The sequence below is a fragment of the Bombina bombina genome, chromosome 3 (assembly GCF_027579735.1).
Source record: "Bombina bombina isolate aBomBom1 chromosome 3, aBomBom1.pri, whole genome shotgun sequence".
NCBI lineage: Eukaryota > Metazoa > Chordata > Amphibia > Anura > Bombinatoridae > Bombina > Bombina bombina.
Genome location: NC_069501.1, coordinates 961,695,768 through 961,767,856, shown reverse-complemented (window position 1 = coordinate 961,767,856; position 72,089 = coordinate 961,695,768).

The window sequence follows — 72,089 nt, the reverse complement described above, 5'->3', positions numbered from 1 at the left end:
CAATCACCCTGAGTGAGCGAGTTTGGGGTGATTTCTCTCTTCTATCACAGAGGTGTCAAAGAAGCAGTGGTCTAATGACTGCTGCTTCTTACATTGCGGGAAGCAGGGTAACGTGTAAACCTGCCCCGCAAGGGCTCTGGAGCAGTTTATGCTGCTTCGTACATGAGTCCCTTGAGTGCCAATTTTTTAAATAGAATAGTTCTGTAATATATATATATATATATATATATATATATATATAATCCACTGAAATAAGTGCACTCCCACGAACAGTAAATTTCAATTCTGCCAGGGTGCTATAGAAAGTTCAAATATCCAAGTTATAAAACAAGCACTCACTGGACTTGATACAGGTGAAATAAAAAGTGTTTTATTCCATATAAACCAGTGACGTTTCAGGGTGTTCACCCCTTCATCAGAGCCTGATGAAGGGGTGAACACCCTGAAATGTCACTGGCTTATATGGAATAAAACACTTTTTATTTCACCTGTATCAAGTCCAGTGAGTGCTTGTGTTATAACTTTGATATATATATATATATATATATATATATATATATGTGTGTGTGTGTGTGTGTATATATATATATATATATATATATATACATACAGTATATATATATATATATATATATATATATATATATATATACATACAGTATATATATATATATATATATATATATATATATATATATATATATATTTACATTTTCAAGAGATCAGTGCTGATAAATGATGACACAACACATTTTTATTCATTGACTAGTTTATTGTGACATTTGTCGGATCATCTCTGAGTTACCAAAACATATATAATTTATGTTCCCTAGTTCCTGAATAGATAGATGAGACTTTAAGAGATGCAGTAAAAGCAAAACTGTTACAAAATGGTAAAATTAAACTCTATGCAACATCTCATCTTTCTCTTCAAGGTCTAAGTGGTATTATGTATCAGAACCTACTAATGAATATGAGGGACAGGTGTACATATCGAACATTAGCACTTTTATTCTGCTGATGTATGATTAAAACAATGCTATTTTAGGACGTAATGAAGTCTGGATGATATATTGTGCTTTTGCACTGATATGATGTATAGTTCTATGGCTGTACTTCACACAGCATATGATGGATGAATCAATAATATTGGGATCAACATTCTAAGTTAAAATATAAAAAGAAAATCCCAAGGATCCTTATAGTGGTATGATTTTACATCTAATGTAGCATTTGGAACTGCAATAATATAGAACTGATTACCCAGGAATACAAACATAAATAAAATAGGATTCATCTAATTAGACTGTGCCATTTTAGTTAAAATTCTAACATTAATACATTGTGTCATTCTGCTAAAAGAGAATATTGCACCAATGAAATAAAATTTATTTTTGCTTTATAAGAAAACTACAATTTAGAGATTCAAGCATTCTAATCCCAGGGGATTTTATAAAAGTACATACAGTTTTAATAATTATTATTAGCCATGAAGAACTATATGTACAAGCCTTTCATAGCTATATGATCTTTACACAAAGGGGAATGTTATAAACACATGGCTTAAGTATACATGTTTTCTGTCCTAAATCCCTAAATCCATTAAAAGCTGATCAAAAACTAGACGTCGTAAGTGCTATCTTGCTACAGATGGCAGATCACAAATCCATCTAAACCATTAAGTCATTCATTCATCCCACTGAATTTTACAGTGTAGAAAATGCACTTCTCAATGAATTTGACTTTGTGCACATATAAAAGATTATTGGTGATACAAAGTCTTTCCATTTCAATACCTTTATTTTCTACCTACAATATATAAATATTGTTTTTACAATGCTTTTTCTTTTGCAATAAACTGTTTCTGTTCAGCTATCTTTTGTCCACTATTTCCAGTGTTTTATTCAACTACAGGATCTGTTTTTCTGGTCCATACCAACAACCCAAAAGCCTTCTTGATTGATTTCTTGTTTTCCTTCTTAGATCACAAATGAAACACAAACAAATACAGACGCCCAAGAGAGTTTATCATCTAACAGACAGATTTTCACAATCTGTTATGAGTATTTTACTTGTTATGAATTCCTCTGAGTGAAGCACTTACATTGATTTTGTTTCTGCACAACACTCACCTGGGTAGGCATGAAAGTCTGGGGAAAATTGAGCATATTTAGTACAGCTTGTTATGCTTACATGATTGAGAACTGTGACAGCTGGGAGTAATATTTATATACAATTATTACTGTTATATTTCTCAGACTGAGACTGTGCAATTTTACAGAAATTTTCAGATTGTGCTGACAAAGCACTGAAGAAATTAATCTTGTGATTATTATTGTACCCACTCTGCATAAAGGGGAAAAAAAATTATATCCTAACACAGTATGCAAACCAACATTACTTTTAGAATTCTTTGTTATGTGTACATTATGCATTTATTTTATTTAGAGTTAATCAGAAGAAATACTGGTGGAGCGTTTTCATATTTGTTTTTTATTTTAATATGCAAAATAATGCAATCTTTCTCTTACAATGATAATGTCACTATTTTAGCATTATAATTAGCAACATGTTGGCTTTTAGACATTGATCCAAATATCTGGGCAATGTGCCTCTTTTTAATGATTATCAGTAGCATGCTTGTCACTTATGCCTATATTATTAAGGCAACATTTTATACATGGAATAATGCTTATACTTTTAGATCTTTGTAGATGTGTGTGCGTACTCATTAATGCAAATATTGACAGCCAATCATTTTTCAGTAGCTCAATACATATAAGCATGTAGATAAGGTAAGAGGTTCACTTGCTCAAACCAAGTGGACCATGGGTGGTGACATTACCAAGCCCAATAAACCCAGAAGTGGCAGGCAGCTGCATAGGACTTGAGAGCTTGATGGGGGCAAGTATTTAAACCCCTTAATCTCAGTTACCTTACGTAATAGAAATCCTCAATACCCTCTATTTGGTGTCTTGGGGGTATAATGTTAAAACACATACAGTATCTCACAAAAGTGAGTACACCCCTCACATTTTTGTAAATATTTTATTATATCTTTTCATGTGACAACACTGAAGAAATTACACTTTGCTGCAATGTAAAGTAGTGAGTGTACAGCCTGTATAACAGTGTAAAGGTGCTGTCTCCTCAACATAACTCAACACAAAACCATTAATGTCTAAAACGTTGGCTACAAAAGTGAGTACACCCCTAAGTGGAAATGTCCAAATTGGGCCTAATTAGCCATTTTCCCTTCCTGGTGTCATGTGACTCATTAGTGTTACAAGGTCTCAGGTGTGAATGGGGAGTAGATGTGTTAAATTTGGTGTTATCGCTCTCACACTCTCTCATACTGGTCACTGGAAGTTCAACATGGGACCTAATTGCAAAGAACTCTCTGAGGATCTGAAAAAAAGAATTGTTGCTCCACATAAAGATGTCTTAGGCTATAAGAAGATTGCCAAGACCCTGAAACTGAGACTATACATTGGTTTCACAGGACAGGTTCCACTCAGAACAGGCCACGCCTTGGTCGACCAAAGAAGTTGAGTGCACGTGCTCAGCATCATATCCAGAGGTTGTCTTTGGGAAATATATGTATGAGTGCTGCCAGTATTGCTACAGAGGTTGAAGGGGTGGTGGGTCAGCCTGTCAGTGCTCAGACCATACGTCACACACTGCATCAAATTGGTCTGCATGGCTGTCATCCCAGATGGAAGCCTCTTCTAAAGATGATGCACAAGAAAGCCTGCAAACAGTTTGCTGAAGACAAGCAGACTAAGGACATGGATTACTGGAACCATGTCCTGTGGTCCGATGAGACCAAGATAAACTAATTTGGTTCAGATGGTGTCAAGTGTGTGTGGTGGCAACCAGGTGAGGAGCACAAAGACCCCTTGTTTTTAACCCCTTTTTAAAATAAAGCTCCAACATAGGTTTTAATAGCCAGGTGATTGCTATGGTAATAGTGATCACCTGGCAAGTATAAATGTGCATTTATTTGTGTAAAGGCTTATGGGAGCCCCTAGCTTATATACATATACCCAAAGGGACTTTTTTTTATATGTGGCTAAGTGGATAACCCCTTCTTCTTTTTAACACACACACACTCTAGTTTTTTACAACCTTGAATATTAACATTTTAATTTTATTTTTAAACATGTTGTTGTTGAGTTCTCAGCACATGGATAGAAATGGCTCAGCAGTTAAAGGGTTAAAAAGTGCGTTCTTAATTTGCTTAATATTTCTAATAGACATGCATGGACAAAAAATTACGCCTAGATTTAGAGTTTTGTCAGTAAAAACCTGTGGTGCTAACAAGGCTTTTTTTTCCAGCGCACCCTTAAGACAACGCTGGTATTTAGAGTTGTCTGAATGGTTGCGTTAGCCTCAGAAAAGGGAACATTGAGCATAATTTAGCTCCACTTCAACCCTCAATACCAGCGTTGCCTATGGTAGCGGTAAGCTGGAAAAAACGTGCTTGTGCACGATATCCCCATAGGAAACAATGGGGCTGAGCTGGCTGAAAAAAAACACCTGCATAAAAGCAGCATTCAGCTCCCAATGCAGCCCCATTATTTCCTATGGGGAAAAACTTTCTAAGTCTACACCTAACACCCTAACATGAACCCCGAGTCTAAACACCCCTAACCTTACACTTATTAACCTCTAATCTGCCGCCCCCGCTCCGGACACCGCCGCAACCTACATTATCGCTATGAACCCCTAATCTACTGCCCCTAACATCGCCGACACCTATATTATATTTATTACCCCCTAATCTGCCCCCCCACCTACCTACACTTATTAACTCCTAATCTGCCAACCGGACCTCGCCGCCACTATAATAAATGTATTAACCCCTAAACCGCCGCAATCCCGCCTTCTCAAACACTATAATAAATTGTCTTAACCCCTAATCTGCCCTCCCTAACATTGCTGCCACCTACCTACAATTATTAACCCCTAATCTGCCACCCCCAACGTCGCTGCTACTATAATAAAGTTATTAACCCCTAAACCTAAGTCTAACCCTAACCCTAACACCCCCTAACATAAATATAATTTAAATTAATTTAAATTAATCTAAATAAATTTACTATAATTAAATAAATTATTCCTATTTAAAACTAAATACTTACCTATAAAATAAACCCTAATATAGCTACAATATAACTAATAGTTACATTGTAGCTATTTTAGGATTTATATTTATTTTACAGACAACTTTGTATTTATTTTAACTAGGTGAAATAGCTATTAAATAGTTAATAACTATTTAATAGCTACCTAGTTCAAATAATTGCAAAATTACCTGTAAAATAAATCCTAATCTAAGTTACAAATACACCTAACACTACAATATCAATAAATTAATTAAATAAATTACCTACAATTAGCTAAACTAAAATACAATTAAACAAACTAATCTATTATACAAAAAAACCCCACTAAATTACAGAAAATAAAAAATATTTACAAGAAGTTTAAACTAATTACACCTGATCTAAGCCCCTTAATAAAATAAAAAAGCCCCACAAAATAATAAAATGCCCTACCCTATTCTAAATTACAAAGTAATCAGCTCTTTTACCAGCCCTTAAAAGGGCTTTTTGCAGGGAATTGCCCCAAAGTAATCAGCTCTTTTACCTGTAAATAAATATACAACCCCCCAACATTACAACCCACCACCCACACACCCCTACTCTAAAACCCACCCAAACCCCCCTTAAAAAACCTAACACTAACCCCCTGAAGATCTCCCTACCTTGAGTCGTCTTCACCCAGCCGAACCGAATTCTTCATCCAAGCAGAGCAAGAAGAGGTCCTCCATCTGGTAGAAGTCTTCATCCAAGCGGGGCAAGAAGAGGTCCTCCATCCGGTAGAAGTCTTCATACAAGCGGGGTCTTCTATCTTCATCTATCCGGAGCAGAGTGGAGCCATCTTCCATACAGCCGACGCGGAGCAATCCTCTTCAACCGACGGACTAACGACGAATGACGGTTCCTTTAAGGGACGTCATCCAAGATGGCGTCCCTCGAATTCCGATCGGCTGATAGGATTCTATCAGCCAATCGGAATTAAGGTAAGGAAAATCTGATTCACTTATCCAATCAGCCAATCGGATTGACCTCACATTTTATTGGCTGTTCCGATCAGCCAATAGAATGCCAGGTCAATCCGATTGGCTGATTGGATCAGCCAATCAGATTTTTCCTACCTTAATTCCGATTGGCTGATAGAATCCTATCAGCCAATCGGAATTCGAGGGACGCCATCTTGGATGACGTCACTTAAAGGAACCATCATTCATCGTTCAGTCGTCAGTGGAAGAAGATGGCTCCATGTAGGCTCGTCTGAAGATGGCTCCGCTCCGGATGGATGAAGATTGAAGACGCCGCCTGGATGATGACTTCAATCGGATGGAAGATTTCTTCAGCGCCTCTTTGATGATGACTTCTGCCGCTCTGGAATTAAGGTAGGAAAAATCTGATTGGCTGATCCAATCAGCCAATCAGATTGAAGTTCAATCCGATTGGCTGATCCAATCAGCCAATCAGATTGAGCTCCCATTCTATTGGCTGTCCCGATCAGCCAATCGGAATTTGAGGGACGCCATCTTGGATGACGTCCCTTAAGGAACCGTCATTCATCGTTAGTCCGTCGGTTGAAGAGGATGACTCTGTATGGAAGATGGCTCCGCTCCGGATGGATGAAGATAGAAGACCCCGCTTGGATGAAGTCTTCTACAGGATGGAGGACCTCTTCTTGCCCCACTTGGATGAAGACTTCTACCAGATGGAGGACCTCTTCTTGCTCCACTTGGATGAAGAATTCGGCTCGGCTGGGTGAAGACGACTCAAGGTAGGGAGATCTTCAGGGGGTTAGTGTTAGGTTTATTTAAGGGGGTTTGGGTGGGTTAGAGTAGGGGTATGTGGGTTGTGGGTTTTAATGTTGGGGGGGGTTGTATTTTTATTTACAGGTAAAAGAGCTGATTACTTTGGGGCAATGCCCCGCAAAAAGCCATTTTAAGGGCTGGTAAAAGAGCTGATTACTTTGTAATTTAGAATAGGGTAGGGCATTTTATTATTTTGGGGGGCTTTTTATTTTATTAGGGGGCTTAGATTAGGTGTAATTAGTTTAAACTTCTTGGAAATGTTTTTTTATTTTCTGTAATTTAGTGTTTGTTTTTTGTATCATAGATTAGTTTATTTAATTGTATTTTAGTTTAGCTAATTGTAGGTAATTTATTTAATTTATTGATAGTGTAGTGTTAGGTGTATTTGTAACTTAGGTTAGGATTTATTTTTCAGGTAATTTTGTAATTATTTTAACTAGGTAGCTATTAAATAGTTATTAACTATTTAATAGCTATTGTACCTAGTTAAAATAAATACAAAGTTGCCTGTAAAATAAATCTAAATCCAAAAATAGCTACAATGTAACTATTAGTTATATAGTAGCTATATTAGGGTTTATTTTATAGGTAAGTATTTAGTTTTAAATAGGAATAATTTATTTAATTATAGTAAATTTATTTAGATTAATTTAAATTATATTTAAGTTAGAGGGGTGTTAGGGTTAGGGTTAGACTTAGGTTTGGGGGTTAATAACTTTATTATAGTAGTGGCGACGTTGGGGGCGGCAGATTAGGGGTTAATAATTGTAGGTAGATGGTAGCGATGTTAGGGAGGGCAGATTAGGGGTTAAGACAATTTATTATAGTGTTTGCGAGGCGGGATTGCGGCGGTTTAGGGGTTAATACATTTATTATAGTGGCGGCAAGGTCCGGTCGGCAGATTAGGGGTTCATAAGTGTAGGTAGGTGGCGACGACGTTGGGGGGGGCAGATTAGGGGTTATTAAATATAATATTGGTGTCGGCGATGTTAGGGGCAGTAGATTAGGGGTTCATAGCTATAATGTAGGTTGCGGCGGTGTCCGGACCGGCAGATTAGGGGTTCAAAAAGATTTATTATAGTGTTTGCGATGTGGGGGGTCTCGGTTTAGGGGTTCATAGGTAGTTTATGGGTGTTAGTGTACTTTATAGCACTGTAGTTAAGAGCTTTATGTTCCGTCGTTAGCCCATAAAACTCTTAACTACTGACTTTTTTTGATGTTAGGAATCTTGTCGGTAGAGGCTCTACCACTCACTTCTTCCAAGACTCGAAATACCAGCGTTAGGCAAATCGCATACAAAAGATAGGATACACAATTGATGTAAGGGGATCTGTGGTAGCCTCGAGTTGCGGAAAGAAAGTGAGCGGTAGACCCTTTCCTTCCTAACTCTAAATACCAGCGGGCGTTAAAAAGCAGCGTTAGGAGCCCTTAACGCTGCTTTTGATGGCTAACGCCAAACTCTAAATCTAGGCGATAGTTTTTTAATAAATTATTTCCCCATTATTCCCTATAGGATTTGGGAATGTCTTCAATACACACCAGCAGCTGGACAGCAGCACAAACTTGCACAAGGGCACCCAGAGCAACAGGACATGCATGGCAGAAGAGGAGCAGCAGGACATGATGGTGGAGCGGGCAAGACACAACATTCAAATATAATCTCTGGGCAGACCAGGCAGGCACCCAGGGCAGCAGCACAGGAGCCACGGCACACTGACACAATACTAACAATCTTTTGACTCTTATGAGTAACACCAGTAAATAGGAGAGTGTCTTGTGGCATTGATGGCAATTGAACTTGGGGCAGGAGTGGCAGAGGTGTTGCTAGTGCTTTGCCGCTTGGGCCAGAAGTGGCAGAGGTGGCACAGGGTGCACTTGAAGTTGTGTACAGATTGCTGATTGGAGGGACACTAGCAGTGCTTCTTTCATATGTTTATTTGTGTGCTAGCTTCTTGTTTTGTCCTGTGCTGCAATTTTGAAGTAACACCACCTGCTTTGGTTTTTTGCTTACCCTTGGATGACCTTTTCTTTTTTGGTGGCTGCTCAATGCTCATCTGCCCACTCATGCTGCGTGAGTGTGTTTGTACCATGCTATTGCTTCCAGATGATGATCACAATATGGCAGGGTTGATTGTCTTTGATGTGGTAGCTTCCCCTGCTGTTTCTGCCACAGCTTTTCTGTATACTGCCACCAAACTCCCTGTTATTACAGACAACTAAAAGCTTTTTTTTTTACCTATAAAAAACGTTATAGTTGTTGTAATAGAAGCTTCAATAACCTATATAGTATAACAAAGGCTGGCATATTTTGCGGCATACCCTGGCTTTAACAGTGATACAGCTAAGATACCCAAGTACATACACAGATAAGGCTCTGTGCATATTTGCAATGGTATTGCATGACTCTCTTAAGTCTTAAAGATAATAACAACAGTTTATATTTCACTATGTATTACAGAGGCTGGTACATTTTGGGGCACACCCGTGTCCTAACAATGTTGCTGTTAGGATGCCCATGCATACCCATAAAGGGCACTGTGCATATTTTCAAAAGTATTGCAGGTCTTTCGTAAATATACCACATCAATTTCTATAAGTATTACAGAGGATACCACGTTTTGAGGTGCACCCTAAGCCTGCTGACCTTTGAAAACTGAATGGTGCTGCATCTAAGAGACCCCCACACACCCAGGCTGGGCACTGTGCATATTTTGCAAGAGTATTGAAGAAACCTCATTTAAAGATACAACTATTTCTATATATTAAAGAGACTGGCTCATTTTATCGCATGACTTTCAGCTCTGCGGTTGGCACTCGGAGTGTGTCCCATTCACTTTCAAACAGTCACAGGCTTAACTAGAAAATGACACACAGCTGCAGTGCTAAGGCTTAACAGACAGCAAAAATAAAATAAACAACATTATGTTTTTAGCCACCTCTTCTACCATTTTCCACACCAGCCCTTCCCTGAACCTTCAGACACCTTTCAACCCTGTCCTGATCCTAAAGTCCTTTTTTTTCCTTCTCCACCTGCTCCAAATACAGAAAATATTATATTAAAGGACCATTAAACACAGAATTGCATAATCAACAAATACATAATAGAAATAAAATGCAATACTGCTTACTCTGAATTTCAAATGAGCAGTAGATTTTTTTTTTCTGCTGACCCTCTGTCATGTGACATCCATCAGCTAATCACAAATGTATATATATATATATATATATATATATATATATATATATATATATATATATATATATATATATATATATATATATATATTGTGAAGCACATTATTTGTAGTAGCTGGTCCCTCAAAAAGTGTGCATATAAAAAGATTGTGCATATTTTGATAAAGTAATTTTGTTTTTGTTTTTTTAAACTGTATTAACTATCTGAATAATAAAACTTTCATTTTGACTTTAGTGTCCCTTAAAATTTAAATATTAACATACTGTTATATTTATTATTATAATAATATATATATATATATTCCTTAAGGCAAAGCAGAAGTAGCAATAGCTAAACAAAATAGGCAAAATAAACAAATCTCTGGTATCTCAAGCTTCCATTTGTTTGTTATTCTCTTAAAGGGCCCACTTATTTTTTTCTGACAATTGCAATGAATACCAAGAAATTTGGTATTATTTGTGCACATCCAAAATAATGCACAAGTCTAATTTCTAGCAGTATATGGTTTTGTAATGCCATTGTAAATTTACAAGCACCTGGAAAAAAATAACCCTTTTTGTTCATTCAAACTTGCTGAGCCCAAGCCTGATGCTGATTTATTAGTTTAAAAATAACTGTGGGATTCACAGAATCTGGCATCATGAAACTATATCTCATATGTAGACCTGCATACCTAAACTGACAGATGTTTTTTCAATGAATTAGCCCCCTACCAAGATAAAAGCACATCATTGTTCTTGAAGTTTTAATTGTGATCAGTTCCTTGCATACAACTGGCAGGTTACATATACACTCTCTGGGTCAATTTATCAATGTGTCAAATCTGGTAAATATGCTCCCTATACATCACTGTTGAGAATCTCCATTTGACGGCCTTATTTATTGAAAAACCGCTCAAACAACTTGCGAATATCAGGTATGATGTGAAGAGCATCATACCATTGATAAACATGAAGCATCGATGTCGCAGATTTCACTATTTATCAAATAATCTACCCAGAATTCTGTATGATCCTTATCGCATGTTCATCATGTGACTCGTGTTTTCATACAGTTTTTATTCTGTATGCCATTTTACTTACATCATTTCTTTCTTGTCCATGAAGAAGAACAGTTCTTTAAAGTTAATATTTTATTTTTCATTTGGTGTGTCCTTGAAATAGCTATATTTATACAAGTACAAACAATAAATCTTTGACCCCATATAGGCATACATTCCGCCCATAAATAAATAAATCAACACACAAAGAGATGGGTGTAAAGGCCGCAGCCCACATTTATTACATTATTTAATAAATATAAATTTATAAAATTCAACAATTTCCAATAACCAGAAACAAATTAACTTGAGAACGATAAGGTGCTTGTCCACAGGGATGTACCTTCCCCCGGCTTACCACCATGTACATCCCCCCAAAACTCTCCCGCCGCTTAGGGAGGTACCGATTTTCTTAACTTACAGCATATAAAAGAAGCACCCCCGCCACAGCTGCAACATAATCCTAGCAAAAGGGGAGGGAGGGAACTTCACCTTGCATTTGCAGAGGCTAAAGAGGATGATCAACTTCCGGCACCTCTTTAAGTACTGTCCCCACAGGCTCCACCTATCCTCCTATAGCCTGCTCCATTGCCCTGAATAGGGGTCAAATTCCCCTCCGTCCATGCTCTCCTCCAGGGAGCATTGACCCCATATAGGCATACATTCCGTCCATAAATAAATAAATCAACACACAAAGAGATGGGTGTAAATGCCGCAGCCCGCATTTATTACATTATTTAATAAATATAAATTTATAAAATTCAACAATTTCCAATAACCAGAAACAAATTAACTTGAGAACGATAAGGTGCTTGTCCACAGGGATGTACCTTCCCCCGGCTTACCACCATGTACATCCCCCCCAAAACTCTCCCGCCGCTTAGGGAGGTACCGATTTTCTTAACTTACAGCATATAAAAGAAGCACCCCCGCCACAGCTGCAACATAATCCTAGCAAAAGGGGAGGGAGGGAACTTCACCTTGCATTTGCAGAGGCTAAAGAGAATGATCAACTTCCGGCACCTCTTTAAGTACTGTCCCCACAGGCTCCACCTATCCTCCTCTAGCCTGCTCCATTGCCCTGAATAGGGGTCAAATTCCCCTCCGTCCATGCTCTCCTCCAGGGAGCATTGACCCCATATAGGCATACATTCCGTCCATAAATAAATAAATCAACACACAAAGAGATGGGTGTAAAGGCCGCAGCCCGCATTTATTACATTATTTAATAAATATAAATTTATAAAATTCAACAATTTCCAATAACCAGAAACAAATTAACTTGAGAACCATAAGGTGCTTTTCCACAGGGATGTACCTTCCCCAGGCTTACCACCAGGTAAATCCCCCCCAAAACTCTCCCGCCTCTTAGGGAGGTACCGATTTTCTTTACTTACAGCATATAAAACAAGCACCTATGTCAGACCACACTATTACAAGGTCAGTAAAACAATTCCCTTAACCTGCCCAAGTCCTTCTTGATCCTATCCAACAAATCCTTCTGTGACTGAAACCCAAATCATTTACCCCCGCATATATAACTAAAATAGCCGGAGGCCAAAACAATCTTGCATAATCTACCACCTCCTAAGCATCTGGTCCCACCTCAGACCCCTAACCCCAAACCACCACAACAACACTGTCTCCTCGTCAAATCTTAACTGCGTGCCTTGCTCCATCACTGCCGCTGCCTTACGGGCCCAATAAATGTAGTAATGACATACAATCCAACAGTGAACTGGACCTGTCAAAACAAATAAACATTCTAAACTTTTAGGTCCGGCCTTACATACAACTTAAAATATCCAGACTTCAACCCACCAATCTTCCTGATCACACTCTCACCCAACCCCAAGCTGGCGGCTTCCGTAGCAGCCCCTATCCGAAATAAATGCGTGCCAAACTCTTCTGCTGCATATTCTAACCCAGCCAAAACCCGCCTGAAAATTGCAAGGAATTGGAAATGAGATAGGCTCGAACCATCCCTATGCATAAATAACGTCTTGAAACTGGACGGCCGTATGACCAAAAAGGTCGCCATATTGGCCACCGGGCAACCCTGCCCCTTCGCTTCCCTAATTTGCACCCATCGCCCCACACCTTCCTGATCAGTTTTGGACTTCCAAAGCCAAATCCACAACACCCCTTCCTTAATTGAAACATCCCTGGCCTGAAGGCCCTCTACATCTTTTTTATTCGCCCACACCATCTCCGATATGTGGAATGCTCCAATAAACACCAACACAAACACGGCCCGAAACAAAAGCACCTCAAACTCTGAAGAGCACACCTTCTCCAAAAATCCCAGTAACTGCATCAAGGTATCGTAAACCACAGGATGCCTCTCATCCCTACCCATTTGTCCTTTACACACTCCCCGCACAGCTAACTGAATAACAAACAGTTTTGTTAGATCCTCCCAACTCAAAAGCTTGAACAGAAACCCCAATGCCGCCCCATTCTATCTCACCACTGATTTTGACAGCCCCTTCAAACTCCAGTCCCCAATCCACGCCAACAGTCCCCGAATCCACCCGTCTCTTGAGGATTGAAACCCATTCAACTTCAAGACTTCCAGTCACTTTCCCCATGCTCTAACATAAGCCACCCAAGTACCTTGAGCTAATGCTCCCCTGGCCACTCTAATTAATTCCAAAGCTTCAATTGCAACAGCTCTGGTGGACATCTGACTCCTTCCACCCCCGCCTCCGGCACCACTTCCCGGAACCTCTCCCACTGGAATCGAGAAAGAGCATCAGTTATTACATTCTGGCAACCTGGCACATGAACAGCACGGAACAATACATTCATTCGCATGCAATCCAATACAAACTACAAGCAGTGAGCTAGATGTCAACCTGTTGATTGCAAATACCACACCTAGATTATCCGTTTGGAACACGACCCTCCTATCCTGTAACCGACCCCGCCAAACCTTCAACGCCACCAGCAAAGGAAATAGTTCCAGAAAAAACAAATTCTTAGTAAGACCTTCATCCCTCCACTCCTGGGACCACATCCCCGCAGACCAACTTCCCTGGCAATAAGCCCCATAGCCTACTGACCCTGCAGCATCCGTAAAACAGGTGCAACTCCTCATTCGAGACTGCCTTCTCATGCACCAATGCCCTCCCATTAAACTCTTCCAGGACTAACAACCACACTTTAAGGTCCTCCCTCAGATCAGCCCCCAAACGGATCCAATATCTAGAATCCTTCACGCCAGCTTCCCACCGGGATGATCCTACAAGCAAAATTAAGCTTGCCCACCAAGGACTGCATCTCCCAAAGCTGAAGCTTCTTTCTCCCGATCGCCCCTACAATGGTACCCGTCAGGTAAATCAACTTGTCCATCGGCAAACGGCACTCCAACCTATTGGAATAAATTTCAATACCAAAAAAACTCAGCACCGTAACCGGGCCCTTTGTCTTTTCATGTGCCACCGGAATGCCAAAGTCCTCAGCCACCACAAAGAATTGTTCCATTAACCGAACACAATCCGAGTTCTTTGCCTTTCCAAAGTCATCCAAATAATGGACAACAGACGATAGACCAGAAACCTGCCGCACCACCCATTCCACAAAGGTGCCGGACTTCTCAAAGTACGCACATGATATAGAACATCCCATCGGTAGGCAGAGGTCCACGTAAAAGGCACCCCGTAAAAAACAACCAAGTAAATGGTGGCACACGAGATGTACCGGTAACAGCCGAAAGGTAGCCTCCACATCCACCTTCCCCATCAACACCCCTACACCTGCTTCCTTAACCAAACCCACCGCCTTGTAAAAAGACGTATACCTCACTGTCATCACCTCTGGGTCAATGCCATCATTAGCCGATGTTCCCTTCGGGTATGACAAGTGGTGAATCATCCGGAACTGCCCCTCCACTTTTTTGGGAACAACCCCCAATGGAGACACCCTTAAATCACGGAAGGGAGGGCTTGCAAATGGACCCGCCATTCTTCCCAAGGACACTTCCTTGTCCAGCTTCCCTTGGACCACCTCTGGGAATTCTCTGGTCAATTTTAAATTACCCAAAATTTTAAAAAACCCCTTCCACAAACGGGATCCAAAACCCTGAACTAAACCCCGTGAGCAAGATCTCCACATCCCCCACCTCCCCCCTGACCTTAGCGAACCGTTCTAACCATGGCACCATTTTTTTTACTCTCACCGGGGTCCTGGCCTCGGTAACCTCCCCTGCTTTTCCACTTCCTGCGCCTTTCTTAAAACATCTAGCCCACGGATGGGCCCCCTCACATCCTGAGCAGGAATGCTTATACTTGCAACTACTCCCAAATTTACATTGGCCATCGTTGTATTGGAAACAGAGGCTTTTCCTACTGGCCACTGCCGTTCCCCGCTCGTGAAACCACTGGACACCCCTCCTCCCGCAGCTCCACTGGAGCCTCGAAAGGACCCCCGCAATGGAGTCATTAACTCCAGCCAAATGCCCATGTCCCTATCATCCCACCTCATTTCTTGCCTCACCGCCAGGCACTGCCGAAACTGTTCGTCATAGCGCCACCACGCCAATCCCCCATATGTCCGATAGGCCCCCGTAATCTCATCCTAATAGCAAAACGACACAGAGCATTGATCAGGAAATTTCTCCCCAATCACTGCCACCAAAATACAGAAGTTTTTAGACCAATTAGTGAGTGTTTTTGGTAGCTTACGGTACCTCTTCTTCCTCTAATCTTCTTCCTTCTTCTCCTTGTCCTTCATGTCCTCCTTGATCTCCATCACCTGATCCAAAGGCAGGAGAGAAAATATTTCCAAGAATTCTCTTTTCCATATTTTCTCCTTCACATCCTGCGTCAGATGTATCCCTAGTGGTCCAATTGAACACAAGCATGGCCTCCTCATGGCACTCTCCGGAAACTTCAGAACCTCACCCGAACTCACTCCACTATTCCACCTGGCCGCTCTCTCCTGACCCCGTACGCACTCCTGCCGTGGCATCTCCGGATCCTGTCCCGGCCCCTAATGCCGCTGCCATGTTCCCTTGCTGTCCCCCTAGCTGCTTCTCGAAGTACACACACGATATAGAGCATCCCATTGGTAAGCAGAGGTCCACGTAAAAGGCATCCCGTAAAAAACAACCAAGTAAATGGTGGCACACGGGATGTATCGGTAATAGCCGAAAGGCAGCCTCCACATCCACCTTCCCCATCAACGCCCCTACACCTGCTTCCTTAACCAAACCCACCGCCTTGTTGAAAGACGCATACCTCACTGTCATCACCTCCGGGTCAATGCCATCATTAGCCAATGTTCCCTTCAGGTATGACAAGTGGTGAATCATCCGGAACTGCCCCTCCGCTTTTATGAGAACAAGCCCCAATGGAGACACCCTTAAATCATGGAAGGGAGGGCTTGCAAATGGACCCGCCATTCTTCCCAAGGACACTTCCTTGTCCAGCTTCCCTTGGACCACCTCTGGGAATTCTCTGGCCGATTTTAAATTACCCGAAATTTTAAAACCCCCCTTCCACAAATGGGATCCAAAACCCTGAACGAAACTCCATGAGCAAGATCTCCACATCCCCCGCCTTCCCCCTGACCTTAATGAACTGTTCTAACCATGGCACCATTTTTGTTACTCTCACCGGGGTCCTGGCCTTGGTAACCTCCCCTGCTTTTCCACTTCCTCCGCCTTTCTTAAAACATCTAGCCCAGGGATGGGCCCCCTCACATCCTGAGCAGGCATGCTTATACTTGCAACTGCTCCCAAATTTACATTGGCCATCATTGTATTGGAAACAGAGGCTTTTCCTACTGGCCACTGCCGTTCCCCCGCTTGCGAAACCACTGGACAGCTCTCCTCCCGCAGCTCCACTGGAGCCTCGAAAGGACCCCCGCAATGGAGTCATTAACTCCAGCCAAATGCCCATGTCCCTATCATCCCACCTCATTTCTTTCCTCACCGCCAAGCGCTGCCGAAACTGTTCATCATAGCGCCACCACGCCAATCCCCTGTATGTCCGAAAGGCCCCCGTAATCTCGTCGTAATAGCAAAACAACGCAGAGCATTGATCGGGAAATTTCTCCCAAATCACTGCCGCCAAAATACAGAAGGTTTTAGACCAATTAGTGAGTGTTTTTGGTAGCTTATGGTACCTCTTCTTCCTCTCATCTTCTTCCTTCTTCTCCTTGTCCTTCGTGTCCTCCTTGATCTCCATCACCTGATCCAAAGGCTGGAGAGAAAATATTTTCAAGAATTCTCTTTTCCATATTTTCTCCTTCACATCCTGCGCCATATGTATCCCTAGTGGTACAATCGACCACAAGCAGCGCCTCCTCATTGCACTCTCCGGAAACTTCAGAACCTCACCCGAAATCATCCCACTATTCCACATCACCGTGGCCCCCCCGGCACCTGGCCGCTCCCTCCTGACCGTGTACTCACTCCTGCCGTGGCAACTCCGGCTCCTGTCCCGGCCCCCCACGCCGCTGCCACGTTCCCTTGCTGTCCCCCTAGCTGCTTCTCGAATTGCGCCAGCAACTCCCTTAAGCCACTCATCAATTAACTCTGCGCCATTCCTAAGCCATGCTCACCGCCAGCCATACTCACTGCCTTGGGAACGCCCTCACTTGTGGTCCTGGGCACCTTTGCTGCTCCCGCTGCTCCTGTTACCCCTGCACTTTCCACGTCCTTGACCCCCGGCTGCCACCTGGCCTCTTGCTCCCTGGGCCTGTGTTCACTCCTTCTTAGGGTCGGTGACCTGGACCTCCTCCGCCTTCCACTTCGGTCTGCAGCCTTTTCCAGTTTCCCCCATGTAAGGGATCGCCTGTCCGCCCGATGCCTCATCCTCTCCCTGGGCGAACGGGATTCTTCCCACCTCCGGTCTGCTCCTGACCTTCGTGGGCTGTGGCGCACCAGAGAGTCCTTTCCCTGGGGGCGCATCTGCGGAGAGGAGACAGTGAAAACCCTATCCTGCCTCCCCCCCTTCTCTCCTAGCACTCCCTTCCTTATGCCCTACCCCTGACCTACCCGCCCCTTCTCTCCTGCCCACTATGTTCTGGCGCCAATGCCCTAAGCAGCTGCTCTAGCGTGGCCAGGTCCCCTACATGCCGTTGTCCCACAGGTCCCACCGACGTCCCTTCCCCAGGGTCCTCCATCTCCAAATCACTGTATGAGTAGTCAAAACACAGTGCATCCCCTTCCAGGTACAGACCTGTAGGATCCACATAAATTTCTGCCCCACCACCCACCTGGTCCTCTGTCTCATTCCCCACACCTGTAGAAGATAAGCATGACAGATTAAATTCACTCCCACCACTCTCCCCTACCTACTGTCCCCCTCCTTTCCCTTTTCTTTGGGTCCCTGACCCTTTATTTCTGCCCCACCCCCTCCCCCCATTGGGAGCCTTATGTACTGGCCTCCCACCAATCACAGTTACTCCATCTCCCTGCGCAGCCCTCAATATTCCCACATTAACTGCCTTTGGTTGTTCCTTCTGCCCCGCTCTACAGACCCCTGCCTCATCGGGTCCCTTCTGCCTACCCCTGCCTTGGATCTTACTGTCCTTCCTCTTCCCCATACCTGATCCTCCAGCCTCTGTAGCCCTGTATCCCTTCTCTTCCTCCCTGCTCTAATCTGAATATCCCTCAATCTGGCCCCGCTACTCCCATCCTGACTCCTAACCCTCTTGCCTCCTGTCATCTCCGGCTGCTCCCGCCAGTCAGTTGAAGCCCAGGGAGATCCCTCCCCTGCCGTGTCCCCCTCCATGTGTGAAGCCTGCCCCTGCTCCTGACTTGCAGCCCTTGCATGGTGATCAAGGCCCAGCCCTCCTCCACTGGCTCTCTTACCTGCCGCAACTCTGCTCCGGATAGGTGCCTCCCTCGCGTGACTGGCATCTACCTCATGGACCGCCATCTGCTCCCGCTCCTCCAATAAGACTCACCGATCTGCATCTGGACCCACCACAAGCCTGATGGGACCCAATACCGTCACCATTCCTCCCGCTACCGATGACGTCAGGGGATAAGCGATCCGGAGGCCTTGACTGCCTCAGCGGCCTTACGTTCCTGCTCCCTACTTCAGTCGACGCCTCCGCAGACCCAGGAAGATTGGCAGCAGCCAGGTAATCCCTGAGTCATGCTGTCCCCCTTTCGCTGACATCCGTTGGACCTCCAAGCCGTCCATCCTCTCAGGCCACTGCAAACGCATGCTCCTTTACTCAAACTTCACCTTGCGCTTGCAGAGGCTAATGAGGATGATCAACTTCCGGCACCTCTTTAAGTACTGTCCCCACAGGCTCCACCTAGCCTCCTCTAGCCTGCTCCATTGCCCTGAATAGTAGTCAAATTCCCCTCCGTCCATGCTCTCCTCCAGGGAGCATATATAAATTTACTTTTGTATATATATATTTGTTTGCTTGAAGATTCTATATTATTTTTTTCAATAGCTAAATTTGTACTTGTATTGCTCTTATTTATTACTGTATATAATAATCTCTTGTACATTTGTGTAATAAAATGGTAAAATTATGTTCTTTGATTAGTAATACTAGAATATGTGCATATATCTATACACATACTTGTATATCTCTGTGTAATTAAAGACATTTTGTGGAAATGTATATTTATTCTTTTATAATTTATGCTCAACAGTTTTTGCTTTAATTTTTCTGTGTTTATTTATACCACTATAATTATATATTGAATATATATTTTGAATCAGAGCAAGAATAAGTGCTAATTTTACATGTAATGTGAAGCATTAGTAACAAGTGTATTTTATAAAAATGTAAGATCAGAGATTTAGATAATACTTAAAGTAAGACTGGTACAGCATTTGGTTAATAAAAAAGATTTATTTTTATAAATATATTAAAACTGAAAAATATTTTAAGAAAAACATTAATTTTATGAACATTAAAAACATTTATACAACTTCAAAAAATTTTAATGATTTTTTTTTAAAAAAAGCAGTCCCTCCTCTAGATTTTTAATTGCACTGCCCACATTCAACAGTGCTTAACACCGTTCTGTAAACATATTATGGAGACTTAACTTATTATGTTCGGTTTGTGTGCTTTTATTTTCATCTATAAAAAACAAAAAAGACAAATTAGTGTGATTAAAATAATTATTAATATAAAATTGTTTCAATTCCAGGTCCTTCTGCTTCTGCCATTGATACCTGTATATTTAAGGCTGCATTGTCTTGAAGGAATGTTTCCTCAGCTGACACAAAAGAAGCACAAACATAGATCATTGTTATGATGAGGAATATGTGACAAGGGCAATATTATCAACATCATTGTTGTAGACTGTTATGACTACATGATGCAAAACTTTTGCAAAAATTGTTGCAAGACAGGCAAACCAGATGCATGAATTAACTGTTTTAAAAGTCACTTTGTAATGTTAAAGACTGCAAACATAGGGGGCTATTTATTATGTGTCTGTCCGACATGATCCGATCAGCTCTCTGCATTCAGCATTGCACCAGCAGCTCTTGTGTTCTGCTTGATAGATAGGCCCCATTGTGTTGGAATGGATCATTACCAAGCATATTTTCATGGACCTCTGAATGGCTACTAACTGCATCATGATTTGCTATGTTCTCTTCAACACATCTAATAGACCTTATACCAGCTGCTCCTAGTTCTGGTTCATCCATTAGACTAATCGGGAGAGGTGGTGATTCACAATGACTGGTGTGGAATATGTCATTGGCCAAACGTACCTTGGGACTTTTTCACTTACCTTCTTCTTTTTGATAAATCTGTGAACAAATATACATGTATTTCAAAATTAAATCCATGTGCTATGTTTTCTTGTATGTAATTTATCACTACCTTTAATGCAGGGAAAATTGATTATTTTGCTGAAAAGGAAAACTTATTTCAAAGCTACATATACATGCAGATATGTAGATATATATTTATTTTTTCCCTTTTTTGCACATATTCTCCTCTCTCACTACTATTGCATGTTTATTTTCCTCTCTCACTACTTTTGCATCTTTATTTCTCCTCTTTCACTACTATTGCATGTATTTATTTCTCCTCTCTCACTACTATTGCATGTATGTATTTCTCCTCTTTCACTACTATTGCATGTATTTATTTCTCCTCTCTCACTATTGCATGTATTTATTTCTCCTCTCTCACTGCTATTGCATGTATTTATTTCTCCTCTCTCACTACTATTGCATGTATTTATTTCTCCTCTCTCACTACTATTGCATGTATTTATTTCTCCTCTCTCACTACTATTGCATGTATTTATTTCTCCTCTCTCACTACTATTGCATGTATTTATTTCTCCTCTCTCACTACTTTTGGATGTTTATTTCTCCACTTACACTACTTTTGCATGTTTATTTCTCCTCTTTCACTACTTTTGCATGTATTTATTTCTCCTCTCTCACTATTGCATGTATTTATTTCTCCTCTTTCACTACTATTGCATGTATTTATTTCTCCTCTTTCACTACTAGTGCATGTATTTATTTCTCCTCTCTCACTACCATTGCATGTATTTATTTCTCCTCTTTCACTACTATTGCATGTATTTATTTCTCCTTTCACTACTATTGCATGTATTTATTTCTCCTCTTTCACTACTAGTGCATGTATTTATTTCTCCTCTCTCACTACTATTGCATGCATTTATTTCTCCTCTCACTACTTTTGCATGTTTATTTCTCCTCTTTCACTACTATTGCATGTATTTATTTCTCCTCTCTCACTACTATTGCATGTATTTATTTCTCCTCTCTCACTACTATTGCATGTATTTATTTCTCCTCTCTCACTACTTTTGCATGTTTATTTCTCCACTTTCACTACTTTTGCATGTTTATTTCTCCACTTTCACTACTTTTGCATGTATTTATTTCTCCTCTCTCACTATTGCATGTATTTATTTCTCCTCTTTCACTACTATTGCCTGTATTTATTTCTCCTATTTCACTACTATTGCATGTATTTATTTCTCCTTTCACTACTATTGCATGTATTTATTTCTCCTCTCTCACTACTATTGCATGTATTTATTTCTCCTCTCTCACTACTTTTGCATGTTTATTTCTCCTCTTTCACTACTATTGCATGTATTTATTTCTCCTCTTTCACTACTATTGCATGTATTTATTTCTCCTCTCTCACTACTTTTGCATGTTTATTTCTCCTCTTTCACTACTATTGCATGTTTATTTCTCCTCTTTCACTACTATTGCATGTATTTATTTCTCCTCTTTCACTGCTATTGCATGTATTTATTTCTCCTTTCTGACTACTATTGAATGTATTTATTTCTCCTCTCTCACTATTGCATGTATTTAGTTCTCTTCTCTCACTAATTTAGCATGTATTTATTTCTAATCTTTTTCTATATACTCTTTTTATTAGGCATTTTCTGGACTTGTTATTAATATAACAATGTTGTTTGTGGTCAAAACTGGGGAATGGGTAGCAAAGGTGTTATCTATCTTTTTTTTGTTATCTATTTGTGTTGTATTGATTATTATCAATATATGTGTTTCAATAACTCATTAATATTACATTTAATCAAACATCACTTGAAAACATAAATTGACTAATAATATAACTAATTATGTCTTCAAGATATATTAATTTTAAGATCTGTTTTGTTTATGTTCATGTGACAACCATTTTTGCATAAAGTGAAAGTGACAGTCATTATTTATGCACACATTACATTCTGACAATGTTGGATTGCTCAATTAAAATAAGAAAAATATTGTGCACCTTTAACTATATTCTCAATGAAATCTTTTTTAACTTGCTAGACAAATTGTGGCCTAATTTAATCATTAATGTATATTTTTAATAATACATTTCTATATACACACTATTAAAGTTTAATACACAATGTTAAAAAATAGAACTTACAAGTTTTTATAAGTGATTGTATATTTTTATAATAGTTTTCTCTTGTAAGGTGTATCCAGTCCACGGATCATCCATTACTTGTGGGATATTCTCCTTCCCAACAGGAAGTTGCAAGAGGATCACCCACAGCAGAGCTGCTATATAGCTCCTCCCCTAATTGCCATATCCAGTCATTCTCTTGCAACTCTCAACATAGCTGGAGGTAGTAAGAGGAAAGTGGTGTTATAGTGGATTTGAAGGATGCTTACCTTCACATACCGATTCACAAAGATCATCATCGGTTCCTAAGGTTTTCCTTTCTGGACAGGCATTACCAATTTGTGGCTCTTCCCTTCGGGTTAGCTACAGCTCCAAGAATATCCATAGACGACTGCCGCTCCAGTCCGTTGCTGGCTGTAGACGCCACCGGAAGTCACAGGGGGAATGTAATTGGTGTGAGGCCACAGGGGGTGCAAGCCGAAAATGCGGCCGGTTCCGCCGCAATAATAGCAAAGGAAGAAAAAATGTAATCAGCTGCACTGGCGGTTGTAGTATAAAAATCAAAAATTTATTAGTTCTGTTTAAAAACAAGGTACAAGCAGGCTAGGCAGACAGAACATCCTAACATGTTTCGTGCCCAACACGGCACTTAATCATAGGACAGGTGTTCAAGGTATGGCCTCTTCCTTTTAAAGGGGCCATATCCAATAGAATGCTAAGTACAAATTTAAAAAGACAGTACTTGGGAAACCTATGCACTAAATGGGAAACACGGGGAGACAAATATAGGGGCCAAATGTGAAAGTGAAAAAGGACATCATATGAATCACCCCATAATGTAGTGCAAAAATTGATAAGTAAATACATAAATAAATTGCCTTAAATAATGCTAATATATTATGTCTAATAGCAATCACACTACTACAACTCTAATTTAAGCCTAAAGTTCTTTTAGAGCAACATCAATAGTAATGATGTAATAGATTAAATGCACAATAAAACTTGCTATAATATGTATATTAACTATGGTGCTTTAAAAACCTATCATTATCTATTTATGATTGGATACAAGAGTATACAGATATATATAACGGTACTTCCTTGATGGTACCCTAAAACATTAAACATGACGGTACCATTCGTTTAAAGTTAGTATTGTATGCTCCTAACATGAAACATTGCATATCAAGAATAGATAAGACCAAAACAGAAACAGAAATGAGAAAAAGTCACTTATTCAAAGTAATAAGACATATCCCACTCTCTATTTAAACCTGAGGGAGTTACAGTTCTGAGTTTGTGTATCCAATATAACTCACGTTTCTGTAATAATTTACATTTATTCCCCCCTCTAATTGGAGCTTCTATTTTGTCTATCACCATAACAGTTAATAGTGCCTCATGAGTGAAGTGTATTTGATTAAAGTGTCTCGCCACAGCGGAATCCTTGTTATAATTCTTGGTGTCATTAATGTGTTCCCTGACCCTAGATCTAAGTTCCCTCGTCGTTTGTCCGACGTATTGAAGGGAGCAAAGATTACATTCAAGTAGGTAAACAGTGAATTCACTTCTGCAGTTGGCATAAAAGTTAACCATAAAGTTTTCCCTGGTTACAGAGCTGGAGAAGCTATTGCTTTGTTTGATGACACCACAAGTAATGCAAAACCTTGCTCCACACTTAAAAGTGCCTTTTCTCTTTAACCAATTGGCTGCTTGTTTTCTATTGCTAGTAACCAAGCTAGGAGCCAGTTTGGTAGCTAAGGTAGGGGGCTTTTTAGAGACAAATTTGCAAGACTCAGAGATATTACACAGAAGTTCATCACTATTCAAAATGTGGAGATTGTTTCTTAAAATCTTACAGATATCATTAAATTGTTTAGAATATTCTGTAGAAAATACCACAGAGTCTCTATTAAATTTGCTCTTCTCCTTTTTATGACCAATAACTTCTGATTGTTTTTTATCTCTGATATTATCAAATGATTTCTGTAGCTCTTTTTCTGAATAACCCCTCATTTTGAGCCTATTGGTAAGATCCACTGACTGTATGTGAAAATTACTATCGGAGTTGGTATTCCTCCTCATACGAATGTATTGAGCTCTCGGAATGGAGCGAATAAGATGAGGTGGATGACATGACTTAGCATGGAGTATAGTATTCCCTGCTGTGGGCTTGCGGAAAGTATCAGTGAGTATGATACCACTATCAGCATCTCCTGTTAGTGTTAAATCCAAAAAGCATATTTTATATGGATCTATTTGTCCCGTGAATCTAAGATTCAACTGATTATCATTAAGATAGTGTAAAAAATTATTGAAATCTAATGGGTCTTGTACTATAAAGATCAAGTCATCAATAAATCTCATGTATTTAATTATTGATTCTGCAAAGGGATTCAGGGTAGTGTAAAGATACATATCCTCCCACCATGCAACAAATAAGTTGGCAAACGAGGGGGCAAACTTGGCCCCCATCGCCGTGCCACATACTTGTAAAAAATAAATGCCATCAAACATAAAAAAATTATGCTTCAATAAAAACTCCACAGTTTCACAGAAAAAAATAATGAATTCAACGGAATATTGAGTCCTGGAGGTTAAGACATATTGTAATGCCCTTATCCCCAAGGCATGAGGTATGCTTGAGTATAATGCTGTAGCATCCACAACTACCCAGCTAAAACTTTTGCACCACCTAGTATTTTCGAGACAGCTAATGAGGTGTGTTGAATCCCTCAAATAGCTATTCAAGTCCTGAACAAGAGGCTGCAAGATTGAGTCCACCCATTCAGACAGTGGCTCAAACATTGAGCCAATCCCCGAAATGATGGGTCTCCCCGGGGGACGTTGAATATCTTTATGTGTTTTAGGCACATGATGAAATATAGGAGTGATAGGGTGTGTGGGAATCAATGACTCTGCTTGTTCCTCTGAAAAAATATTTAAGGCTATACCTTGTTCAATTAAATGGCGTAGCTTAGATTTGAACACAGTAGTGGGATTACTCTCTAATCTTCTGTACGTATTGGCATCAGCTAATTGACGTTGGGCTTCCTCAATGTAGTAGTCCTTGTCAAGGACCACTACGTTGCCACCCTTATCTGACGCCCTGATGACTATGTTTTCATTTGTTTGTAATTTTTGAAGGGCTAATTTTTCACCTTTTGTAAGATTAGAGTGGACAATGTGTTGACTGGCAGTGGTTTCTAATTCTAATAGCTCTTTCTGTACTTTTTTCTGAAAAAGATTAATTGCATGACCCCTGGCAAAGGTAGGATAAAATTCGGATGGCTTCTTACTTGGCGATGGAATTTCACTATCTTTTGGACCAAACGAGTCCTCATTTTGCTTCAATTGATTTAGTGTTATAAAATCGCCAAATCCGAAGTCAGCCCCTCTATCAGTTTCAATGTTAGTGTTAACAGTTGTATCAGTATTGCTACCTTCTGCACAGATGGCATTATCCCCATTACTTTCCTGTAGCTTAAAAAACCTTTTCAATGTGATTTTTCTGACAAATTTATTAACATCTATCATGGTTTTAAATGCAGAAAAAGTGTTGGTAGGGGCAAAGCCCAGTCCTTTGCTAAGAAGTGACCTTTCTTCAACAGTAAGATCTACTTTAGACAAGTTTAAGACTGAGAGTCCTTCTGATTCTGTTTCTGTTTCCTCGTTAATTTTCTTTTTTCTTCTGCCACCCCTCCTGATGCGTTTCCTAAAGGGACTGCAGGTTCTATTGTGTCCCCTGAGCGAACCACTGGAGTCTCGTCTTCATCTGTGTCGCTATCGCTTAATACCTGTAACGACAGAAGGGAGCAGGAGGAATGGGGAACAGAGGAAGAAAAGGAAGAAATAGTAGAAGAAGAAGCTTTTGTGGCCACTGCTGGTAAAGAAGCTCCACCTATAACAAGTGCATGTAACACCAGAGGGCGCTAATATGATTAAAAATTGTGTATACCCAATTTAAAAAGATTTTTTAAAACCAAATGAACAATGGTATATAGTAATGGATAATGGTACCTCATTAAATAAAATGTCCCAGTTTAAAAGTCCACTAGAAAATGTATAGTCTTATAATTGGACACATAAGTTCAAAATTTTTTCTTGACTGTCGGCAGTGGACTCTCCCTGATTCAGAATCAGGATCCTTCTTTTTCCAAAACGAAGCCAATCTGTGTAGGATTTAAACACAAACAAGATCGACCATTGTGTGTATCCACAGACCCAATATATTTCACACAGCAGTATTCAATTTCCAGGGTACTCACACTTTTGCAGAGCACACCAGTGTGCTTGTGGGAACGGACTGGTTATCAGAGCAAACCAGCTTGCTCTCTCCGGTATGCTCTCTCCTCGCAGGTGTGGATAATGACAGATCCACTGGCGCCTCACAGTAAATCAGTGTACTGAGACTTCACTTAGCAGCGGCTTGGTAATGAGAACCTCACTTGTTAAGGAATGGCAGACAATGATGATAAAAAACAAATCTTTAATCATTAGTAAAACCAAAATCCTTACAATACAAGTGGGTGGACAATGTGTAACAATAAAATTTGCTACGCGTTTCTCGGCTCACTTAGCCGTTTCCTCAGGCATATTAAAAACACATTTTTAGCCCGGCTATATAGTGCCGCTCATTACCAAACCAAAACTATACCCTCCCCCTTCCTTTGCTAGGGGGTGTGTGTAGGCTATCCAATCAGTGAATATCATATCATTTTCATACCCAAAAGTTGTTATCATACAACCACCAACTCTCACTTGGTATACAAATAAAATAATGTTGACTGCCGACAGTCAAGAAAAAATTTTGAACTTATGTGTCCAATTATAAGACTATACATTTTCTAGTGGACTTTTAAACTGGGACATTTTATTTAATGAGGTACCATTATCCATTACTATATACCATTGTTCATTTGGTTTTAAAAAATCTTTTTAAATTGGGTATACACAATTTTTAATCATATTAGCGCCCTCTGGTGTTACATGCACTTGTTATAGGAGTTTGATTCACTTTACTTTCATAGTATATGTGTTGAGAGGTGCAGCTGTAGTTTTATTATATATATCAGACTGTTAATTATCATTTGTCTGTAAAGGGTTTTTTATATATTTTTTTCGTGTGAAGCCCATATTCATATGGGTTTCTTTGACTAGAGATATTCCTTCTAATTGCACTTTAGCGCCCTCTAGTGATTGTACATCACACATATTTGATCTAAAGAAGCTCCACTGCTGTCAGATGCATAGGAATCTTGGTCTGATGTTTCTGGTGATGAAAAGGCAACCTTCCTTTTGTGTTTGTGTTTAAGAATGGGCTTCAGGGTCTTCTCTTTATCCTCATCCGTCGAGGACTTGTTACCCCCTCTACTACGGTTTGCCCCTCGCCTGGGTTTATTCTGAAACCTAGACCAATTATAGACTTTGTTGTTTTGATAGTCCTCTAGGTCTCTATTGAATTTCTTGCCTTTTCTTTCAGCCAAAATAGCATCTGTCTTCTCAATTTTAGATTTTAGATTATTTTTAAAGTCTCTATATTTTGGATCCGATTTTTTCAATTTTACATCCACTTTGAGACTGTCAATTTTTGCTTTGACTTTCTCACGCTTGCTTGCTTTGCTCCTTATTATGATATCCATAAGGGTCATAGAACAGACTGTCAATGCCTCATTCCACTCATTCTGGAGGCCCTGATCCTCTAAGTCAAAAGAGGGGTACTTCTTTATTCTGAGACCCCTTGGGATTCTTTTGGCTTTAATATAGTGATCAAATGAGGCTACATCCCACATCAATCTGAGGTCTGTAAGTAATGATCTTTCTAATTGTACAAATTGTCCTTTAAGATCACTACTGGCCCCAATTTGCTGATTTGAGATATTGAATATGGTATCAAAATAGCTCTGACGATGTTCCATATCAAAAATAGATTTATGCAAGCTTGCTCCCTCTTTATCCATGTTTTTAACTTTTATGGTATATTCACCTTTTATAGTGCATAGGAGATTAAAAACAAACTATTATTCTGCTTTAGCCTGGTACCTGAATTAACCGCTGAATACCCCTCACAGTATATTTGGCTTCACACCTGTAAATCCCTCCATTCAAGATAAAGTGACCAAAAAATGTTACACCCGTTATTACAATGATGGTAATTTATACACCGGGAAGCCTTCACATGAAATGCACAAGTACTAGTCCTTTCATTTAGGTCAGAGACAGTGATAAATAGAGGACGTTGATGTAAGTCTCTTCCACAGAAGCAGAAAAAGTAAAGCTGCTGTCAATCACGATTATATCACTCTGTTATACATGTGGACATAAATTATTTTACTTTAACGTGCAATAAATCAAAGAAGGAGACGTAAGTCACTTACTGAAAGTATCCGTTAATGCTGGCTGAGCTGTGCAGAGAGAAACTCCTCAACAACATCCATAGACGACTGCCGCTCCAGTCCGTTGCTGGCTGTAGACGCCACCGGAAGTCACAGGGGGAATGTAATTGGTGTGAGGCCACAGGGGGTGCAAGCCGAAAATGCGGCCGGTTCCGCCGCAATAATAGCAAAGGAAGAAAAAATGTAATCAGCTGCACTGGCGGTTGTAGTATAAAAATCAAAAATTTATTAGTTCTGTTTAAAAACAAGGTACAAGCAGGCTAGGCAGACAGAACATCCTAACATGTTTCGTGCCCAACACGGCACTTAATCATAGGACAGGTGTTCAAGGTATGGCCTCTTCCTTTTAAAGGGGCCATATCCAATAGAATGCTAAGTACAAATTTAAAAAGACAGTACTTGGGAAACCTATGCACTAAATGGGAAACACGGGGAGACAAATATAGGGGCCAAATGTGAAAGTGAAAAAGGACATCATATGAATCACCCCATAATGTAGTGCAAAAATTGATAAGTAAATACATAAATAAATTGCCTTAAATAATGCTAATATATTATGTCTAATAGCAATCACACTACTACAACTCTAATTTAAGCCTGTCTCGAAAATACTAGGTGGTGCAAAAGTTTTAGCTGGGTAGTTGTGGATGCTACAGCATTATACTCAAGCATACCTCATGCCTTGGGGATAAGGGCATTACAATATGTCTTAACCTCCAGGACTCAATATTCCGTTGAATTCATTATTTTTTTCTGTGAAACTGTGGAGTTTTTATTGAAGCATAATTTTTTTATGTTTGATGGCATTTATTTTTTACAAGTATGTGGCACGGCGATGGGGGCCAAGTTTGCCCCCTCGTTTGCCAACTTATTTGTTGCATGGTGGGAGGATATGTATCTTTACACTACCCTGAATCCCTTTGCAGAATCAATAATTAAATACATGAGATTTATTGATGACTTGATCTTTATAGTACAAGACCCATTAGATTTCAATAATTTTTTACACTATCTTAATGATAATCAGTTGAATCTTAGATTCACGGGACAAATAGATCCATATAAAATATGCTTTTTGGATTTAACACTAACAGGAGATGCTGATAGTGGTATCATACTCACTGATACTTTCCGCAAGCCCACAGCAGGGAATACTATACTCCATGCTAAGTCATGTCATCCACCTCATCTTATTCGCTCCATTCCGAGAGCTCAATACATTCGTATGAGGAGGAATACCAACTCCGATAGTAATTTTCACATACAGTCAGTGGATCTTACCAATAGGCTCAAAATGAGGGGTTATTCAGAAAAAGAGCTACAGAAATCATTTGATAATATCAGAGATAAAAAACAATCAGAAGTTATTGGTCATAAAAAGGAGAAGAGCAAATTTAATAGAGACTCTGTGGTATTTTCTACAGAATATTCTAAACAATTTAATGATATCTGTAAGATTTTAAGAAACAATCTCCACATTTTGAATAGTGATGAACTTCTGTGTAATATCTCTGAGTCTTGCAAATTTGTCTCTAAAAAGCCCCCTACCTTAGCTACCAAACTGGCTCCTAGCTTGGTTACTAGCAATAGAAAACAAGCAGCCAATTGGTTAAAGAGAAAAGGCACTTTTAAGTGTGGAGCAAGGTTTTGCATTACTTGTGGTGTCATCAAACAAAGCAATAGCTTCTCCAGCTCTGTAACCAGGGAAAACTTTATGGTTAACTTTTATGCCAACTGCAGAAGTGAATTCACTGTTTACCTACTTGAATGTAATCTTTGCTCCCTTCAATACGTCGGACAAACGACGAGGGAACTTAGATCTAGGGTCAGGGAACACATTAATGACACCAAGAATTATAACAAGGATTCCGCTGTGGCGAGACACTTTAATCAAATACACTTCACTCATGAGGCACTATTAACTGTTATGGTGATAGACAAAATAGAAGCTCCAATTAGAGGGGGGAATAAATGTAAATTATTACAGAAACGTGAGTTATATTGGATACATAAACTCAAAACTGTAACTCCCTCAGGTTTAAATAGAGAGTGGGATATGTCTTATTACTTTGAATAAGTGACTTTTTCTCATTTCTGTTTCTGTTTTGGTCTTATCTATTCTTGATATGCAATGTTTCATGTTAGGAGCATACAATACTAACTTTAAACGAATGGTACCGTCATGTTTAATGTTTTAGGGTACCATCAAGGAAGTACCGTTATATATATCTGTATACTCTTGTATCCAATCATAAATAGATAATGATAGGTTTTTAAAGCACCATAGTTAATATACATATTATAGCAAGTTTTATTGTGCATTTAATCTATTACATCATTACTATTGATGTTGCTCTAAAAGAACTTTAGGCTTAAATTAGAGTTGTAGTAGTGTGATTGCTATTAGACATAATATATTAGCATTATTTAAGGCAATTTATTTATGTATTTACTTATCAATTTTTGCACTACATTATGGGGTGATTCATATGATGTCCTTTTTCACTTTCACATTTGGCCCCTATATTTGTCTCCCCGTGTTTCCCATTTAGTGCATAGGTTTCCCAAGTACTGTCTTTTTAAATTTGTACTTAGCATTCTATTGGATATGGCCCCTTTAAAAGGAAGAGGCCATACCTTGAACACCTGTCCTATGATTAAGTGCCGTGTTGGGCACGAAACATGTTAGGATGTTCTGTCTGCCTAGCCTGCTTGTACCTTGTTTTTAAACAGAACTAATAAATTTTTGATTTTTATACTACAACCGCCAGTGCAGCTGATTACATTTTTTCTTCCACAGCTCCAAGAATCTTTACAAAGGTTCTGGGATCGCTTCTGGTGGTCATAAGACCACAAGGTATATCAGTGGCCCCTTATCTGGACGACATCCTGATACAGGCGTCAAGCTTTCAGATTGCCAAGTCAGATACGGACATAGTTCTGGCATTTCTTAGGTCACATGGGTGGAAGGTGAACGAGGAAAAGAGTTCTCTATCCCCACTCACAAGAGTTTCCTTCCTAGGGACTCTTATAGATTCTGTAGAAATGAAGATTTACCTGACAGAATCCAGGTTATCAAAGCTTCTAAAATCTTGCCGTGTTCTTCATTCTATTCCGCGCCCTTCAGTGGCTCAGTGTATGGAAGTAATTGGCTTGATGGTAACGGCGATGGACATAGTGCCATTTGCGCTCCTACATCTCAGACCGCTGCAATTATGCATGCTCAGTCAGTAGAATGGGGATTACACAGATTTGTCCCCTCTGCTAAATCTGGATCAAGAGACCAGAGATTCTCTTCTCTGGTGGCTTTCTTGGGTCCATCTGTCCAAAGGTATGACCTTTCGCAGGCCAGATTGGACAATTGTAACAACAGATGCCAGCCTTCTAGGTTGGGGTGCAGTCTGGAATTCCCTGAAGGCTCAGGGATCGTGGACTCAGGAGGAGAATCTCCTCCCAATAAATATTCTGGAGTTAAGAGCAATATTCAATGCTCTTATAGCTTGGCCTTAGTTAGCAACCCTGAGGTTCATCAGATTTCAGTCGGACAACATCACGACTGTGGCTTACATCAACCATCAAGGGGGAAACAGGAGTTCCCTAGCGATGTTAGAAGTCTCCAAGATAATTCGCTGGGCAGAGACTCACTCTTGCCACCTATCAGCAATCCATTTCCCAGGTGTAGAGAACTGGGAGGTGGATTTTCTAAGTCATCAGAGTTTCCATCCACGGGAGTGGGAACTCCATACAGAGGTGTTTGCTCAATTGGTTCATCGTTGGGGCAAACCAGAACTGGATCTCATGGCGTCTTGCCAGAACGCCAAGCTTCCTTGTTACGGATCCAGGTCCAGGGACCCAGAAGCGGCACTGATAGATGCTCTAGCAGCGCCTTGGTTCTTCAACCTGGCTTATGTGTTTCCACCGTTTCCTCTGCTCCCTCGACTGATTGCCAAAATCAAACAGGAGAGAGCATCAGTGATCTTGATAGCGCCTGTGTGGCCATGCAGGACCTGGTATGCAGACCTAGTGGACATGTCATCCTTTCCACCATGGACCCTGCCTCTGAGACAAGACCTTCTACTACAAGGTCCTTTCAATCATCCGAATCTAATTTCTCTAAGACTGACTGCATATAGATTGAACGCTTGATTTTATCAAAGCGTGGCTTCTCTGAGTCAGTCATTGATACCCTTATACAGGCACGAAAGCCTGTTACCAGGAAAATCTACCATAAGATATGGCGTAAATACCTTTATTGGTGTGAATCCAAGAATTACTCATGGAGTAAGGTTAGGATTCCTAGGATATTGTCCTTTCTCCAAGAGGGTTTGGAAAAAGGATTATCAGCTAGTTCTTTAAAGGGACAGATTTCTGCTCTGTCTATTCTTTTGCACAAGCGTCTGGCAGAAGTTCCAGATGTTCAAGTTTTTTGTCAGGCTTTGGTTAGAATTAAGCCTGTGTTTAAACCTGTTGCTCCCCTATGGAGCTTAAACTTGGTTCTTAAAGTTCTTCAAGGGGTTCCGTTTGATCCCCTTCATTCCATTGATATTAAACTTTTATCTTGGAAAGTTCTGTTTTTGATGGCTATTTCCTCGGCTCGGAGAGTTTCTGAGCCTTACAATGTGATTCTCCTTATCTGATTTTCCATTCAGATAAAGTAGTTCTGCGTACAAAACCTGGGTTTTTACCTAAGGTAGTTTCTAACAAGAATATCAATCAAGAGATTGTTGTTCCATCATTGTGTCCTAATCCTTCTTCAAAGAAGGAACGTCTTTTACATAATCTGGACGTGGTCCGTGCTTTGAAGTTTTACTTACAAGCTACTAAAGATTTTCGCCAAACATCTACACTGTTTGTTGTTTACTCTGGACAGAGGAGAGGTCAAAAAGCTTTGGCAACCTCTCTTCCTTTTTGGCTTCGGAGCGTAATACGCTTAGCCTATGAGACTGCTGGACAGCAGCCCCCTGAAAGAATTACAGTTCATTCTACTAGAGCTGTGGCTTCCACCTGGGCCTTTAAGAATGAGGCTTCTGTTGAACAGATTTGCAAGGCGGTGACTTGGTCTTCGCTTCATACCTTTTCAAAACTTTACAAATTTGATACTTTTGCTTCTTCGGAGGCTATTTTTGGGAGAAAGGTTCTACAGGCAGTGGTTCCTTCCATTTAAGCCTGCCTTGTCCCTCCCTTCATCCGTGTACTTTAGCTTTGGTATTGGTATTCCACAAGTAATGGATGATCCATGGACTGGATACACCTTACAAGAGAAAACATAATTTATGCTTATCTGATAAATTTATTTCTCTTGTGGTGTATCCAGTTCGGCCTGCCCTGTCTTTTTAAGGCAGGTCTAAATTTTAATTTAAACTACATGATTCTATTGCAGGTATGTATGGAATATAGAGATGTACTGAAAATACAATATATACCAGAATATTAAATGCTAGGATTCTATTAAGATCAAATAATATTAGAACTAATTATAAGCTGATATACAATTAAAGTCAAATATACATATATCTATATTATTATACCCCTTACCTCATAATAGACATATATGTCTTTTGAATACATCTTTTGAGATACTATGAGTAGAATTGTATGGAAGCATACACCAGATAGGTATATTAATTATTATGTGTGAGAGATATCCGAATACCCCATATTTGGTATTGAAAATACGTGCTCAGTTATTTTAGATGGGCCATATTCTGAACAAATAGTTTATTAAGGTTTTATAAATACAATAATATAATGGGGAGGAGTTTGGTCTCGGACAAAAAATCCCTGCACAGGGAGAGAATGGCCCTTGTTGCTGCTTTTTGCTGACTTACTGACTGAGCCTTACCTGTCTCCTTGTTGCAATCCTTGAAAGCTGCCATTTTTACAGAGGGACGAGAGTGTGCATACACAGTCATCTGTAAAATAAATCCTGTTGGGACCCTCTTTCGGTATTTCGGTATGTATTTATTTCTCCTCTTTCACTACTATTGCATGTATGTATTTCTACTCTTTCACTACTATTGCATGTATTTATTTCTCCTCTCTCACTGCTATTGCATGTATTTATTTCTCCTCTCTCACTACTATTGCATGTATTTATTTCTCCTCTCTCACTACTATTGCATGTATTTATTTCTTCTCTCTCACTACTTTTGGATGTTTATTTCTCCACTTTCAGTACTTTTGCATGTTTATTTCTCCTCTTTCACTACTTTTGCATGTATTTATTTCTCCTCTCTTACTATTGCATGTATTTATTTCTCCTCTTTCACTACTATTGCATGTATTTATTTCTCCTCTTTCACTACTATTGCATGTATTTATTTCTCCTCTTTCACTACTAGTGCATGTATTTATTTCTCCTCTCTCACTACTATTGCATGTATTTATTTCTCCTCTCACTACTTTTGCATGTTTATTTCTCCTCTTTCACTACTATTGCATGTATTTATTTCTCCTCTCTCACTACTATTGCATGTATTTATTTCTCCTCTCTCACTACTATTGCATGTATTTATTTCTCCTCTCTCACTACTTTTGCATGTTTATTTCTCCACTTTCACTACTTTTGCATGTATTTATTTCTCCTCTCTCACTATTGCATGTATTTATTTCTCCTCTTTTACTACTATTGCCTGTATTTATTTCTCCTCTTTCACTACTATTGCATGTATTTATTTCTCCTCTTTCACTACTATTGCATGTATTTATTTCTCCTCTCTCATCACTATTGCATGTATTTATTTCTCCTCTCTCACTACTTTTGCATGTTTATTTCTCCTCTTTCACTACTATTGCATGTATTTATTTCTCCTCTTTCACAACTATTGCATGTATTTATTTCTCCTCTCTCACTACTTTTGCATGTTTATTTCTCCTCTTTCACTACTATTGCATGTTTATTTCTCCTCTTTCACTACTATTGCATGTATTTATTTCTCCTCTTTCACTGCTATTGCATGTATTTATTTCTCCTTTCTGACTACTATTGCATGTATTTATTTCTCCTCTCTCACTATTGCATGTATTTAGTTCTCTTCTCTCACTACTTTTGCATGTATTTATTTCTAATCTTTTTCTATATACTCTTTTTATTAGGCATTTTCTGGACTTGTTATTAATATAACAATGTTGTTTGTGGTCAAAACTGGGGAATAGGTAGCAAAGGTGTTATCTATCTTTTTTTTGTTATCTATTTGTGTTGTATTGATTATTATCAATATATGTGTTTCAATAACTCATTAATATTACATTTAATCAAACATCACTTGAAAACATAAATTGACTAATAATATAACTAATTATGTCTTCAAGATATATTAATTTTAAGATCTGTTTTGTTTATGTTCATGTGACAACCATTTTTGCATAAAGTGAAAGTGACAGTCATTATTTATGCACACATTACATTCTGACAATGTTGGATTGCTCAATTAAAATAAGAAAAATATTGTGCACCTTTAACTATATTCTCAATGAAATCTTTTTTAACTTGCTAGACAAATTGTGGCCTAATTTAATCATTAATGTATATTTTTAATAATACATTTCTATATACACACTATTAAAGTTTAATACACAATGTTAAAAAATAGCACTTACAAGTTTTTATAAGTGATTGTATATTTTTATAATAGTTTTCTCTTGTAAGGTGTATCCAGTCCACGGATCATCCATTACTTGTGGGATATTCTCCTTCCCAACAGGAAGTTGCAAGAGGATCACCCACAGCAGAGCTGCTATATAGCTCCTCCCCTAATTGCCATATCCAGTCATTCTCTTGCAACTCTCAACATAGCTGGAGGTAGTAAGAGGAAAGTGGTGTTATAGTGGATTTGAAGGATGCTTACCTTCACATACAGATTCACAAAGATCATCATCGGTTCCTAAGGTTTGCCTTTCTGGACAGGCATTACCAATTTGTGGCTCTTCCCTTCGGGTTAGCTACAGCTCCAAGAATCTTTACAAAGGTTCTGGGATCGCTTCTGGTGATCCTAAGACCACAAGGTATATCAGTGGCCCCTTATCTGGACGACATCCTGATACAGGCGTCAAGCTTTCAGATTGCCAAGTCACATACGGACATAGTTCTGGCATTTCTTAGGTCACATGGGTGGAAGGTGAACAAGGAAAAGAGTTCTCTATCCCCACTCACAAGAGTTTCCTTCCTAGGGACTCTTATAGATTCTGTAGAAATGAAGATTTATCTGACAGAATCCAGGTTATCAAAGCTTCTAAAATCTTGCCGTGTTCTTCATTCTATTCCGCGCCCTTCGGTGGCTCAGTGTATGGAAGTAATTGGCTTGATGGTAACGGTGATGGACATAGTGCCATTTGCGCTCCTACATCTCAGACCGCTGCAATTATGCATGCTCAGTCAGTGGAATGGGGATTACACAGATTTGTCCCCTCTGCTAAATCTGGATCAAGAGACCAGAGATTCTCTTCTCTGGTGGCTTTCTTGGGTCCATCTGTCCAAAGGTATGACCTTTCGCAGGCCAGATTGGACAATTGTAACAACAGATGCCAGCCTTCTAGGTTGGGGTGCAGTCTGGAATTCCCTGAAGGCTCAGGGATCGTGGACTCAGGAGGAGAATCTCCTCCCAATAAATATTCTGGAGTTAAGAGCAATATTCAATGCTCTTATAGCTTGGCCTTAGTTAGCAACCCTGAGGTTCATCAGATTTCAGTCGGACAACATCACGACTGTGGCTTACATCAACCATCAAGGGGGAAACAGGAGTTCCCTAGCGATGTTAGAAGTCTCCAAGATAATTCGCTGGGCAGAGACTCACTCTTGCCACCTATCAGCAATCCATATCCCAGGTGTAGAGAACTGGGAGGTGGATTTTCTAAGTCATCAGACTTTTCATCCGCGGGAGTGGGAACTCCATACAGAGGTGTTTGCTCAATTGGTTCATCGTTGGGGCAAACCAGAACTGGATCTCATGGCGTCTTGCCAGAATGCCAAGCTTCCTTGTTACGGATCCAGGTCCAGGGAACCAGAAGCGGCACTGATAGATGCTCTAGCAGCGCCTTGGTTCTTCAACCTGGCTTATGTGTTTCCACCGTTTCCTCTGCTCCCTCGACTGATTGCCAAAATCAAACAGGAGAGAGCATCAGTGATCTTGATAGCGCCTGTGTGGCCATGCAGGACCTGGTATGCAGACCTAGTGGACATGTCATCCTTTCCACCATGGACCCTGCCTCTGAGACAAGACCTTCTACTACAAGGTCCTTTCAATCATCCGAATCTAAGCGTTGCTTCTCTGAGTCAGTCATTGATACCCTTATACAGGCACGAAAGCCTGTTACCAGGAAAATCTACCATAAGATATGGCGTAAATACCTTTATTGGTGTGAATCCAAGAATTACTCATGAAGTAAGGTTAGGATTCCTAGGATATTGTCCTTTCTCCAAGAGGGTTTGGAAAAAGGATTATCAGCTAGTTCTTTAAAGGGACAGATTTCTGCTCTGTCTATTCTTTTGCACAAGCGTCTGGCAGAAGTTCCAGATGTTCAAGCTTTTTGTCAGGCTTTGGTTAGAATTAAGCCTGTGTTTAAACCTGTTGCTCCCCCATGGAGCTTAAACTTGGTTCTTAAAGTTCTTCAAGGGGTTCCGTTTGATCCCCTTCATTCCATTGATATTAAACTTTTATCTTGGAAAGTTCTGTTTTTGATGGCTATTTCCTCGGCTCGGAGAGTTTCTGAGTTATCTGCCTTACAATGTGATTCTCTTTATCTGATTTTTCATTCAGATAAAGTAGTTCTGCGTACAAAACCTGGGTTTTTACCTAAGGTAGTTTCTAACAAGAATATCAATCAAGAGATTGTTGTTCCATCATTGTGTCCTAATCCTTCTTCAAAGAAGGAACGTCTTTTACATAATCTGGACGTGGTCCGTGCTTTGAAGTTTTACTTACAAGCTACTAAAGATTTTTGCCAAACATCTACACTGTTTGTTGTTTACTCTGGACAGAGGAGAGGTCAAAAAGCTTCGGCAACCTCTCTCTCCTTTTGGCTTCGTAGCATAATACGTTTAGCCTATGAGACTGCTGGACAGCAGCCCCCTGAAAGAATTACAGCTCATTCTACTAGAGCTGTGGCTTCCACCTGGGCCTTTAAGAATGAGGCTTCTGTTGAACAGATTTGCAAGGCGGTGACTTGGTCTTCGCTTCATACCTTTTCAAAACTTTACAAATTTGATACTTTTGCTTCTTCGGAGGCTATTTTTGGGAGAAAGGTTCTACAGGCAGTGGTTCCTTCCATTTAAGCCTGCCTTGTCCCTCCCTTCATCCGTGTACTTTAGCTTTGGTATTGGTATCCCACAAGTAATGGATGATCCATGGACTGGATACACCTTACAAGAGAAAACATAATTTATGCTTACCTGATAAATTTATTTCTCTTGTGGTGTATCCAGTCCATGGCCCGCCCTGTCTTTTTAAGGCAGGTCTAAATTTTAATTTAAACTACATGATTCTATTGCAGGTATGTATGGAATATAGAGATGTACTGAAAATACAATATATACCAGAATATTAAATGCTAGGATTCTATTAAGATCAAATAATATTAGAATTAATTATCAGCTGATATACAATTAAAGTCAAATATACATATATCTATATTATTATACCCCTTACCTCATAATAGACATATATGTCTTTTGAATACATCTTTTGAGATACTATGAGTAGAATTGTATGGAAGCATACACCAGATAGGTATATTAATTATTATGTGTGAGAGATATCCGAATACCCCATATTTGGTATTGAAAATACGTGCTCAGTTATTTTAGATGGGCCATATTCTGAACAAATAGTTTATTAAGGTTTTATAAATACAATAATATAATGGGGAGGAGTTTGGTCTCGGACAAAAAATCCCTGCACAGGGAGAGAATGGCCCTTGTTGCTGCTTTTTGCTGACTTACTGACTGAGCCTTACCTGTCTCCTTGTTGCAATCCTTGAAAGCTGCCATTTTTACAGAGGGAAGAGAGTGTGCATACACAGTCATCTGTAAAACAAATCCTGTTGGGACCCTCTTTCGGATAAGAGATTATTGGGCTTAAAGGGACAGTCAATACCAACATTTTTGTTGTTTAAAAAGAAAGATAGTCCCTTTATTACCCATTCCCCAGTTTGCATAACAACACAGTTATAATAATACACGTTTTACCTCTGTGATTACCTTGTATCTAAGCTTCTGCAAACTGCCCCCTTATTTCAGTTCTTTTGACAGACTTGCATTTTAGCCAATCGATGCTCACTCCTAGATCACTTCACGTGCATGAGCTCAATGATATATATATGAAACACATGAACTAATGCCCTCTAGTGGTCAAAATGCATTCAGATTAGAGGCAGTCTTCAAAGTCTAAGAAATTAGCATATGAACCTCCTAGGTTTAGCTTTCAGCTAAGAATACCAAGAGAACAAAGCAAAATTAGTGATAAAAGTAAATTGGGAAGTTGTTTAAAATTACATTACCTAAATCATGAAAGTTTTTTTGGGACTTGACTGTTCCTTTAATTCTCTTCTAAAATTGGTGCAATTTTCCCTATGTATGACAATAGAGTTATCTGGAAGATTGTATTCTCATTTGAGCTGGTAAAGTATAAGCGATTGTTTATTATATTTTGATATTTAAATTCAAAGGTAGTCTCTATAGCAGTAGTTTAATTGAAGCTGCATTTAAATGTGTAATTTCTAGTTATAATTGATATTTTAGAGACCTGTGTAGTCCATAATTAATTATATTAGTGCTAAGTAACTTTATTATTAGAAAGAGGGGTTTTGCAGTCCATACTAATAAATTCATTTTCTTATTTACTGTGAAATCTCTTAAGAATTGCACATAAATTGGCTATTGCATTGATAATATATACATTTCTCTGGTTGATTATTTGAAGTGATATAAGGCTATTTTTGGCTATTTGTTGAATAATAATCTGCCGCAAATTCCATTAGACATTGGGATATATTTCGTTAACCAAGTGTTGTTAAATCATTAATCCATATTTTGGCACTAGATTAATGTTATAAATTGTTCTAGTATAATTCATGTGTGATATTTAATAAGAGATTTGTTTTGAGTTAAAGGGACAGTCAACACCAGAATTTTTGTTGTTTAAAAAGATAGATAATCCCTTTATTACCCATTCCACAGTTTTGCATAACCAACAGTTATAATTATACACATTTTACCTCTGTAATTACCTTGTATCTAAGCTTCTGCTGACTGCCCCCTTATTTCAGTTCTTTTGATAGACATGCAGTTTAGCCAATCAGTGCTCACTCCTAGGTCACTTCACGTGCATGAGCTCAAGGTTATCTATATGACACATGAACTAATGCCTTCTAGTGGTCAAAATGTATTCAGATGGCAGTCTTCAAGGTCTAGGAAATTAGCATATGAACCTCCTAGGTTTAGCTTTTAACTAAGAATACCAAGAGAACAAATCAAAATTGGCGATAAAAGTAAATTGGGAAGTTGTTTAAAATTACATGCCCTGTTTAAATCATGAAAGTTTGTTTTGGACTTGACTGTCCGTTTAACGTTAATTTTTAGAAATATTATGTCCATAATACTGCGGTACCTTTAATTCATTTTGAGTTAAGGTTAATTTAGTATTTCGTCCATTCATGGGATAATAGACAATATCTATTGAATAGTAATTAAGCTAAATATCTCTATAGCATGCTTAATATTTTAAAGTTGTATTGATTAATTGATAGATATAACTGGTCATAGGTGATATTCAGTTACTACATAAATATAATCAATGTATATGGATTAACTGTCCAGAATTTAGGAATTAATTCAATTGGAGATTAAGTATTGATTTTTAATAATAATTTTATTGTCAAGTATAAATATCTCGATAGTGTTATTTTGAGGTACACTATAGAGATTTAACATCTCACTGGAGTGTATTGGCAAGATTCTGCTATATTAATTGGAGATATCGCTGACAAAAATGTTATACTGCTATTAATTAATAATATTCATATATCCATTAAAGGGCCATAATACCCAAATGTTGAAACACTTGAAAGTGATGCAGCATAATTGTAAAAAGCTGACTAGAAAATATCACCTGAACATCTCTATGTAAAAAAGAAAGATATTTAATCTCTAAATGTCCTATGTATTCAAACCCCATTGCAAATTACTTTAAGCAGCAAATCAGTATGCCTATCCCAGGACAGCCAAGGGAGTGAGCCTCATGCACACTCATGTTATTTCCCTATTCAATTTAAAGGGACACTGAACCCAAATTTTTTCTTTTGTAATTCAGAAAGAGCATGCAATTTTAAGCAACTTTATAATTTACTTCTATTATCAATTTTTCTTCATTCGCGTGCTATCATTATTTGAAAAAGAAGGCATCTAAGCTTTTTTTTTGGTTTCAGTACTCTGGACAGCACTTTTTTATTGGTGGATGAATTTATCCACCAGTCAGCAAGGACAACCCAGGTTGTTCACCAAAAATGGGCCGGCATCTAAACTTAAATTCTTGCATTTCAAATAAAGATACCAAGAGAATGGCTGAAGCTCCTGCAGTTATCAAAGTGCACAAAAGTGAATATTAGGGCTAGCAAATACTACAGCTACATCAGGCAAGTGTTTGGGAGACCTTTAGAAGCCTTTCTGGGCAGATTTTCAGAGGAAAAAGCGGAATCGGAAGCAGGCTGGTTGGGAGAACCAGAGTGATTCTCAGGAATGTCCGAGGCTTCGGCCTACATCGGAACTCGGCAACAGCAACAACAAGGCCACAATAGAGCAGCTTTGCACTAGCCAGCTGGGGAGCATCTATGAAGAGCCTAAGAGGGCTGATTACAGCTTATCATCTAAATAAAAAGGGACACATTTTTGGAAGGCCACAGCCTCAAAAGAAAGGTGCAGAGGCAGAAGGTAATATGCTACAGCTTTCCTCTATATTCATAATATACTTTCCCACTAAACTTGGAGCATAAGAGATTGATGGTAATTTATCTGCACGAGATTTATTAATTTATATAAGGTCCAGTGAACATAAAACAGCAAGAGTGTGGCCTGGAGATCACAGAGCCCCACGTGGGAACTACAACAGGCTTATATGTCTAAATAACACAATTCAGGCTACATAACTTATATCTATGTAAATGTAGTATTCATCAAATAGGGGATTCATAAGTTTTAGGTTCTTTTCAATAAGAGTTGACATTTATAACATCTAAAAGTCTGCCTAACTTGACTGTGCAACTACAGGGGCGCTATCAGGACACGATTAGTAGACTAAATAAGCAGCTCTCAAAGGTCATATGACATTAGAACCTGAATTCCCTATCTAAAAAAATCAAGATGATGTTCATTATTTTTGCAAATCTGGAAATGTTTTAAATGCGGTAGCAATAAAGGTCGGCCTGGAACAACTGAGAACTGCGGTAATGAGATAAAATCCTCAGAAATGCTGTAATAGAGCTGAGATATTGGAATTGTGACCCTTCTTTATTCTTATATAGCTGACTGGCTGAGAACACCTCATAAGAGAAAGACAGAAAACTGTTATAAATACTCTGTAAGGAGGGAATAACCATAAAACAAAATGAAAAGCAGAAACCAATCCATGAAAGAATGTCTCTCAAAATCACAAACGAAGTTAAAAACATTGGATAAAACTACTTGTTCGCCAAAACAACACACCCTGATAGAAACCTCAGAGGAGGAAAATGGACATCAGGGAGATATTCCAAATAATGAACTTCTGAATCAAATAAAATCTTTTTTTCACGAAGAGCTAAAAACTGCCCTATATGATCTCAAGCAGGACATTAGGGATATTGGAGGTAGGACAACAGAAATTGAAAACAAGCTAGAAGATATTTCAGAAGAAATTCCCCAAATTCAGCATACACTTTTAGACCACTCCATTTACATTAAAAAGCTTGAAGATCAAGTAGAAGATCTGGAGAACAGATCCAGACTCTCTAACCTTCGAATCAGAAACCTCCCGGAGGACTATAAAAACTTACAAGCTGATATAACTGAAATTTTTCACCAATTAATCCCAGATACGGAACCCAACATGCTGCTAATGGACAGAGTGCATAGAGCTTTGACCAAACCTTCCCAATCCAAGACAAGGGATATTATTGTCAAATTACACTACTTTCATGTTAAAGAAATGATCCTACAAGCAGCCAGACAAGCTCGCACTATTACATATGAGGGGCACAATATCCAGATCTTTACTAATCTATCGCCAATAACACTGAGAAGACGAAGGGAGATGAGACCAGTGGTGACAGCTCTCTTAAGAGAAAATCTAAGGTATAGATGGAACTTTCCATTCAAACTGATTTTTACCCATAAAAACATCACACACTCTTGCTCAACGTTGGAAGAGGGACTAATGATTCTATCTAAACTGGAAATCCAAGTTGAAGAAGGAGAGTCCCAAGCCACACCAAAGCCTTTGAGAAAGCCTATACAGAAGGACTGGTCTGTAGTAAACAAAAGGGGAAAACCCCAAAAAATGAAGCCAAATTCGACCAGAGAAGAAGATGACGACAGCTCTCCAGAGGAACCATCTACAGTAACATGACATTCTCCTTGTTGGGTGTTGAGACCCATACTACTGCAGGAAGAGGTGGACTGTTAGGAGAACTGTCCTAAGGATCACAAGAAGATAAATATAAGAAGATTTAAACTCGTTATCACCTAGACTTTCATGTTGCTGATATGAGGAGGACTAAATCCAACGTTATATCATGAGAGTCCAGGGTTCATTTATACCCTTTCCTAGTTGCTATATATTAGCATTTCTCACTTCCTATCACACTTTATTACCTAATATTGCTTTTTCTTTGTCTTTCATATCTCAGCTTTTTGTTTTAGTATTGTTGATATTATTTGCTCATTATCTATCTTCATGAGATGAGATCAAAGAAATGTTGTCGAGAGTTCCAGAGTTGACCTAAGTTAATAGTACTTGTATTTTTACTGATGCGCAAGCACGCAGCAAGTTGTAAGTATTTATTTTGTTATTGTTTAAAGTTATGTACAGTCTCAAATGTTCAAATGTTGATGATGTATAAGACAGATCCACAAAGAAACATCTCTAGAAACAATTTGACCAACATAAGCATATACCCAGATAGAAACTATGCACATTAAACTTATATCTCATAATGTAAGGGGGTTAAACACCAACATAAAAAGGAAAAAGGCGATTGCAGAATATAAATCCCAAAATGCCCACATAATTATGATACAGGAGACACACTTTACCTCAGAATCTACACCCAAATATTGGGATAAGAACTACCCATTGCAATTCCATGCACTTAATAACAAGAAAAGGTGTGGGGTGTCCATCCTCCTTCATGCCTCCCTAAATTTTAAGAAAGAGGAAATTCTCAAAGACAAGAAAGGGAGATTTTTAGTTGTAAAAGGCTCAATCCACAATACCCCGGTAATTTTAATGAATGTATATGCACCTAACGACAATCAAGGGCCCTTTATATCTAGAATAAGCAGACTATTATCAAGCTGGAAAAAAAGTAAGATCATCATAGGGGGGGACTTTAATTTGACATTAAATGATGATTTAGACAGAACCACACAAATAGCTGGCAAAAAAAGGCGATCAACCCCGGCACAGCAGCTCCTAAAAGACCTACTCTTAGATTTTAACCTCATAGACAGCTGGAGAGCATTTAACAAAGGAGTTAGAGATTATACCTTTTATTCTACGGTTTATGGCACATATTCTAGAATAGACCTAATATTCGTTAGCCAGTTGCTCTTACCACTAATAACATCTGCTACCATACGCAATTGTGCATGGTCAGATCATGATATGGTGATAGTGGAGTTTGAAGGGATGATTAATCCACACAGAGCTAGGTCCTGGTCTCTACACCCTAGTCTACTTCAAAATGACATACTACTGCAGAAGATACAAAAGCATATTAAAGACTTTGTAACTATAAATGAAGGGACCACGAAAAATCCAAACTTTGTTTGGAGTGCACTTAAAGCCTCTTTGAGAGGGTTACTGATAGAAGAGTCAGGTAGACTTAGGAAAGCACACAACTCCAGAATAGTTGAGCTTAGAAATTAAATTGATACCATAAGGGACCAGGTAGTAAAAAAGAAGCAAAATAAACTAGTAAAACTACTCAACAGCAAAAACGAGGAACTAAATCAGCTTCTAGACAGGGAGGCGGTCCAATCGATCAAAGTGGTAGACACTAGATATTATATATATGGAAACAAGCCAGATAGGATGCTAGCGAACAAACTAAAGGAAATGACTAGGGCCTCTACTATTCCACAAATTCAAAAGGCTAACGGCCAAGTCACTAATGACCCACTCCAAATAGCAAATACATTCGCTGAATTCTATAATAAACTTTACAATTTACCCATCATCAAATCAGGAATTAGCATAAGGAAAGAATTAGACAACTTCCTAGGAAATAGTAAATTAAACACAGTAACAGAAGAAGAATTAGATTCCCTAAATGCCCCTGTCACAATACAAGAAGTTCTACTGGCCATTAAGGAATTAAAAAGAAATAAGGCACCGGGCCCGGATGGGTTTCCAGGCTCGTTCTATAAAGATTTGCAACTATCGGTGGCTCCCTTACTGGTGATTTTATATAATAATATTTTACAAGGCGTAGATATCCCCCCAGATCTGTTAACTGCAAGGGTGACAGTCATTCCGAAGCCTGGAAAGAACACACAATATTGTCAGAATTATCGGCCAATCTCATTAATTAATCAGGATTTGAAATTGTTCACTAAAATTCTTGCAAATAGATTAGCCCTGCCCATTAGAAAATTGATAGATACAGATCAAGTAGGCTTCATCTCACAGAGAGAAGCTCCAGATAACACACGAAAAGTGATTGACCTAATTAATTTTGCGACAGTGAAGAAAGTGCCTTCTCTGTTTCTAGCTTTGGACGCAGAGAAGACATTTGACAGAGTCAATTGGGACTATATGTTTGCAGTCATTCATAAAATGGGAGTCAGGGGGCCCTTCATTAATGCTCTAAAAAGAATATATTCCACTCCTAATGCATTCATTAGGCTTTCAGGATATCAATCAACACGAATTCAAATTCGAAATGGCACAAGACAAGGGTGCCCTCTGTCTCCCTTGCTTTTCGCAATATGCATTGAGCCATTAGCAGTGCTAATAAGAGATAACCCAGATATTGCAGGACTTAGGGTAGGAGATAGAGAATATAAAATATCCCTTTTTGCGGATGATGTCATCCTTGCAGTAACGAAGCCGCTTCTTTCCTTGCCAGTAATATATTCTATTATAAATAAATTTAGTCTATTATCGGGTTATAAAATTAATGAAAGTAAATGTGAAGCCCTTAGTACTCACCTCCCAAATACGACAAAGAAGTTATTAGAAATAAACTTTACGTTTAATTGGGTTAGATCATCCCTTAAATATCTAGGTGTTAATCTCACAAATGATATCAATAAACTATACAAAGAAAACTATACCCCCATGTTCTTACAGATTAGAGAACTTCTACTTAAATGGGCCAAATATAATATATCACTCTACGGGAGGATCATATCAGTCAAAATGACAATACTCCCTAAACTCTTATACTTATTCAGAACCCTCCCAATAACTATCCCAACTGCTGAGTTACATAACTTGCAAAAGGAAATTTTAAAGTACATCTGGCAGGGCAGGAGAGCAAGAATAAGCAAACAAAATCTGATGAGGCATAGGAAAAAAGGAGGGATTGGATTACCGAATCTAATTGCATACTACTATGCAGCCAGAATGGCACAGACCACACATTGGTATAGGATAGATCAAACACCCCAGTGGGTACAGTTAGAGAAAGACATCTTAGAGGTAGGAAGATTAGACACTATTCTCTGGGCGACGAAACAACATCGACCTTGGCATATTGAGGAATATGTCTCGATTAGACATACCACCTTTATCTGGGATAAACTAACCAAGACATACCCCATAATTAATGTTAGATCAAGACTGACACCATTAGCTCCAATCACTTCACTCATTAGCACACATATCCAAAAGAAATGGGAAAACAAGAGCCTTTATCGAATAGCGGACACACTCATAAGCAATAAAATACTGACCTTTTCCCAATACAAGGAATTAGGCACCCCAGAACAAAATGAATGGTATCATTACCTACAGCTCACATCTAGGGTACGAGAAATAATGGGATCAAATAAACCCCCATCTAACACCACATTAGAGACAATATGTCTGTCCAATACTCGTGGGAAGGGATTAATTGCACTATTATACCCATTATTTAGTGAGGGAATCAGCAAAGAGAAGAGTCATTTTATGACCAAATGGGAACAGGACTTAAACAGGACCTGGACATTAGAGACGTGGCTTTCAAACATTGATAGAGGCCTTTCATTCTCCCCAAATGCATTGCTAAAAGAAAACTATATCAAGGTTGTATATAAATGGTATATGTACCCCACAAGACTTACCAATGCTCAGATAGATAATCCCCATATGTGCTATAGGGGATGTGGAGAGACTGGTACATATTTACATATGTGGTGGCAGTGCGAGAAAGTTAAAAGAATATGGGACATGACATCAGCTTATTTAGGAAATATCCTTGAGACTGAGATTGATCTAACCCCAGAACAAGCCTTACTACACTTCCCTACAGAAGACATTAGTAAAAGACACCATAAATTAGTAGCATTGATTTGTACCATAGTAAGGATCTCTATAGCTAGATTTTGGAGGGGAGACCCCCCCACATTTGATTATATCGAGAAGAGAATCAACTATCACTACAATATGGCGAGTGCCTCAGCAGCCATACTGAACACTAGAAACAAATTTATCCAACAATGGGAAGCGTATATTATGCATATAGAAAAGGTTTTTTTTTACACAGGACTTAAGGCTGTGACACACTGCAAGCAGAGCGACGCACAGTGTGTAGATGCAGCTGTGCGCGCTCAGTGTGTCTTGTCTTTTCATCTCTGAGCACTCTGCTGCATCAGGTTGCATAGCTAAGCGCTCAGAGATGAAATATTTGAACTTCAGAAGCGATGCGACGCAGAGCAAAGCAGCTGCTTTGCCTCGCACCGCATCGCTTGCAGTGTGTCACAGCCTTTACTCTGCTGAGCTGAGGAAATTGTGAGGTAAATATCTTCCTTTTTTTACATAAAGAGGCTCAAGTGATATTTTCCTGTCAGCTTTTTACAGTTATACTGCATCAGTTTCAAGTGATTTAGCATATGAGTATTATGTCCCTTTAATTAAAAAAAAAATTTGTTACGTAAATATTTAACACATTGGTGGCAATTGCTGCTGATAAAACATAATTTATGCTTACCTGATAAATTTATTTCTCTTGTAGTGTATTCAGTCCACGGGTCATCCATTACTTATGGGATATATTCCCTTCCCAACAGGAAGTTGCAAGAGGATCACCCAAGCAGAGCTGCTATATAGCTCCTCCCCTCACATGTCATATCCAGTCATTCGACCGAAACAAGACAAGAAAAGAGAAACCATTGGGTGCAGTGGTGACTGGAGTTTTAATTAAAATTTAGATCTGCCTTAAAAAGACAGGGCGGGCCATGGACTGAATACACTACAAGAGAAATAAATTTATCAGGTAAGCATAAATTATGTTTTCTCTTGTTAACCTTTCTCCCAAAAACAGCCTCCGAAGAAGCAAAAGTGTCAAATTTGTAAAATTTTGAAAAAGTGTGAAGCGAAGACCAAGTTGCAGCCTTGCAAATCTGTTCAACAGAGGCCTCATTCTTAAAGGCCCAGGTGGAAGCCACAGCTCTAGTGGAATGAGCTGTAATTCTTTCAGGAGGCTGCTGTCCAGCAGTCTCATAGGCTAAACGTATTATGCTACGAAGCCAAAAGGAGAGAGAGGTTGCCGAAGCTTTTTGACCTCTCCTCTGACCAGAGTACACGACAAACAGGGAAGAAGTTTGACGAAAATCTTTAGTTGCCTGTAAATAGAACTTCAGGGCACGGACTACGTCCAGATTATGCAAAAGTCGTTCCTTCTTTGAAGAAGGATTAGGACATAATGATGGAACAACAATCTCCTGATTGATATTCCTGTTAGAAACTACTTTAGGTAAAAACCCAGGTTTTGTACGCAGAACTACCTTGTCTGAATGGAAAATCAGATAAGGAGAATCACAATGTAAGGCCGATAACTCAGAGACTCTTCGAGCCGAGGAAATAGCCATCAAAAACAGAACTTTCCAAGATAAAAGCTTAATATCAATGGAATGAAGGGGTTCAAACGGAACCCCTTGAAGAACTTTAAGAACCAAGTTTAAGCTCCACGGAGGAGCAACCGTCTTAAACACAGGCTTAATCCTAGCCAAAGCCTGACAAAAAGCCTGGAAGTCTGGAACTTCTGCCAGACATTTGTGTAAGAGAATAGACAGAGCAGAAATCTGTCCCTTTAACGAACTAGCAGATAAGCCCTTTTCTAAACCCTCTTGTAGAAAGGACAATATCCTAGGAATCCTAACCTTACTCCATGAGTAACCCTTGGATTTGCACCAATATAAATATTTACGCCATATCTTATGGTAAATCTTTCTGGTAACAGGCTTCCGTGCCTGTATTAAGGTATCAATAACTGACTCCGAGAAGCCACGCTTTGATAGGATCAAGCGTTCAATCTCCATGCAGTCAGCCTCAGAGAAATTAGATTTGGATGGTTGAAAGGACCTTGTATTAGAAGGTCCTGCCCCAGAGGTAGAGACCATGGTGGACAGGACGACATGTCCACTAGGTCTGCATACCAGGTCCTGCGTGGCCACGCAGGAGCTATCAGAATCACTGATGCTCTCTCCTGTTTGATCTTGGCAATCAGTCGAGGTAGCATCGGAAATGGTGGAAACACATAAGCCATGTTGAAGACCCAAGGGGCTGCCAGAGCATCTATCAGCGCCGCTCCCGGGTCCCTGAACCTGGATCCATAACAAGGAAGCTTGGCATTCTGGCGAGACGCCATGAGATCCAGTTCTGGTTTGCCCCAACGCTGAATCAGTTGAGCGAAGACCTCCGGATGAAGTTCCCACTCCCCCGGATGAAAAGTCTGGCGACTTAGAAAATCCGCCTCCCAGTTCTCCATGCCTGGGATGTAGATCGCTGACAGGTGGCAAGAGTGAGACTTTGCCCAGTGAATTATCTTTGAGACTTCCAACATCGCTAGGGAACTCCTGGTTCCCCCTTGATGGTTGATGTAAGCCACAGTCGTGATGTTGTCCGACTGAAATCTGATGAACCTCAGTGTTGCTAACTGAGGCCAAGCTAGAAGAGCATTGAATATTGCTCTCAACTCCAGAATATTTATTGGGAGGAGTTTCTCCTCCTGAGTCCATAATCCCTGAGCCTTCAGGGAGTTCCAGACTGCGCCCCAACCTAGAAGGCTGGCATCTGTTGTTACAATTGTCCAATCTGGCCTGCGAAAGGTCATCCCCTTGGACAGATGGACCCGAGAAAGCCACCAGAGAAGAGAATCTCTGGTCTCTTGATCCAGATTTAGTAGAGGGGACAAATCTGAGTAATCCCCATTCCACTGACTTAGCATGCATAATTGCAGAGGTTTGAGATGCAGGCGTGCAAATGGTACTATGTCCATCGCCGCTACCATTAATCCGATTACTTCCATGCACTGAGACGGGCGTGGAATGGAATGAAGGGCACGGCAAGCATTTAAAAGTTTTGATAACCTGGCCTTTCCCTAGGAAGGAGACTCTTGTGAGTGGTGATAGAGAACTCTTTTCCACGTTCACCTTCCACCCATGCGACCTCAGAAATGCCAGAACTATCTCTGTATGAGACTTGGCAATTTGAAAACTTGACGCTTGTATCAGAATGTCGTCTAGGTACGGAGCCACCGCTATGCCTCGCTGCCTTAGCACCGCTAGAAGTGAGCCCAGAACCTTTGTAAAAATTCTCAGGGCCGTAGCTAACCCGAAGGGAAGAGCTACAAACTGGTAATGCCTGTCTAGAAAGGCAAATCTTAGGTACCGATAATGATCTTTGTGAATCGGTATATGAAGGTAGGCATCCTTTAAGTCTACTGTGGACATGTATTAACCTTCTTGGATCATGGGTAGGATGGTTCGAATAGTTTCCATTTTGAATGATGGAACTCTTAGGAATTTGTTTAAGATTTTTAGGTCCAAGATTGGTCTGAAGGTTCCCTCTTTCTTGGGAACCACAAACAGATTTGAGTAAAACCCTTGCCCTTGTTCCGTCCGCGGAACTGAGTGGATCACCCCCATTACTAAGAGGTCTTGTACACAGTGTAGAAATGCCTCTTTCTTTATTTGGTTTGATGATAACCTTGAAAGATGAAATCTCCCTTGTGGAGGAGATGCTTTGAAGTCCAGAAGATATCCCTGATATATGATCTCCAACGCCCAGGGATCCTGGACATCTCTTGCCCAAGCCTGGGCGAAGAGAGAAAGTCTGCCCCCCACTAGATCCGTTTCCGGATAGGGGGCCCTCTCTTCATGCTGTCTTAGGGGCAGAAGTAGGCTTTCTGGCCTGCTTGCCCTTGTTCCAGGGCTGGTTAGCTTTCCAGCCCTGTCTGTAACGAGCAACAGTTCCTTCCTGTTTTGGAGCGGAGGAAGTTGATGCTGCTCCTGCCTTGAAGTTACGAAAGGCACGAAAATTAGACTGTTTGGCCTTTGATTTGGCCCTGTCCTGAGGAAGAGTATGACCCTTACCTCCAGTAATGTCAGCAATAATTTCTTTCAAGCCAGGCCCGAATAAGGTCTGCCCCTTGAAAGGAATATTAAGCAATTTAGATTTAGAAGTCACGTCAGCTGACCAGGATTTAAGCCATAGCGCTCTGCGCGCCTGGATGGCGAATCTGGAGTTCTTAGCCGTTAGTTTGGTTAAATGTACAACGGCATCAGAAACAAATGCATTAGCTAGCTTAAGTGCTTTAAGCTTGGCCATAATCTCATCCAATGGAGCTGTGCGAATGGCCTCTTCCAGAGACTCAAAACAGAATGCCGCAGCAGCAGTGACAGGCGCAATGCATGCAAGGGGCTGTAAGATAAAACCTTGTTGAACAAACATTTTCTTAAGGTAACCTTCTAATTTTTTATCCATTGGATCCAAAAAAGCACAACTATCCTCCACCGGGATAGTGGTACGTTTAGCTAAAGTAGAAACTGCTCCCTCCACCTTAGGGACCGTCTGCCATAAGTCTCGTGTGGTGGCGTCTATTGGAAACATTTTTCTAAATATCGGAGGAGGGGAAAAGGGCACACCGGGTCTATCCCACTCCTTGCTAATAATTTCTGTAAGCCTTTTAGGTATAGGAAAAACGTCAGTACACATCGGTACCGCAAAGTATCTATCCAACCTACATATTTTCTCTGGAATTGCAACCGTGTTACAATCATTCAGAGCCGCTAATACCTCCCCTAGCAATACACGGAGGTTCTCAAGCTTAAATTTAAAATTAGAAATCTCTGAATCCGGTCTCCCTGGATCAGATACGTCACCCACAGAATGAATCTCTCCGTCCTCATGTTCTGCAAATTGTGACGCAGTATCGGACGTGGCTCTCACATCATCAGCGCGCTCTGTCCTTAACCCAGAGCTATCGCGCTTGCCTCTTAATTCTGGCAATTTAGATAATACCTCTGCCATAACAGCAGCCATGTCTTGCAAAGTGATTTGTATGGGCCTCTCTGATGTACTTGGCGCCACAATATCACGCGCCTCCTGAGCGGGAGGCGAAGGTACTGACACGTGAGGAGAGTTAGTCGGCATAACTTCCCCCTCGTTGTCTGGTGATAATTTCTTTACAGATAAAAATTGACTTTTATTCAAAGTGACATCAATACATTTAGTACACATATTTCTATGGGGCTCCACATTGGCCTTCAAACATAGTGAACAAACAGATTCATCTGTGTCAGACATGTTTAAACAGACTAGCAATGAGACTAGCAAACTTGGAAAATCCTTTCAAATAAGTTTACAAGCAATATAAAAAACGCTACTGCGCCTTTAAGAAGCACAAAAAATCGTCACAGTTGAAATAACAATGAACCAAATCAGTTATAGCAACTAAATTTTCACAGTAAATGTGTTAAGTTAGCAAAGCATTGCACCCACTAGCAAATGGATGATTAACCCCTTAATACCCAAAAACAGATAATCAATTTAACAATTAACATTTTTATCACAGTCAAACACACTGTCACAGGTCTGCTGTGACTGATTACCTCCCTAAAAATGAATTTTGAAGACCCCTGAGCTCTCTAGAGATGTCCTGGATAAAGGAGGAAGAAGCAGGAAGACTGTAACTGAATTTTTACTGCGCAAAAAAGCGCTAAAATAGTACAACATATTACAACAGTGGGAAACCTCAGTTAACCGTTTCTATGCAGAAATAAACGACAGCCATGTGGAAAATCATGCCCCAAAAGATTTATCACCAAAGTACCTCACAAAAAAAGAATAACATGCCAGTAAACGTTTTAAACATGCACTTTAAAAGTTAGGTAGTGTTATTAATAAGCCTGCTACCAGTCGTTTCTACTGCAGTTAAGGCTCATACATTACTTCAGTATTAACAGTATTTTCTTAGTCAAATTCCATTCCTTAGAAAATTACTTATTGTACATACATTCATCAGCCTGATACCAGTCGCTACTGCATTTAAGGCTGTACTTACATTACATCGGTATCAGCAGTATTTTCTTAGTCAATTCCATTCCTTAGAAAAATATTCTACTGCACATACCTCATCTGCAGGGGACCCCGCATGCTATTCCCTTTCTGAAGTTACCCCACTCCTCAGAATGTGCGAGAACAGCCAGTGGATCTTAGTTACTTCTGCTAAGATCATAGAAAACGCAGGCAGATTCTTCTTCTAAATACTGCCTGAGAGAAAAAAACAGCACACTCCGGTGCCATTTAAAATAACAAACTTTTGATTGAAGAAATAATTAAGTATAAAAATTCCACACTCCTCTCACACCTTCCTACTATGTCAGTTGCAAGAGAATGACTGGATATGACATGTGAGGGGAGGAGCTATATAGCAGCTCTGCTTGTGTGATCCTCTTGCAACTTCCTGTTGGGAAGGGAATATATCCCATAAGTAATGGATGTAAAAGAAAGAATATGGTATTTTCTAGTCACAACATGTAAATAATATGTGTAAGATGCAGCGTTTTGGGTACGTAATATTAGCAAAATATAGACAAATCAAGTATCACCTACGCTTCTTAGTTTTAAAGTAGTAGACATAAAAAAACAAAACAAAAAAAAAATGAAACAGGGACAACATAATAAACTACATCTTTGGACTAAGGACATACCCAAAAGGTTATACAGCTATGAAACTGTAGTTGTAGTAGTTAATTCTAGATATGCAGGATATGCAGATACCATTAAGACCTTATGGTAGCCATTAAATCTTATTGCTAATCATGACCATTATTTATTTTTTCCTTCTTAGTGAAAAGCAACCAATAAATCAAACCATTATTTCATTCAGCTACATCAAGTATTAAAACCTATTACAGCTAATGGTAGAAATCAGCAATATTTTCTACAAACATCTGTATTTACAACATCTGATTCTGATACAAACAGCATTGGTGTAATTCAATTCTCAAGATAATTTAGGCCTCTTGGCACTAGTATTTACCAATGAATGGGTTAAATATAAATACAAGTTTTAACCTCTCTACAACCTAATTTATCATACTAAGGGCTGGATAACGTGTGGTGCGCTATAGTTTGCAGATAGTTTTTTTAAATTGCACAAAAAAGTTATAAGGGCTCAAAGATATGATGTATCAGGTGTTAGAAAAGAAAAGGGCTTTTCATGATTCAGATAGAGAATACAATTTTAAACAACTTTCCAATTTACTTCTATTATTTAATGTGCTTCCTTCTCTTGTTATCCTTTGCTGAAAGGTTTATCTAGCCAAGCTCAGGGGCAGCAGAGAACCTAGGTTCTAGCTGTTGATTGGTGCCTGCATATATATATATATATATATATTTTTTTATATATATATATATATATATATATATATATATATATATATATATATATATATATATATTGATTGTGATTGGCTCACACATGTGTTCAGTTAGCAACCAGTAGTGCATTGCTGCTCCTTCAACAAATGATTCCAAGAGAAAGAAACAGATTAGATAATAGAGGTAAATTAGAAAGTTGTTTAAAATTGTATTCTCTATCTGAATCATGAAAGAACATGTTTGGGTTTCATGTCCCTTTAACACAGAAATACATACATATACATGTCTAAATATGTATGTATGTATGTATATATATATAAATATATATATATATGTCTTGCGTACATATGTATTTACATATGTATATATGTATTTATAGAGACATATAAACAAATATAATAATAGATACTTGTATAGCGCACAACCTCGAACTTAATCAAGTTGCGGAACTAACAGGTATTATTATAACCCAACTTAATGGTACTCATTTTACCGACCTCGGAAAGGTGAAAGGCTGAGTGGACCTCGCTGGGATTGAACCTGCACCCCTTCGGTTGCCACTGATCTTTGTAATATTGCATTAGCACGATGAGCTACCTAGACATATATAAATGCATTGGAGTAGATGAAAACATGTAAAATCATATTTTATGCAATATTCATATTATAAAGGTATTAAAGGGACAGTCTACAATATAATTGTTATTGTTTTAAAAGACAGATAATCTCTTTATTACCCATTCCCCAGTTTTGCACAGCCAACATGGTTATATTAATATACTTTTTACCTCTGTGATTACCTTGTATCTAAGCTTCTTCTGACAGCCCCCTGATCACATTACTATTTATTTATTATCTATTGACTTGCATTTATGACTGCTAAATCTTAAATAACTCCTCGGGCGTGAACACATTGTTAGCTTTATGGCCCACATGAACTAGCAGTATCCTGTTGTGAAAAGCTAACACAAAAGCATGTAATTAAGAGGCTGACTACAGAGCCTTTGAAACAGGCAGAAATTTAGAGGTTTAAATGTTATAAAGTATATTAATCTAACAATGTTGTTTGTGCAAAGCTGTGGAATGGGTAGTAAAGGCATTGTCTATCTTTTTAAACAATAAAAATTTTAGTGTATACTGTCCCTTTAACTATGTATTTACTGTAAATATTATACATTCCAATGTTCTGCACATAGCAGAATGTCTTATGTATATGAAATAGATATCCCTATATGTATCTGTATATACCTATACTTATATATTTTCAAATGTATATTTAAATATATCTTTAAGAATAAATAGAACATGTTCTTCTATGCAGAACATTGGATTATAAAATATGCATTATTATCTTCTTATGTTGAGCTTTTAAATAACCACAATCGCATTTGTGTGACTTTTTGGTGTTTTTTCAACTTTTTCAGCTCCATTGCAGCCTATGGGGGAATGTAATGTTGATTTCACTACTTCTCAAAGTCTCTTTGTTATTGTGAATTTGAGAACTCAAGAGAGAAAACTTTTTACTTTCCACTCGTAATGCCTGAATCATTGAGCGCAAAAAATTACTTCTATCGGTTTTAATGCTTGAGTGCTCGACTCGTCAAATCTAGCCCTAATTATTTCAACACCTCTCACATTATCCACACCCTAGTAACAACTGGAATGATTAATCCATGAACTGCAAACTTCACCAACATTAACCACAATTTAAATAAACTATATTACTTGCCATCACATCTTAGTGCAATAACCCTAGACTATTGGATGATGCTCCACAATAAATGGCAACCTCATTGCAAAGTATCCTCCAATAATGTGCCTTCAACCCAAAGAGCCCTCCTCCCCCAGTCCAGTGACTCCACTCCAAGGACCACTCCAAGACCTCATCCCCAACAAGAGGTGACAAATGTAGTTTACCAGTAAGGTTTAAAAAGTTACTATTATATACTTGTACTTACTCATCCATTGCAATTTCTTAATGGTATGGTTAACACACTTTTTTTAATAATGCTGGTTAAAAAAAGCCCACCGATATTGGGCGCGATCCGATATAGATCGTAGTTTGCGACGCAAGCGAGGGAACCCGCGTCGCCTGCAGTTTCAGCTCGCAACTCGAGCTATCCCATATACGGCGCCGTCAGATGCTAAAGTGCCGTAAGTCTGACAAACCAGCGATGTCCAGAAATCTGCGCAAGTACAAATTTCTGGCGTCGCCAGTGACTTACGGCACGTTAGAAACTGCCGGCGCCTACAAAACCTGACTAAAGTCTAAATCACTCGCACTGTCTAACACGCCTCCCTAACATAGCCCGACACATCTAACCCTCTATCCGCTATCCCCCCTCACTATCCTAACAATAAAATATGTATTAACCCCTAAACTGCCGCCAGCTATATTAAATCTATAACCCCCTAAAGTAAGCCCCTACCCCGCCGCTATCTATTTTAAAATTATTAACCCCTAATCTAATCCCCCTACACCGCCGCCAGCTATATTAACTATATTAACCCTAATTATATTAGGGTTAATATAGTTAATATCGTTATTATAATATATATATATATATATATATATATATATATATATATATAAAGTATAAAAACCCTATCTAACTCTAACATCCCTAACTAAACTCTTATTAAAATAAATCTAATATTAATATTATTAATTAAAATATTCAACCAATCGGATTGAACTTGAATCTGATTGGCTGATTCAATCAGCCAATCAGATTTTTCTACCTTAATTCCGATTGGCTGATAGAATCCTATCAGCCAATCGGAATTCGACAGACGCCATCTTGGATGACGTCATTTAAAGGAACCTCATTCGTCGGGAAGTCGTCCTGCCGGATGGATGCTCCGCGGCGGAGGAGCGAAGAAAGAAGATTGAAGATGCCGATTTGCTTGAAGACATCGCCGATGGAAGAAGACTCTCTGCCGCTTGCTTCAAGACATCGCCCGGATGGAAGAAGACTTCACTGCCGCTTGCTGGAAGACATCGCCCGGATCGGATGAGGAGTTCGGCCCGGTTGGGTGAATTCAAGGTAGGGAGATCTTCAGGGGGGTAGTGTTAGGTTTATTTAAGGGGGGTTTGGGTTAGATTAGGGGTATGTGGGTGGTGGGTTGTAATGTTGGGGGGTGGTATTGTGGGGTTTTTTTCAGGCAAAAGAGCAGTTTTCTTTGGGGCATGCCCCCACAAAAGGCCCTTTTAAGGGCTGGTAAGGTAAAAGAGCTTTGAACTTTTTTTAATTTAGAATAGGGTAGGGAATTTTTTTATTTTGGGGGGCTTTATTATTTTATTAGGGGGCTTAGAATAGGTGTAATTAGCTTAAAAATCTTGTAATCTTTTTTTTATTTTTTGTAATTTAGTGTTTTTTTGTTTTTTGTAATTTAGTTTAGTTTATTTAATTGTATTTTTAGATAGATATTTGTAGTTTATTTAATTTATTGATAGTGTAGGTGTATTTGTAACTTAGGTTAGGATTTATTTTACAGGTAATTGGGTAATTATTTTAACTAGGTAGCTATTAAATAGTTAATAACTATTTAATAGCTATTATACCTAGTTAAAATAATTAACAATTTACCTGTAAAATAAATATAAACCCTAACATAGCTACAATGTAATTATTAATTACATTGTAGCTATCTTAGAGTTTATTTTATAGGTAAGTATTTAGATTTAAATAGGAATATTTTAGTTTATAATATGAATTAGATTTATTTAATAAGAATTTAGTTAGGGGTGTTAGGGTTAGATAGAGTTAATATAGTTTATATAAATACTATAGTAACTATATTAACTATATTAACCCTAATATAATTAGGGTTAATATAGTTAATATATATAATGTAATAACTATATTAACTATAATATACTTAGGGTTAATATAGATAATATAGCTGGCGGCGGGGTAGGTAGATTAAATTAGGGGTTAATAATTTTAATATAGATGGCGGCGGTGTAAGGGGTTCACATTAGGGGATAGATCAGTTAGATGGTGGCGGTTTTAGGGGCTCACAGTAGGGGGTTAGTTTATGTAGATGGCGGCGGTTTAGGGGTTAAATACTTTATTAGGGATTGCGGCGGGGGATCGCGGTTGACAGGGAGATAGACATTGCGCATGCGTTAGGTGTTAGGTTTATTTTAGCAGCCAGTTTAGGGAGTTACGGGGCTCCAATAGTCAGCGTAAGGCTTCTTACGGCTGCTTTTTGTGGCGAGGTGAAAATGGAGTAAGATTTCTCCATTTTCGCCACGTAAGTCCTTACGCTGTATATTGGATACCAAACTGCGCGGGTTTGGTATACCTGCCTATGGCCCAAAAAACTACGGGCGACGGCAGAAATATACGCGCGTAACTTCTAGGTTACGCCGTATATAAGATACCAAACCCGCGCAAATATTGGCGTCACCAGCTTTTGTGGGCGACGATTTTTATCGGATCGACCCCAACTAGTCTATTCTAATCAATTAGAAAAGCTGCGTGTAGTGTATGACTGATTTTTCTTGGTTTTCTAAATTCTTGGTCATTCCAGTCAATTGGAAAATTCAGTAATCATTTTGCAACCCATCAGAAATTAAATTTATTTCAAGCAGATTTTTTCATGATTTTGTTACTTTTTTTTTTTTTAATAATTATTATTGAGGTTTAGCAAAAGAAAAATATACAAACATTTAAAATAAATGCTCACCAACTATTATATAGATTTAAAACATGAGATGTTAACCTATACAAAAGAAAACACATTCACCTAGATTACAAGTTTTGCATTGCGGCTTGTAACACTGAAAATATAGCATTTTCAGCGTTAAAACAGCACAGCAGCTATTACAAGTCTTGTCGGAATAGGTGTACCGTACACCTTTTAGCCTGTAACGCAATGTCAGTCCCGCACACATAAAAATTACGTTTTTCATGGGATTCCCATATCGCTGGTATTACGAGTTGTACGTTCTGGCTAAAAAGTGAGCATTACAGCCTAAACTGACAAGATCCGTGCCGCCATCTAAAGTCAGTAGTTATGGGTTTTATGCTACAAAGCTGTAACATAAAACTCATAACTAATGTGTTAAAAAGTACACTAACACCCATAAACTACCTATTAACCCCTAAACCGAGGCCCTCCCATATCGCAAACACTATAATAAATGTATTAACCCCTAATCTGACGCTCCCAAAATCACCGCCACTAGAAAAATGTATTAACCCCTACTCCGCTGCTCCCCAACATTGTCGCCACTATAATAAACTTATTAACCCCTAAGCCGCTGCCCTCCCGCATAGCAAACACTATTTAAATATTATTAGCCCCTAATCTGCCGTCCGCACACACTGCCACTATAATAAACCTATTAACCCTAAACCACAAGCCCCCCACAACAAAATATACTAAAATAAACTATTAACCCCTAAACCGAAAGCCTGCCCACAATGAAATAAACTAATTTAAACTAGTAACCCCTAAACCTAACGACCCCCTAACGTTATATTAAAATTACAATTTCCCTATTTTAAATTAAATTAAAACTTACCTGTCAAATTAAAATAATTTTAAACAATTAAACTATTATAATTATTAAACTAAAATAAAACGAACTGCCAATTAAATAAAACTAAACAACCAATAAAAACTAACTAAATTAAAAAACAACACTAACTTACTAAAGATAAACACATTATCAAAAATAAAAAATAATTACACCTAATATAATAGCCCTATCAAAATAAAAAGCCACCCCCCAAAAAAGAACAACTAGCCTATAAAAAACTACCAATGGCCCTTAAAAGGGCCCTTTTTGGGGCATTGCCCCAATGATATCAGCTCTTTTACCTGTAAAAGAAATACAAACACCCCCAAAATAACCTAAGCTAACCATTGCCCTGAAAAGGGCATTTGTATGGGCATTGTCCTTAAAAGGGCATTTAGCTCTTTTACTGCCCATACCCTAAACTAAAAAAAACCCCACCCAAAGAACCCTTAAAAAAACCTAACACTAACCCCCGACGATCCACTTACAGTTGTTGAAGTCCCGCTTGAAGCATCTTCATCCAGCCGGCAAGAAATCTTCCTCCAGGCGGCCTCTTCTATCTTCATCCAGCCAGCAAAGTCCTCATCCAGGCGGCAAGAAGTCTTCATCCAGACAGCCTCTTCGATCTTCATCCAGCCAGCATGGAGCTGGTCCATCCTGAAGACATCCAGCGTGGAGCATCCGCTTCATACGGTCGTCGCCGTACACTGAATCTTCAATGCAAGGGATGCAATTCAAGATGCGTCCCTTGCATTCCTAATGGCTGAAATTTTGAATCAGCCAATAGGAATTAGGGCTGCTAATATCCTATTGGCTATTCAAATCAGTCAATAGGATTCAAGCAGCTAGATTAGGTTGTTTATTTTCGGGTGTTTTTTTATGGGTATTAGAATAGGAATCATTTTTTTATTTTTGACAATTTTGTTTGTTATTTTGTGTAATGTATACTTTTAGTGTTTTTTTTTAGCAAAAGAGCTGTTTATCTCAGGGCAATGCCCTACAACATGCCCTTTTAAGGGCCCCCCAAAAAGCCTTTTTAAAGTCCTTTGGTAGTTTGGGGGGTGGGGGGCTGTATAGTGTTAGGGGGTGTTTGTATTTTTTTTGGAACAAAAGAGCTGTTTATCTCAGGGCAATGTCCTACAAAAGGTCCTTTTAAGGGCCCCCAAAAGGCACTTTTAAGGGCCCCTGGTAGTTTGGGGGGTGGGGGTTTGTATAATGTTAAGGGTGATTGTATTTTTTTGGAGCAAAAGAGCTGTTTATATCAGGGCAATGCCCTACAAAAGGCCCTTTTAAGGGCCCTTGGTAGTTTACTCTAAAGTAGGTTTTTTTTATTTTGGGGTATTTTTTTTTAGGGTATTAGATAGGGATTCTAGAGTAGGGTATTTTATTTTGGATAATTTTTTTTTGTAATTATAGGTTTTTTGTATTTTTTTAACGGTAGTTTTTTTTTATTTATGTAATAGTAGTTTTTTTTTATTTTTATAATGGTAGGTTTTAGTGTAAGGCAGGCTAGGTTATAGTTAGTAAATAGTTAATAACTATTTACTAACTAGTCTACCTATCTAAAATAAATACAAACTTACCTGTGAAATAAAAATAAAACCTAAGCTAGCTACAATATAACTATTAGTTAAATTATAGCTAGCTTAGGTTTTATTTCACAGGTATTATTATTATTATTATTATTATTATTATTATCAGGTATTTGTAGAGCACCAACAGATTCTGCAGCGCTGTAAACATAGTCGGTGTACAGGATAGCTTTTGTAGAGGTCAAGTGGATAGAGGGCCCTGCCGAGAGTTTCACTGTAGTAGTCGGCTCTTATGAAGTGATCTGTAAACATCTGGGCCCATAGGCTTACAATATAAGGGGTTCAAGGGGAAAGCAATGGCGTTAGGAAAGTTTAGTGTTGGTTGTATGCATCCCTGAATAGTAGAGTTTTTAGGGAGTGATTGAAGCTGTTAAAACTAGGGGAGAGTCTTATGGAGCGAGGCAGGGAATTCCACAAGATGGGGGCCAGTCTGGAGAAGTCCTGTAAACGTGAATGTGAGGAAGTAACAAGAGAGGAGGAGAGGAGGAGATCCTGAGCTGATCGAAGGGGACGGGAGGAAGAGTATCTAGAGACAAGTTCTGAGATGTAGGGGGGAGCAGTGCAGTTGAGAGCTTTATATGTCAGGGTGAGGATTTTATGTTTAATCCTAGAGGCAAGAGGAAGCCAGTGAAAGGATTGGCAGAGAGGTGCAGCAGATGAAGAGCGACGAGTAAGGAAGATGAGCCTGGCAGAGGCATTCATAATGTATTGTAAAGGAGCTATGCGGCAGCTAGGTAGACCAGAGAGGACAGAATTGCAGTAGTCGAGGCGGGAAACGATGAGAGAGTGGATTAAAATCTTGGTTATATCTTGTGTAAGGAAATGTCTAATTTTAGCAATGTTTTTAAGGTGGAAGCGGCAGGCTTTAGCCAAGGACTGGATGTGAGGAGTGAAGGAAAGATCTGAGTCAAGTGTGACCCCAAGACATCGGGCGAGCGGAGTAGGGGTAATGATGGAATTATCAACAGTTATAGAAATTTTGGGGGTGGAGACATTGGAAGAAGGGGGAAAAATAAGGAGTTCAATTTTGGAGAGATTTAGCTTAAGGTAGTGAGAGGACATCCAAGATGAGATGTGAGAAAGACAGTTAGTGACAAGGGTTAGTAAGGAAGGAGGTAGGTCTGGTGCAGAGAGGTAGATTTGGGTGTCATCGGCATACAAATGGTATTGAAACCCATGGGACTTTATTAAGGAACCTAGTGACGAAGTGTAGATTGAGAAGAGAAGAGGACGAAGGACAGAGCCTTGATGTACCCCAACAGAAAGTGGTAACGGGGCAGAGGATGCTCCGGAGAAGGCTACACTAAATGTACGGTTAGTCAGATAGGAAGAGAACCACGAGAGAGCTGTGTCACAGATGCTGAAGGATTGGAGGGTTTGGAGCAGAAAAGGGTGGTCAACAGTGTCAAAGGTTGCAGACAGGTCAAGGAGGATAAGCAGAGAGAAGTGGCCTTTGGACTTTGCTGTAAGTAGGTCATTGGTAACCTTGACAATTGCTGTCTCTGTAGAGTGATGGGAATGAAATCCAGATTGCAGTGGGTCAAGAAGAGAGTTTAGTGTAAGGAAATGGGATAGACGTGCATAAACTAGCTTTTCAAGGAGCTTTGAGGCAAGAGGGAGTAGGGAAATAGGGCGGTAATTGGAAGGGGAGGTTGGATCAAGGGAAGGTTTTTTGAGGATAGGTGTGACCAGAACATGTTTTAGAGATGAGGGAAATATACCAGTGCTGAGGGAGAGTTTGAAAATGTGTGTGAGTATGGGGGTGAGGGTAGAAGAGAGGAGGGGAGTAGCTGTGAGGGGATGGGGTCGAGGGGACAGGTAGTGAGGTGGGAGGACAGTATAAGGGCAGAAACGTCATCCTCATTAACAGGGGCAAAAGAGCTGCATTTTTGGATATTTGGGTTTTGGGTGATCGTGAGCTTTTGAGGGGGTGGGAGATTGGAAGTATTTTGAGAGCTGATTTTACTTCTGATGGAGTCAATTTTGTTGTTGAAGTGGCTTGCAAAATCTTGAGCTGAGAGAGAGGTTGTGTTAGGAGGTGGGGGTGGGAGGAGAAGAGTGTTGAACGTGTTGAACAGACGTTTAGGGTTAGAGGAAAGAGTAGAGATGAGATTCGAAAAGGTAAGTATGTATTCAGTTTTAAATAGGTAATATTTAGTTCATAATTTTACATTTAATTTAGATCTAATTTAATTATGTTAAAGTTAGGGTGGGTTAGGGTTAGGTTTAAGGTTATGGTTAGGTTTAGGGGATAATATAGTTTTTTTTTTAGTTTTTTTTATTGAGGTTTCAATGATATGACATACAACAGATTAGAACACGTGTTAAATACAATAAACATAGACAGCTGTTTTCTATAAACAATGATAGAATAAAATGTCAATTGGAATAGTGCCCCTCTAAATTTCACAAAAGACCACTCTTGGGCCTTATAAAACAAATACAAGTTAGGAGGGTACTTAAACACTAAAGAGGTCACTCTTGGACCTCAAGCCATAAACCTCATATTTTTTTATTTTTTTTATAGTAGTGGATAACTAGAATGATTAGAAGACACAACTATTTAAAGTGCAAACGTCTGCTTCTTGATACAGAAAATAGATATTGACATAAAACTTAATGCCTATATAGAAGGATTCCCCTTAGAATTCAGCTTAAGAGTAGACCCAATAATCCATTGACCCAAAAGGATAATCTTCACTACTCTCCTCATTCTAGAATGTATTAGAGGACGTATTACTGTGCTATAAAAACTAGGGTATGCTCTTAATATCAGGGGTTAAATTTCACAAAACTAGTAACTCAAAGTTTATAAATATGCTCTCTAACCAAAATTAAAATTAAAGCTATATTCAAACCAGGTTGCTGTGGAACAAAGACCTAGGACAGGATCATCAATAACAAGGAAATATATCTGTGAGGATACATAAGATGTTGGGATATAGAGTAAATGGCTCCAACATAGGTAGATAACAGCAAGTCTCTCTCTTTTAAATCAAGTTGGGACTGGCAAGATGTGATGTACATCATTCAGGGCATATTATACGTTATAAGTCTAGGATCTACATGTTAATAATAAAATATTAGATATAATGAAAAATGGAAGGTCTTATACTGTCTAAGCATACAATATAAATTTCCCGCACAATGCGAATATAATTAGCCAGTATGTCAGAAGCTACCCTATAGGGATGTTCCCACAGCCCAGAATTAATATGCATGATGCGGAAAAGTAAATATATGATGTACAGTAGAGTCTCATGAATGTAATCACCAATAACGTCAATGCAGGTCCAGCCTGCCCCAATCTTAGTACTAGTGTACTTTGAGGGTAAGTTTGAGTCACTAATCAGCCATATTAATGGAGAAAAGCTGAAGTAAATTGAATGAAGTTTAACAGGTTGCCCATAACCATAACCCATATCAGTCCCCCAGATAATAGGGCATCAGGGTACAGAGAGCAGTAATATTTTGAAAAACAATACATGTGCAGTTAATCTTACATTAAAAGTTAGAAGCATAACTGAAATAGTAGCTGCTCAGATGGAAACAGACTAGAGACATACATCTGAAGGTTGAATTTCAACATTAATACATACATTATGAAACAGTAACAAACAAAAGGAATTTTTAACCATACAGATTAAACTTTAGAATGAGTTCTGTATTGAGTGTACAACTCTGTTTTTTTACTAAGTATAGCTATTAGGAGACAATAAATCATAAGTCTCCACACAGCAGCATGAATAGATCCCAGTCCTCTAGAAAAGATAATAGCCAGACATTTACTCCATGCCTGGTTCACGAGCAGGCAATCGATCTCTCACTTTATGTCCAGGGATCATTTGCCAGATTATCCTTCAGTCACATAGGAAGAGAAAGCCTCCCAGATCCCAAAAGGTGTATTGATGCGACTGCAGCCCCATCGAGTTCTGAGCTGCGCCACCCAGGGACATCAATGATCCCATCGTGGTCAAAGGGAGATATACATTAAGCGGTAAGAAGCTCAGGCTGGTGCGATCCTGCTTCTGCCCTAAGAATGCCGGTAATGTTGTAGCAGAAATTTGAGGTAGGTTATGAAAGCTCCCAATAGCGATCACTGCAACCTTCTCCAGCGTGAAATCAAGCTGAGTTGGTACTTCTCCGTCTTGAGGCTCACTGCCTCTCTCCGATATGCTGATATGGTGGAGTACAAGCACTGGGGCCCCAAAGCGCCGTCTCCCCCCTTCCTTAAAATGCAGATCTCATGTAGCTGGAGAGGGTTAACACTCTCACCAAGAAAAGCTGTATTGAGCTCTTTTTCTAAGGCAGCATGGTGGTCAGCCAGTATGCTATGCCGCTCCTCCAGAAAACTTAAGGGTATTTCCATGGTATAAGCGTAGCGGCACACTTTAGGCAAGGTTGAAGCAGACTGTATTTGTCCAGCTATGTATTGTGTCGTACTAGGTAACGTATCTGGTGCTTTGCATTCAGCACTCTGTGCTGCCTAACGACAAGGCCCGAGTGTGCCTCGCTAGGGGGTTATTTAAAGGCCTCAACCTTACAGTTTGCACCGGGTGCTCTGAGTCGCATCTATCATAGTATCTTTTTGGTTCATCAGGTGCGGGATCAGTAGTGTGTTAGGAATCTGGTTATGCAGTAGACAGACGAGCCTTCTGGAATATTATATCAGACATTAATGGCTAGAAGACTTGAGCAGAGTGGTACTGTGCAACTTGTCATGGCCGCCTCCCGGAAGTTCCCCCAGGGGTTAATATAGTTTAATTTAGCTTGTTGCGATGTGGGAGGGCTGGCGGATTAGGGGTAAATAGGTTTATTTAGTTAATAATTGTAAATTTAATTTAGCTATATTTTTATTATGTTAAAGTTAGGGGTGTTAGGGTTAGGTTTAGGGTTACGTTAGGGTTAGGTTTAGGGGTTAATATAGTTTAATTTAGCGTGTTGCAATGTTGGGAACTGGCGGTTTAGGAGTTAATAAATGTAGTTTAGTAGCAGCGATATCGGGAGCAGCAGATTAGGGGTTACTAATATTATTTAGGTAGCAACAATATCGGGAGTGGCAGATTAGGGGTTAATAACTTTAGGCAGGCGTCAGCGATGTTGGGGGCAGCAGATTAGGGGTGTTTAGACTTGGGGTTTATGTCAGGGTGTTAGGTTTAAACAGTATTTTTATTTCCCCATAGACATCAATGGGGCTGCGTTACGGAACTTTTGTTTCCATGATCGCAGGTGTTAGTTTTTTTTTTGCCAGCTCTCCCCATTGATGTCTAAGGGGAAATCATGCATGAGCACGTCAAACACAGTGCTCTGGTTGTGTGCGGTATGGAGCTCAAGAGCTCAACGAAACCATATCGCATGCAAAAGGCAGCGCTATAGGAAATTAAATAATGGCATCGCTATAGGAAATTAAATAATGTAACTTTTGTTGCGTTCGTTAATTTCTCTATAGCGCTCAAAACTCGTAATCTAGGTGAATGTATGCTTATCAAACAACATACATAGGGCAAGATTACAAGACATGCAGTATGGGTTTTCTGCATGCGATATGGTCTTTTCGCAAACAATTTCCATGGCACAGCAATTACAAGTCTAGAGAAATCAAAATTGCGTGCCCCTTTTATGCAACAATCCTTTCCGTGCAACAGATTAGGGTTTTTGTGTTTTGTTTTTTTTCTATTTGTCTTCTCCATTGACTTCTATGGGGAAATACGCAAACGTGCATGCTGTTTGGATTACGCGGCTTAACGCGAGCTAAAAATAAGTTATTTTGCATCTTGTAATAGCTGCACAACCCCAAATGCAAAAAAGCCTAAACGTGCAAGGTGTTTTTACAACTGATTTGCAGCGCTACTTGTAATCTTGTCCATACTTGGATATTTAGGTTAAACTGAACTGTATAAACCCCTATTATCAAAGTTAAAGGACATTATCTAAAATTCCTCTCTGCAGTAACTAATGGCTGCTTTTGGGCCTTGCATAAAGATATATAGGGACAGATCACGAGTGGAGCGCTATCATTTGTGCGCAAGCGATATCGGGTCTTCACGTTCATTTGCATGCAAGTTGAAAGTAAATGCGAATCCATGAGCGCAATCGTGATTTACGCTAGAATGATTACCGTGACCTCAGAGCTCTGGCTAACTGTTTTGAGAAACTAAAAAGTTGCACAAAACACATCAAAAATACATTACAACTTACACTTATAATAATAGCATCTAATAAAAATATTCTAAAAAATTGTTGCACAAAAAATGTTATAAGGGCTCAAAGATATGAGATCTCAGGTGTTAGAAAAAAAAGGCCGGTAAAGGTCTTTAAAATTGAGATTCATACATATACATGTCTAAAGATGTATATGTATATACGTGTATTGGAGCCCTTTGAAGTTAAGTAGATGAAAATGTGTAAAAGTATATTTATGCATTATTAATTTTTAATAAAGTGTTATAGTGTGTATTTACTTTAATATTAATATTTCACATTCCAATATTCTGCACATAATAGGATATGTTCTAAGTATTTCTAAATAGATATTCCTATATTTATCTGTATATTTCTATACCTATATGTAATCAAGTGTATATATGTATATATATATATATTTATATATATAGGTATAGATGTATATTGTACCAAAATACCATCATATATACGTAGGAATATGTATTTATCGATAAATAGAACAGATTCTTCTACGTGAAGAACATTGGAATGTGAAATATTAATATTTTTATGTCGGGTTAGCACACTTGAGAATATGCATTAGTGCGAGAGTGGGGTGTTTTTTTCCCCAATTGACTGCTATGGGGGAATAGGTTATAATGACCCTAATAGTATGGAACTTACACACTGTGATATATCTATATCTCTGTTTAGGATCTTGTGTACCCATGTGTTTATCATACAAGCATAAAGGAATATAAGAAATTATCTTTGTTGCAAATTAAGGCAACAATGAGGGAAATATAAACAAGTTAAACATAACACATTCCTGTATTGTGATGGCTAACTAAATTGCAAATAAAGTGAACTATAAATTTAACCAGGAATCAGGGAGAAACATTAAAGGTGGTAATACCCCTTTGCATAAGAATCATTCTCCAGTACATATTCTTGAAAGCAAGTACATGGTATTCTATTATCAAAAGTCTCTGAGATATGTAAAATGGAAGAACCATGTTTGTAGTTTTGAAGTCGCTGTGGCAAAATGGTAGTAAGTAGATTATGACTAGTGAGTCCTGTTATTTCCTTAGGAAGACACCTCTCATGCTAAACCATGATCTTAATATCATTAATCAGGATAACAAAGTCACAGCTGTTAAGTCATGATATATTATAAGCCTGGGTGATAACAGCTATTGTTGGAGTGTGTGGCACATTATAGACCATTTGCACTGTTGGTGTTTTTTCTGAGCATTTCTAATTACCTGCAGATTTCCCAATGCGACGGCAACTATACCACTCTGGGGAGACTGTTCCATGAGTAAATGATCCAGCGGTTCTAGCAATGTAATCGCAGTAGATATCTTGTTGACTGTAACAATGCACAGTGAACTAGACCGCTTCCGGTAAAACTGTGTGTTGCTCAACTCAATCTGACATGTTTGCTCACAAGGTGATTCTCCAATAATATAGCAAGGAATGCTTGCACAATTTGGTTCTTTATTATCAGATAGAGGTAGTTTATCCATTGATTTATGAGACACAGCAATTGACATGTGTGTTATATCTTGTTGTCCAGTATGAAACTTGAAAAAACTCTCTCAATGAGTGCAAACAGGAGATTTTCCAGCCTCCTGTTGTTCCAATCCAGGTAGGATAATAGATTTTCTTCCTGCATTGTTGATGGCCGTAGCGCTATCATAATAGCAAATAGAGGTGAGGAGATGCTGAATGGAGCTAGAGAATAATAAGCTAGAGAATAATGAGCTATGTATTGATCTAGTGCAGAATGTCCACTAATGTCTGTAAAACCCCAAATTTCAGGTAGGGGTCATTGCTTTGCAGTATGCTGCTGCAGAAGGCATCAGCTGTGCTTTTCATAGCTCCAGATTCATTAATACAGCTGGAGAAATGCCCATCTGATCCACAAGAGGTGAGGCTCAAAAATGATTGATGATTCAAGTATGACTGTAAAGTGTGACCAACAACTGGTGGATTATCAGTGTTTCATCAAGATCTCCTGAATATGTTTCTTCACCAAGATGCTGCTTTGGCACGCCATCATTAACTTTCTGTTTTAAAGGCTCTAGCATTTTGAAAACCCATATTGACCTCTTTCAATTTGCATATCTTGGTTGTAGACATTGAGTTTTTACAATGCTAAGATTTTTTACTTGGCTCAAGGTTTATATGGCTTATAGTTTTCTGCATTATCAACCATTGTTTCTGAGTTTTTACATAGCTAATAAGACACAGGAAATTCTGTAACCAGTTGGTATTGCAAAATGGTGAGAAAGCTTACAGATATTTTAGAGCTTTCCTAAAAAGGGTAACACATTTTCTAAAGGAAAAT